Source organism: Mobula birostris, chromosome 10 (genome assembly GCF_030028105.1).
Source record: "Mobula birostris isolate sMobBir1 chromosome 10, sMobBir1.hap1, whole genome shotgun sequence".
Classification (NCBI taxonomy): Eukaryota; Metazoa; Chordata; class Chondrichthyes; order Myliobatiformes; family Myliobatidae; genus Mobula; species Mobula birostris.
In genome coordinates, this window is record NC_092379.1 from 14,579,340 (window position 1) to 14,640,287 (window position 60,948).

The 60,948-nt window shown below is 47.5% G+C and overlaps 1 long non-coding RNA gene across 1 annotated transcript; it reads left to right on the plus strand.

The window, feature by feature from the left end:
- Nucleotides 1-48,542: 48,542 nt before the first annotated feature.
- LOC140204443 (uncharacterized) lies at nt 48,543-53,686 on the plus strand. The gene is made up of 3 exons (XR_011887614.1): nt 48,543-48,577; nt 48,703-48,952; nt 53,329-53,686. It is a non-coding gene; the product is annotated as an uncharacterized lncRNA (long non-coding RNA).
- Nucleotides 53,687-60,948: the final 7,262 nt, after the last annotated feature.

The window sequence follows — 60,948 nt, forward strand, 5'->3', positions numbered from 1 at the left end:
CCCTAAACAACTGGATGTCAGATTATTGGAGCTTTACTAACCACCTACATCAACCCTAGGAAAAACCTTATGCCCTGCGACGGAGAGGCTGGATGAAGAGCCTGGCACGTGAGTAATATTCAAACAGCTGAGGTCCATGCTATGTGACATTCAGCAGAAGAGGAGATCTTATTGAGCTATGTTCTAAGGAGGCTGAGGGATGTCTCTTCTTGTGGGGGAAATCTAGAATTGGATAGGGGGAGGGAACATTCATGGCTTCAAAATAAGGAGTCCCCCCCCCACCCACTTTAGATGAAAATGAAGGGGAATCAACAGTGTGTGTAACGAGAAAGCTATAAATGACGGTGAACCCAAATTCAGAGTACTCTGCGAAATCTAGAATTAACTTAGACTCAGAGTCAAAATAGACAAGGTGGAGCAAACAAAATCCAAAGGCAAAATCACAAACAGTAGTACGAGAGATAGAACTCCTATGGTTGAGCACCGAGTGCTCGGCACAAGGCTTTTTAGTGCAGACTTGCCATGTAGGAATGTGGCAGGCAATAACTGGCAGTCTGAGCCTCAAAGGGACAGCGGCAGCTAACCACACTCCGGGGAACTGGAGCACTGAAACTTGGATGCCTGCCGTTGTTCAACTGGCTTGTCGGAATGGGAAAGCAAAGTGGAACGGCAATGGGTGGCAACCGGGAGATCCCGCTTTGCGGCGGATGGAGCGAAAGTGCTCGGCGAAGCGGTCCCCCAGTCTACGCCGGGTCTCACTGCTAATCAGGAGGCCACACCAGGAGCACCAGATACAGTAGATATCAGAAATAGCGCAAACGTTTTTTTTTCCACTCTGGAGAATCAGCTTCAGTAAATTAAACACCAAACCATGACTGACAAAGAGCAAAAAGCAAATGGTGGAAGAACTCAGAAAACAAACTACAATCTGATGGTGTGAACAATCAATTCTTACTTTTGAGTAACCTGCTCCCCACCCTCTCTCCTTCTAAGCAGAACAAGTGCTACACATGCCCTTACACTTCCTCCCTTACCACCATTTAGGGCCCCAGACAGTCCTTCCAGGTGAGGCAACACTTCACCTGTGAGTCGGCTGGGGTGATATACTGCGTCCGGTGCTCCCGATGTGGCCTTCTATACATTGGCGAGACCCGACACAGACCGGGAGACCGCTTTGCTGAACATCTACGCTCTGTCCGCCAGAGAAAGCAGGATCTCCCAGTGGCCACACATTTTAATTCCACATCCCATTCCCATTCTGACATGTCTATCCATGGCCTCCTTTACTGTAAAGATGAAGCCACACTCAGTTTGGAGGAACAACACCTTATATTCTGTCTGGGTAGCCTCCAACCTGACGGCATGAACATTGACTTCTCTAACTTCTGCTAGTGCCCCACTTCCCCCTCGTAACCCCATCCGTTATTTATTTATATACACACATTCTTTTTCTCTCTCTCCTTTTCTCCCTCTATCCCTCTGACTATACCCCTTGCCCACCCTCTGGATTTCCCCCCCCCCCTTTTCCTTCTCCCTGGGCCTCCTGTCCCATGATCCTCTCATATCCCCTTTGCCAATCACCTGTCCAGCTCTTGGCTCCATCCCTCCCCCTCCTGTCTTCTCCTATCATTTCGGATCTCCCCCTCTCCCTCCCACTTTCAAATCTCTTTCTATCTCTTCTTTCGGTTAGTCCTGACGAAGGGTCTCGGCCTGAAATGTCGACTGTACCTCTTCCTAGAGATGCTGCCTGGCCTGCTGCGTTCACCAGCAACTTTGATGTGCGTTGCTCCTTTTGACCTACTCAGTCCCTCCTCCTCCCAGCCCACACCCCTTCACCCTGTTTTGTAAACTTCCTCTGTCCCTCTCCACTGCCTTCTCTCTCTCACACACACACACCTCTCAATGTGTCCCCTCCCCCCACCTCATTCCCATCTTCCCTCCCCACCTCCTTTATTTGGTTCCTTGTTCCCACCTCCCTCTCTGATCATATCCCACCATTTGTAGTCTGTTGTTGTCTCTGCCTACCACCTCCCAGCCTCTATCACTGTCCCCACTCTCCCCTCCTCCATCCGCCTACCGCCCCTCCTCGCCTGAATCCACCCATCGCCTGCCAGCCTGTCTTGCACCTCCACCCCTCACCTCTTAGTCCTGCCGACCTCCCCTCATGCCGTCAGTAGCAAGCTGGAACGCTGCCCGTCTACTTTTCCACGCTGGGTTCCCCTAGCAAATCGCATGTTGTGCCAGGGTCCAGCGTCCGCAGTGTCTTGTTTCTCTGCGGTGGAACTCGACAGGTCAAGCAGCATCTTGGGAAGGGGAGGGAATCGTTGACACTTTGACCCAGACTTCGACAACTCCTTTCCTCCGACAGATGTTGCTTGACCTGCTGAGTTCCTCCAGCACATTTTCGGTTGCTCCAGACTGCAGCATCTGCCATCTTGTGTATCTTACGTCCAATAAGGATTGTTTGAACCTCCTGCGAATACGTGACATGGGCTCCCCAGGGCTAGACACTAAATTAATCACTCCCCCCCCTTCACCTTCAACCCCTCCCACTGCCATCCTCTCCATATCTCTCCTTCCACAAGGCAGTGATCTCAGCCTTGGCAGAGACGAGAACTCGCTCCAGAACCTACCCATGTTTGCTCATAATGAGAAGCATCTGTGGCCTGCATCGCTGCCCAGTTCTCTCCCCACCGCCTGCCCCTCACCTGTCAGAATAAATGCCTTAAAACCGTCTGCGTAAGGAGCATGGTTTGGTGGGGTTAGGGGGGGCTGGAAATGAAACAAGATAGCGGAGAGGATGAGGGCAGGCAGGGGCAGTGTGCTTGTGAGACAGACGTCATACTCTGCTAGGTGTTGCAAAATGAAAGAGACAGCTCGAAGCCGAAGCAGATGTTGAAGCTTCTCCAGATGTCAGAGGGACAGGTTGCGGTGAAGGAGTGAGGAACAGTCCGGGCATGGTAAGGGGCCGATCTGCGGCACGGTCCCACACACTGGTGCTTGATTGGATTGGGATCTCGTTATCAGAACCAGAATGGGGTTTAATATCACCAGCATATGTCATGAACTTTGCCACACTTTACAGCAGCAGTACAATGCAATACATGATAAATACAGAAAAAGCTGAATTACAGTATTGGCGCGTGGGAGGATACAGGAACACCTGGGGGAAATCTATGCCATTACAGGGAGAACACGCAAACCCCTTACAGGCAGCGATGCTTTTGTTAGTCCACAGATCAAACAGGTCATCAACGGCAGGCAATTTGAAGAACTTCTAGTGGGATGGAAGAAAATCGCTCAGAAGGCACTTAAGCATGTTGTTGAAAATTTTCTTGGCAACTACGGGGCACCAAACCACGTGCAGCTGGTTGACAACATACCTCAAGCATGCAAAACCATGAGGTGCAAAATGTCACTAAAGATTCATGTTCTGCATTCCCATCTAGACTTCTTCCCCGCAAATCTTGGCGCTGTCAGTGACGAGCATGGTGAAAGGTTTCACCAGGAGAATCTGTATCAGGGCAACTAGAATCCATCAGCGCTGGCTGATTATTGTTGGACACTTAAGGCTGACTTATACTTGTGCGTCAGCTCGACGCCATAACCTACGCAAGTGGCCTACGTGCGTTGTGAGCATTTATACTTGTGCGTTGGTGTGTCTGCGTCGCTCTGTAATTCGGGCATGTCGCACGTGCGCACACACCTGCCCGCGCAAGGCTTCATGGTCATGGTAGTCTTTCTCGGTGTAAACAAGGTTAAAGCGAGCGTCTTTTTTCGTAAAAGCGAAATGTGTCCTCCATAATTTCGGAGGTCTGTAAAGCTTTATGGAAAGCATTGCAGCCAGAGTTCCTTCCCTGCCCTTCAGTCACCCAATGGGAAGCTATTGCAGCGTAGGAGGGAATGCAATGCTACCAAGTGGACCAATCACAGTTGTTGCGGTCTGCATTGCTGCGACGTGTAGTTACATTTTGGGAGAGGTGCGCGTCAGGCTACGGCGTAGGGATCCACGTAAGCTCTGCGTAGGGTTCGCTGTGATGCTGTACCTACAGCATCGAGTTGACGCAGAAGTATAAATCAGCCTTTAAGCAAGAAGCCTCAGACTCATTAGCAGGGCAGCAGCATGGTCGCATTGTTTATTCCAGGGAGCAGCTGATTGAGCTTATGCCGGCCGGTTTAGCGAAGAGAGCAGCGGACACCCCTGCTGAAATCTGGAGGAAAACACACAGAGGATGCAGAGGGGGATCACAAAGTCGAGGAAAGATGATCGGGTCGAGACAACAGAGACTTATGGAGAAGAGGAGTTCGGTGGGTAATAAAATGGTTGAGTTCACGACGCTAGCTAGGCGTCAGAGAACATTTCGGGAGTGCAGTGTTATGTGTTTCACTGGAACGGGGCTGCACGAGGACATACCCGATCAAAACTTCTCCATGGACGGCTTCCAGACCATTCGGGCTGACTGGAAGTGCACTGAGATCGGTAAGCGTAAAAGAGTTGGGGGCTTGCTGTTCTGGTTAACAACGGATGGTGCAATCCGGTTCATATTACGATCGAGGAACGTGTTTGTAGACCGGATATTGAACTTTTTGCTGTTAGACTCCGGCCATATTCCACCGAGATACAACACTGGGCGTCACGGGAGGTTGTTCCTGCCTGTGGCCATCGAACTTTGCAGCTCCTCTCGTGCAGGGTCAGACACCCTGAGCCAATAGGCTGGTCCTGGACTTATTTCCATCTGGCATAGTTTGCATTTCGTTGTTTGATTGTTTGTGGTTTTTGTATTGCTATATTTATGCTCTATTCTTGGTTGGTGCGGCTGTAACGAAACTCAATTTCCCTCGGGATCAATAAAGTATATCTATCTATCTATCGATCTATCTAAATGAAAATCATCAACAAAAAGATTTTTGACTTAGTGGAATTATTGCTGTTAAACACATTACATTCAATAAGAGTTTATTTCTTGTTTCTCCAAATTCCTACGTGATACAAGTAGTCTGAAATTATATTTGTGTTCAGCTTCAAAAGCAGTCTATCATAAACAGAAAAAAATTCTGAGGAAGCAACACTTTCGAAAAAATTTGTTGGCCAGTGTAATTTATGTTTGGTGTATGTTTTTCTTGTGAATGTTGTGTATCCGATGCTGCAAGTTTTTCAGTGTGCCTGTCCACGCATGTACATACGCCAATGAAATAAGCTTGACTTTGACTTTGGCTTTGGCTAGAGCAGCTGACTACCTGATTCCTTCTTCTCCAACCTTGGTGGTTCCCACCCACCTGGCTTCACCCAACAGCTTCCAGCTAGCCTCCTTCCCCTCTGCCTCATCTTTTTATTCTGGCTCCTTTCCCTCCCCCCCCCCCCGCCCCCACCAGTCCTGAAGAAGGATCTCGGCCCGAAATGTCGGCTATCTCTTCCCCCACCCTCCACCCGCAATAGATGCTGCCTGACCTGCTGAGTTCCTCCAGCATTTGGAGTGCGTTCCTCCGGATTGCCAGCGCCTGCAGACTTTCTCGTGTTCACGATTCACTACACGAGCCGGTGGCCATCTTGTCACTTGAAGACCCTCCCACATCTCCGACCATTCATGCTCATCGGCCCCCGTCTCCCTGCCCCAGTAGCCAAAGACTGTGGCCTAGAGATAAAAATACACAGAATGCCAAACAGCATCCATGGAGAGAGGATCAGTCACCAGAACTTAGAACTGAAACAAGGCTGAAACAAATTGTAGACAAATATTGACACAGGTGTATAGTACTGAGCAAGAGTCTTAGGGACATACACTGTGTACAGCTAGGGTACCTAAGACTTTTGCACGGTACGCTATTGGTTAATGTGGAGTGGAGGGCAAGTTTGTTAATCTGGCGGGAGCAAAGGATGTTGGGAAAGGTGAGGGTGGAGCACCACGGAAGGGGTGTGGGACAGGTATCAGAGCAGGAGCACCAGGAGTGGCAGGGGGAGGCACAGGTGCAGACACTCCCAGCCCTGAGACATTAGCCAAGGTCATTCGATTCCAAACAATTGGTTATTGATCATCACAGACCACACCTGGAGTATTGTGTGCAGTTTTGGTCCCCTAATCTGAGGAAAGACATCCTTGCCATAGAGGGAGTACAAAGAAGGTTCACCAGATTGATTCCTGGGATGGCAGGACTTTCATATGATGAAAGATTGGATGAACTAGGCTTATACTCGTTGGAATTTAGAAGATTGAGGGGGGATCTGATTGAAACGTATAAAATCCTAAAGGGATTGGACAGGCTAGATGCAGGAAGATTGTTCCCGATGTTGGGGAAGTCCAGAACGAGGGGTCACAGTTTGAGGATGAAGGGGAAGCCTTTTAGGACCGAGCTTAGGAAAAACTTCTTCACACAGAGAGTGGTGAATCTGTGGAATTCTCTGTCACAGGAAACAGTTGAGGCCAATTCATTGGCTATATTTAAGAGGGAGTTAGATATGGCCCTTGTGGCTAAAGGGATAAGGGGGTATGGAGGGAAGGCTGGTACAGGGTTCTGAGTTGGATGATCAGCCATAATCATTCTGAATGGCGGTGCAGGCTCGAAGGGCCGAATGGCCTACTCCTGCACCTATTTTCTATGTTTCTATGTTTCTATGTTTCTCCGGTGCTTTCTACTCCCTCCCCTCTCCCTTCCCCTTTCCCCAACCACGATTCCCCTCTCCCTGCCCCCTTCCCACTCCCCATCCACGATAGAGACCCATATCAGAATCAGGTTTATCATCACTCATGAAATTTGTTCTTTTTTGTGGTAGAAGTACAGTGCAATACATAAAATTACTAGAGTACCGTGCAAAAGTGTCAGGCACCATACATATATGTGCCTAAGACCTTTGCACAGTTCTGTACAGACACACATACAAATGTATTTGCATGTGTACATATATGCAAACACATGCACACGCATGTAAGTGTGCAAATACAGTACACAGCTACAGACACGCACATAGAGACTCTCACACGGGAAGCGACACAGATGTGCAAACAGACGACCAAAATAGTTTTTGTTGTGCCCTAGTTCGGTCACTCTCTGGGTCGTATAGCTTACAACAACATCCCTCAGGAAAGAAGCCAGTTGCAGGACTTGGCCCAGCTCCCGTCAGCTTGCCCTGATAAATGGAATCCGAGCCAGTCTCTCCTCACACGGCCGTGACAGCCCCCTCGGCCACTGGGGTCACCACCCACCCCAAACAACTCTCCTTCACTCTCACCAGCTTTGGGGAAAAAAAAAAGGTTTTCATCTTCCTCTTTGGCCGAGACTTTGCTTATTTGTACGAATGTCACTTCTGGCAGGAACATCTGTCGATGTCATACTCAGTTAATTGTTTGCCGAACGAGGACGTGATGGCAGGCAGCTCTGGACCTGGCGAGAGGCCTCCACTGTTTCAACTGGAGGTCGAACCTGGGCCAGATTGCAGGGTGAACAGTGTAGTGTGTGATTGCTGTCAGAGTGCGAGTGAGTGTGTGTATGAGTACATTCTGTGAGTGTGTGTGTGTGCGTAAGTATAAGACAGAACATGTGAGGTGAGTGTTGATGCAGAAATGTGCGGTTTGTGCTAGTTTCAATTTCTGCGAAAGAGCGAAAAATTCTACAGATGCACCATGGAGAGCATTATAACTGGCTACATCACTGTCTGGTATGTGGGGGTGGGGGGTGAGGCAGTGGGCCACTGCACAGCATCAAAGTAAGCTGCAGAAAGCTGTAAACTTAGCTCCACCATGAGCACTGGCTTCCACAGTATTCAGCACATCTTCAAGGAGCAAAGCCGCAAAGAGGCGCCATCCATCATTAAGGTCACCCATCACCCAGGACATGCCCTCTTATTGCTACCACCAGGAGGGAGGTTGTTGTTGTTGTGGCTATCCCTCGAGGTCGAGGATGACGGTCTTCATTCTGAAGAAGTGGCCCACAGAGTGAAGACGCCTGTGCGTGTATTTGTTTGACGTGTACTTGATGTTGCACTCCAAGAGGCACACGATACTTCACAAATCAACCAACTGATTCCAATGGCATGGAAACCGCGACGATGGATTTATTGCAGCCTTCATCTGCCTTCACAGCCGTTGAGCTCGAATTACCTCCATCCGGCTGTTCCACCGTTGAGGTCTTGAGGAAGGAAGGACAGAACCCTGAAGACATACACTCAATGATTCAGGACCAGCTTTTTCCTCTCTGCCATCCGATTTCTGAATGGACATTGAACCCATGAGCACTACCTCACTACTTCTTTATATTTCTGTTTTTGCACTACATATTTAAATCACAGTTTTTTTAATCTATTACTATGTATTGCACTGTACGGCTGCTGCCAAGTTAACAAATTTCATGATATTGATATTATGATATGAATATATCATATTGTGATATTGAACCAGATTCTGATTCTGACGTCTGATATGAATGAGTGTGAATGAGTGTGTGCATGTTAGTAAGTGTGTTTGTGTGTGTGAGAGTAAATAATGAATGCATATCATAGATTCATAGAGAAGTACAGCATAGAAACAGGCCATTCAGCCCATCTAGTCCATGCCAAAACTATTTAAACTGCCTACTCCCATCGACCAGCACTGGGACCATAGCCCTCCATACCCCTACTGTCCATGTACCTATCCAACCTTCTCTTAAACGTTGAAATCGAGCTTGCAGGCACCACATGCTGGAAGTTTGTTCCACACTCTCACCACCCTCTGAGTGAAGATGCTTCCCCTCATTATTCCCTTAAACTCATCACCTTTCACCCTTAACACCAATACGGAGGCTGTGTACAAGAAGAGCCAGAATCGCCTCTACTTCCTGAGGAGACTGAGGTCCTTTGGAGTATGCAGGCCTCTCCTTCACATATTCTACCCGCGTTGATGACATTACACTGTTCTCTGCGGAGGTGTGCTGGAGCAATGGCATCAACACGGGTGATGCCAACAGGCTCAATAAATTGATTAGAAAGGCTGGCTCTGTTACAGGAGTCAAACTGTACACACTGGAGGTTGTGGGAGAACAAAGGACCCTACAGAAAATCCTGGCCATTCTGGACAATGTTTCTCACTCTCTGCATGCACCTTGGCTGAACAGAGGAGCACTTTTAGTAATTGACTAAGGCAACGGCACTGGTCCAAAGAGCACTATATGAGTTCATTCTTACCCTCGGCCATCAGGCTCCATAATGAGTTAACTTCAGAGGAGAAGTGATGACCCCCTTCCTGTTAGACTGTTTGTGTTAGAATTAGTTATTATTCTTTCTACTTCTCTTCCAATATTTATATCTGTCCACTTGTAATGCCATTGTGACACTGTAAATTCCTTTGGGATCAATAAAGTATCCATCTATCTTTACCCATGAACTCTAGTTGTCGTCCCACCCAACCTCAGTGGAAAAAGCCTGCTTGCATTTACTCTATCTATACGTCTCATAATTTTGTATACACTATCAAATCTCATCTCAATCTTCTACATCCTAAGGAATAAAATCCTAACACATTCAATCTTTCCTTACGACTTGGGTCCTCCAGATCCGGCAACATCCTTGTAAATGTTCTCTGTACCCTTCCAATTTTATTTACATCTTTCCTGTAGGTAGGTGACCAAAAAAGGCGCACAATGTTCCAAATTAGGGCCCACCAACGTCTCATACAACTTCAACGTAACTTCTCCAGTCCCGTACTCAATACTTTGATTAATGAAGGCCGATGTGTTTGAGAGTTTATGGGCATGAATGTGTATGTTTGTATCAACATATCAGTGAGAATGAAAATGTAACACTGCGTGTATAAGTTTATGTTTGCAAATGTGAATGAATGTATGTGTTATGGTGGTGAATATGTACATATATACAAGAGCTCCATCATAGGCTCTAGCCTCCGCAGTATCCAGGACATCTTCGAGGAGGGGTGCCTTAGGAAGGCAGCATCCATTATTCAAAACTCCCACCACCCAAGACATGCTCTCTTCTCATTGCTACCATCAGGAAGGAGATACAGAAGCCTGAAGGCTCACACTCAACGATTCAGGAACAACTTCTTCCCCTCTGCTATCCGATTTCTGAATGGACATTGAACCCATGAACACTACCTCACTACTATTTTTATTTCTGTTTTTACAGTACTTATTTTAACTTAACTTTTTAATACACATAGGTACTTATTGTAATTCAGTTTTTTTTCTATATTTATCATGTATTGCATTGTACTGCTGCTGCTAAGTTAGCAAATTTCACGACGTGGACAGCGATCTTAAACCTGATTCTGATTCCGAATAAATTTTAAATCAGGTTTGGGAGCCAGTATGTGGGGGGGGATGAATGTATCCGCATGTGCACCTAAACGTGTGTGTCTGTGTGTGTGAGTGTGTAAGTGTGTGTGAGCCCATGTGTTCTTGCACAAGCACCACGGGATGTCGGGAGTGCGCCTGTGTTCTTTAATTACCTTTGAAAGGAAATTAACTTTGATGAGGAACATGATTTACGTCAGTGGGGCCTGGGCTTCAAAGCCGTGGGTATCAGAGAGCACGGACCGGGCTCTGAAAAGAAACCGCTGTTCAAAACAGACTTCTCAATGCGGACGGCTTTTATCACGTCCCCGTCCTGAGGATTATTTTCAGTCTGCTCTCCAAGCGAGAGGGAAATGATGACAAGGCCAATAATTTTTCCACGGGGATCCCAGCACTTTGTTTCAGAATTCTGGAGGGCAGCGGGTTGAACTTTTATTGTGTAATATTCCGGGAATGCGGAGAATGGAACATGAGCCCATAAAGCATAACACAAACCACCTGGGTGTATTGCGGCCCGGGGTGGAGTTTGGCATTAACCCCTCCGCTGCTGACGGCAGCCGCTCGGACTGTGAGGTGAGAAGTGGCCAGTCAAAGCCCTTGTCCTTGGCAGAGGCTGCCCAGATATTTGTCCTCAGTCCTGCGTGGGATGCCCAGTCCTGTCAGAGGTTCCGAGGTGTTTGAAGCTCAAGTTCAAGGTGCACTCATTATTGAAGTATGTACACCACAGACAACCTTAGGATTCATCTTCTTGCAGGCAGCCACAAAACAAAGAAACACAATAGAACTCGCAAAAAAACCCGGCATCACTAACATCCAAAGTCAAAGTATATTTATTATCAAAGTATCTAGAGGGAGTATAACTCTGAGATTCTTCCTCCTGCGGGGCGGTCACGAAACGAAGGAACACCATGGAACCCGTTCGACAAAGTGAGAGCACGGGACTAATGTACAAAATTAAGAACAAATTGTACAAACAATAACAACGTAAACAAATAGTACACCGCACGTGAACCGCGCGAAAGTGCGCCCACTTTCAAATCTCTTCCTAGCTCTTCTTTCAGTTAGTCCTGACGAAGGGTCTCGGCCCGACGACTGCACCTCTTCCTAGAGATGCTGCCTGGCCTGCTGCGTTCACCAGCAACTTTGAAGTGTGTTGCCTCAGTCATGAAGCCAGTTGAGTGCGGCAGCGAGTGCAGCTGAGTGGAGTTAGTCCCGTACTGAGACAAGCAAACCCTCGCAGAGCTGAACACCGGCTTTCGTTCTCTACCTCTGCCCCTCGGTGCCCTGATCTTTTTAATCGGGCTCAGCGCTTAAATCGGCTGATCATCGGTTCGTTTCTTTGCTCCCGGGCCTGGGACCCGCCGCTCCATTCCGGCCCAAAGTTTCAAACCTGCCCCAAACCCACTCCAGCAATGGCCGCCGCGGCCGTACCTGCATGCTTGAGAATCCAGCTCGCAGGATGCCGCTTAAAAAAAAATGCCAGGTTGTCCAGTCGGTTCAAAAGCACCGCTCCCAAAGGGAAATTATAGGCCTCAGGTTGAAGTTCATCTGCAGTCTTCCAGCAGTTCTGCTAGTTGGCTCCCAGATGTTCAACAGAGGTCCTGCCAGATGTTGCCCAGATGTTTGACAACAGCCCTGCGCGGGGTTTCCAAAGTCGTACGGGCTAGTAGGTTCATTTGGCACATGTGCGATTGAGTAACATGGGATTGTTCATCTGAAAGTCCCGTCACTCTGCTGTATCTCTAAGTAAATAAATATTCCTCCACAGATCTGCCAGAGATTCCCAGTCGTTCATCAGAGGTCCTGCAAGTTGTTCCCCAGATGTTCGTCAGTGGTCGTGCCAGAGACTGGCCAGATGTTCGTCCGCAGTCCTGTGTGGGGTGCCCAGGTATCCACCCGCTCTCCTCCCAGACGTCCCCAGATGTTCACCTGGGGTCCTGGCAAAGTCTACCCGAATGTTCAAACTGTCAGACACCAGGATCCACTTTCTGAGTTACGGTAGGAGTGGCAGCAAATCCCGGGTTCTGCAGTCTGTCCCAGTTGTGGCGAAGCTCAGTTTCTCGTCCCACAGCCGTGGCCCACCCTGCCGAGCGCTTCATTGTGCCCCAGTCTCCGCTGGGGGAAGCAACACCTGCACTGAGCCATTTTCCGACTAACCAGATGATGTCCCTGGTACGTGGTTCTGGCCCAGTGCAGTACTGGCTCTGTGAGTGTTTAAGGCAGAAGTTCATTCAGCCACCGCAACAGAAATTAGAGAAATCAACATTCATGCCATCAGGACTGGAAGCCACCCGGACAGAATATGAAGAGTTGCTCCTCCAACATGTGTCTGCCATGCCTGGGATCCTGTCAGAGTCTTCTGTTGTACCTGGTGCTCCTGGCGTGGCCTCCTCTACATCAGTGAGACCCGACGCAGATTGGAGGACTGCTTTGTGAGCAGCTTCACTCTATCTTGAAAAAGGCAGGATCTCATATCAGCCATCTCCATCATCATGTTCCGTGTCGTATGACGTGGGCGATCATGGTCTATTGAGAATGACTGTTCTTGGCAAATTTTTCCACAGACACTTCCTCTAGGCAATGTCTTTACAAGACAGGTCACATCCCCCACCCCCCGAACAATAATCAATACCCTTTGGAGATTGTCTGCCTGGTGTCTGTGGTCGCATAACCTGGACTTGCATTACCAGTTGCTCATACAACCATCTACCGCCTGCTCCCATGGCTTCACATAACCCTGATCCTGGTTGGGGGGGGGGGTGAAGCAGGTGCTACACCTGGCCCAAGGGTGACCTGCAGGCTAGTGGAGGGAAGGAGCACCTTGCACTTCCTTTGGTAGAGACCTATCTCCACCCCGCCACCCATTTCAATTGAACTTCCCATTCCCATACCAACATGACTGTCCACCTTTCTTTCTCCCCTCCTCATTTTCTTCTTTTCCCATTCCATTTTCTGGTTATATTTTCACTCCTTCTCTTCTAGGTTCTGCCCTCGTGACATGCCCCTCTCCTCCTTCTGGTTATGTTCCTCCCTCCCTTTATTCTACGGACTATTGCCTTGCCTATTAGACACTTTCTCCATCATCCCTTTACTTCGTCCACCTATCACCTCCCAGCTTACCCCGTTGAATCCTTTCCCAGTCTTCTATATTATCCACAACACCACAAATGTTTACATTATCTGCAAGCTTACTAACCCACCCATCGACGTTTTCATCCAGCTCATTTATATACACCTGTTTACCCATTTGTTAGATTAGATTAGGTTTATGAGGACACGCAGTCCTCTTTTATTGTCATTTAATAATGCATGCATTAAAAAATGATACAATATTCCTCCGGTGTGATATCACAGAAACACAGGACAGACCAAGACTGAAAAACTAACAAACCCACATAATTATAACATATAGTTACAACAGTGCAACAATACCATAACTTGATGAAGAACAGTCCATGGCACAGTAAAAAAGTTCAAAGTTTCTCGAAAGTCCCACAAATATCCAATTATCCAATCAGGCAGCAGCAACTCAATCCATAAAACCATGCCAACGAAGATAGGATCGCGCTTGTGCTCCTGACGCGCTGCCCCAGGGAGAGAAGAACGTGACCTTCTGGCATTAGGAGTTGGTGCGAAGAAGGGCAGAGATATACACTCATTGTTAGATACACCTGTACACCTACTCGCTAATTGGACTATCTAATCAGCCAATCATGTGGCAGCAACTAAATGCATAAAAGCATGCAGACATGGTCAAGAGGTTCAGTTGTTTGTCAGGGGTTATCATAGAACATAGAATTCTACAGCACGTTACAGGCCCTTTGGCCCACAATGTGCCGAGCATGTAACCTACTCTAGAAACTGCCTAGAATTACCTTACCGCATAGGCCTCTATTTTTCTGAGCTCCATGTACCTATCTAAGAGTCTCTTAAAAGACCCTATTGTATCCATCTCTACCACTGCTGCCGGCAGTACATTCCACACACCCACCACTCTCGGAGTGAAAAACTTAACTCTGACATCCCACTTGTACCTTCTTCCAAGTACCTTAAAGCTATACCCCACTCATGTTGGCCATTTCAGCCCTGGGGAAAAAAAAGACATATAATCAATGCCTCTCGTCATCTTGTACACCTCTATCAGGTCATCTCTCATCCTCCGTTGCTCCAAGGAGGAAAAGCCAAGTTCACTCAACCTATACTCAAAAGGCACGCTCTCCAATTCAGGCAGCATCCTTGTAAATCTCTTCTGCACTCTCTCTATAGTATCCACATCCTTCCTGTAGTGAGGTGACCAGAACAGTACTCCAACTGGGGTTCAACTGATATATAGCTTTAACTTTACCTCACGGCTTTTGAACTCAGTCCCACAGTTGATGAAGGTCATTCACCATTCGCCTTCTTTACAACACTAGTTGCAGGGGCAGCATTTTTCGAAGGGCCAGCGGAGCCTCCTCTGCCCTATATTAGATTAGATTAGATTAGATTATGAGGACACTCAGTCCTTGTTTATTGTCATTTAGAAATGCATGCATGCATTAAGAAATGATACAATGTTCCTCCAGAGTGATATCACAAAAAAACAGGACAAACCAAAGATTAATACTGACAAGACCACATAATTATAACATACAGTTACAACAGTGCAAAGCAATACCATAATTTGATAAAGAGCAGACCATGGGCACGATAAAAAAAAGTCTCAAAGATCCGATCGACTCCCGATAGTCCCAAAAGCAGGTGGCAAAAGGGAGAAACTCCCTGCCATAAAACTCCAGGCGCCGACAACTGCCGATGCATTGGAAGCACCCGACCACAACCGACTCTGAATCCGTCCGAAAACTTCGAGCCTCCGACCAGCCCCTCCGATACAGCCTCCTGAGCACCATCCTCTGCCAGGCGCTTTGACCCCACCCCGGCCGCCAAGCAACAAGCAAAGCCGAGGACTCGGGGCCTACCCCTCCGGAGATTCTGGATCACACAGTAGCAGCGGCAGCGAAGCAGGCATTTCAGAAGTTTCTCCAGATGTTCCTCTGCGCTCTCATGTCCGTCTCCATCAAATCAGGATTGTGCACGGCACCCTACTTGACAGATGATAGATATCATTCACCGGAGTGGCCGCTGCGCGCTGCGTCGTGCCGCCATGTTCTCCTCCTCCCCGGTATATATTGGTAAATAAACAAGTAAAATATATCCCAATCCTTTTATGGACCTGCACATTCTCCCTCACAGGTCCACAAATTCCTTTTTGATGCTTTGTGCTCCTTACCAGCACTCAGGGTCACTTGTACAGACAGTCACCATCCAATGTCGTTCGGGACATGGGAGGAAAGTGAGGTGGCTGGGGAAAACACCATCACTGGGAGGTGCCGCAGGTCAGAATCGAACCAGGGTCACTGGAGGTGTGAGGCAGCAGTGTCTACTGCTATGCCATCATGAACCCCAAAATTTCCAAAAGTCCCCCCCACCAGCCTCCGTCAGGGTGAAAGAGTTAAACTAACCAGGTGGGAAATATTTCAGTTCTGGTCACCTCACTACAGGAAGGATGTGGATACTATAGAGAGAGCGCAGAGGAGATTTACAAGGACGTTGCCTGGATTGGAGAGCATGCTGTATGAGAATAGGTTGAGTAAACTTGGCCTTTTCTCCTTGGAGCGACGGAGGATTAGCGGTGACCTGATAGAGGAGTATAAGATGATGAGAGGCATTGATTGTGTGAATAGTCAGAGGCTTTTTTCCCAGGGCTGAACTCATTAACACGAGGGGGCATAATTTTAAGGTGCTTGGGAGTAGGTACAGAGGGGATGTCAAGGGCAGGTTTTTCACACAGAGAGTGGTGGGTGCGTGGAATACACTGCTAGTGATGGTGGTGGAGGCGGATACAATAGGGTCTTTTAAGAGACTCTTAGTTAAGTACATGGAGCTTAGTAAGATAGAGGGCTATGTGGTAGGGAAATTCTAGGCAGTTTCTAGAGTAGGCTACATGGTCAGCACAGCATTGTGGGCCGAAGGTCCTGTAATGTGCTGTAGATGTTGATGTTCTATTTCTGATAATTCGCTGGCTCCTTTCATTGTCCTCTCGTGCCATTGTTGTCCCTCGGGTGAAATTGCTGCTAGGGAGGGAATTGTGTGACCGTATATGTCAGAATGGTGTGCGACACGGAGGGAAACAGCAGGCAGTGGTGCTGCCCTGTGTCTCCTTCCTTGCCCCAGGTGGAGGTCGAGTTTATCGTTACATGCACAGGTGTATGTAAGCACAGGTGCAAAGAAAAACTTACTTGCAGCACATCGCAGGCAGACAGCAGCAGATATCAGAATCAGGTAGTTATTATCACTGGCACGTGACGTGAAATTTGTTAACTTAGCAGCAGCAGTTCAATGCAATACATAATCTAGCAGGGAGAGAAAAAAATAATAATAAATAAAATAAAACATAATAAATAAACAAGTAAATCAATTACGTATATTGAATAGATTATTAAAAAATGTGCAAAAACAGAAATACTGTATATTAAAAAAAGTGAAGTAGTGTCCAAAGCTTCAACGTCCATTTAGGAATCGGATGGCAGAGGGGATTAGATTATGAAGACACGTAGTCCTCTTTTATTGTCATTTAGTAATGCATGCATTAAGAAATGATACATTATTTCCTCCGGTGTGATATCACAAAACACAGGACAGACCAAGACTGAAAAAACTGACAAAACCACATAATTATAACATATAGTTACAACAGTGCAACAATACCATAGCTTGATGAAGAACAGTCCGTGAACACAGTAAAGTTCAAAGTTTCTCAAATGTCCCACATCTCACGCAGACGGGAGAAGGAAGAAAAACTCTCCCTGCCATGCCAACCACAATCCGACTCTGAGTCATCTGAAAACTTCAAGCTCTGATCAGCTCTCCGACACCGAGTACTGAGCGCCATCTCTGTCCGAACGATTCGACCTCCTTCTCAGTCGCCAAAAGCAGGCAAGGCCGGGGATCTTGAGGCCTACCCTCCGAAAGATTCTCGGCTACACAGTAACGACAGCAACTAACGAGCGTTTCAGAAATTTCTCCAGATGTTCCTCTGTGCTTCCACGTCCATTCTCCATCAAATCAGAATTTTCCACAACCCCTATTTAACAGATATGATATCATTTTTCGCTGGAGGGCTGGGCTCCCGCAGGCGCGTCGCTATCTTCTCCTCCCGCCAGAAAGAAGCTGTTCCTGAATAATAATATAATATAAGCTAATTCCATTAATTACATACGCTTCTTTATAAGAAAGAATACAACTAGAACAAAAAAAAGTCAATTTTAGTGCAATGTGGCCAAAGTGGTCATAGCTTTCCGAAGCCGTAGTGACTAGAGTCGTGCTGGTTGCTTCAAGAACAGAATGGTTGAAAGGAAGCCTTTTTGTTTTTGAGTTGATGTGGGAATTCAAGTTTCTCTATCTCCTGCCTGACGGTATTTGCGAGAGGATGGCACGGCCCGGAGGGTGGGGACTTTTGATGATGGACGTTGCCTTCTCGAGGCAGCACCTCTTGTAGATACTACCGATGGTGGAATGGACAATGGGTGATATGTATATTTCTCTGAATGTATATTTAAGGTAGATGGTCTTAGATCCTTAATTAATCAGGGCATGAATGGGTACAGGGATAAGGCAGGAAATTGGGGCTGGGAGAAAAATTGGATCAGCCATGATGAAATGGCGGAGCGGACTCAATGAGCCAAATGGCCTAATTCTGTTCTTGTGTCTCATGGTCCTATGATGGGGTAGATCACAGGATTTTGGAGCTACTGTTGAAATAACTTTGGGAAATAACTTCATAATTCCTGGACTGGAATGAGAATCTGGGTGTAGAGATGAAGGTTCAGGATGCGTGTGCATTCCATTTCAACCTACGGCAAATGGCCAGCCACGAAGAAGTGCACGTGTAATCAAGGTCAACGTGGATAAAGGTTGCGGCAGAGAGGACAAAGTGAGACAGAGCAGGATGGAGTGGGATAAGTGAGATGGTGTAGGATGGGACAGGACAGTGTGGGATAGGGTGGGATGGAGTGAGATGGAGTGAAGTGGTGCGGGATGAAATGAGACAGGTTAGAACAGGGTGGGTTGAAGTGGGACAGAGTGGGATAGAGAGGGACAGAGTGGGTTGAAGTGGGACAGAGTGGGATGGAATGGGACTGAGTAGCTGGGAGGACCTCTGGGAATGTGTCTATGGATATGAGGAGGGGTAGAGATAATGAAGGTCAGAGAGGTTGTTGGCACCACCTGAACTGCTGGCTGATTCCAGTGACTTTTGATCTTCTCACGTTTCCAGTTGCTGCAGGGTTTTATTTTGCTCCGATCCCTGCGACCTCTCATTCAACCACAGCACTGTCAGGGAAGTGTCTGTTTGCTGGGTGCGGACACCAATTACCCAGAGGGCGGATCACATCTAACTGGGTCCGACAACCGAACTCGGGCAGGATGAGGCCAAAATCGGTGAACTCCTGCCAACCCCTGACCTGGGAGGACTCTGACCTCCGGCTTTGGCCTTTTGGAGTGACAACAACACAACTCACTGCAGCCGGAACCCCAGGATGGTTTGCTGTCGGAGCAATTAGCCGTTTCATGGAGAATTTACAGAGTCATAGAAAAATACAGCGCACAAACAGGCCCTCCAGCATATCTTGTCCATCTGAACTATTTAAACTGCTTACTTCCAATGACTTGCACCATAACTCTCCATATGCCTGCCATCCATGCACTTATTCAAACTTCACATCAATGTCAAAATCGAGCTAGATGCATTAATTTCACTGGCAGCGTCTCAAAACCGTTTGAGCAAAGAAGTTTCCTCTCATGTTCCCCTTAAACTTTTTACCTTTCACTCTTAACCCATGACCTCGAGTTGTAGTCCCATCCAACCTCTGTGGAAAACGCCCACTTGCATTTATCCTATCTATACCCCTCATAATTTTATATATCTCTATCAACTCTACTCTCAGTCTCCCACATTCCAAGGAATGAAGTCCTAATTTCTTCAGCTCAGGTCCTCCAGTCCCAGCAACAGCAATAAATTTTCTCTGTACTCTTTCAATCTTATTTACATCTTTCCTGTAGGGAGATGACCAAAACTGCATACAATACTCCAAATTAGGCCTCACTAATGTCTTATACAAGCCGGCTGGTGGCGTAGTGGCATCAGTGCCGGACTTCGGAGCGAAGGCTCCCGAGTTCGAATCCAGCCGGCCCCCTTGCACGCTTTCCATCTGCACTGGGTTGAGCGTCGAGCTGGCAACTCGGCCTCGTAAAAATAAAAAAGCCTGCTAAAAAAAAACGCCGTCATGACGGCGTCCCAATGACTCCACTCGATGTTAAGGGCTTTCTTCTTCAATGTCTTATACAACATCAATGTAACATCCCATCTCCTGTACTCAGTACTTTGATTTATGAAGGCCAATGTGCCAAAAGCTTTCTTTACAACCCCCTCTACGCATGATGCCACTTTCAACAAATTATGGACCTGTATTCCCAGATCGCTTTGTTCTACCACACTCCTCAGTGCCCTACCGTTTACTGCATAAGATCTACCCTGGTCCCCTCTACCAAAGTGCAATACTTTGCACTGGTAACCCACCAGAAAGTGGGAAATGCTTCCAGTTCAGGACAATTTGTTGCAGTGAGTTCCAATTTCTTTGTATTCACAGAGTCACAGCGCCATGGAAACGGGGGAACCAAAGGAATCTCAGGTGCTGGAATCTGGAGTAACAATCTACTGGGTGAACCTAATGGATCCACCAGCATCTGTGGGGAATGAGAGAGGAATTGTTGATACTTCAATGTTCAAAGTACATGTATTATCAAAATGCATATTTTTCATGGCTTGGCTTTGCGAACGAAGACTTAAGAAGGGGCTGCCCACGTCTCTGCAGGCTCGCTTGTGGCTGACGAGGCCAATACGGGACAGGCAGGTCCGGCCACAGCGACTGCAAGGGAAATTCTGTTCTGGGTTAGGTGCTGCTGTGTGACGATTCTTCCTCCTTCTCCTTTTGTCCTCAATGCCAGCCCTGCGCACATTCTCGAAGGAGGAGACGGACTGGTGAATGGTGTGTCGCCAGGCCTCGCGATCGGAGGCTAGATTAGACCACTGGCGATGGTCAATGTGACAGGCACCAAGGGATTTCTTCAGAGAGTCCTTGTACCTCTTCTTTGGTGCCCCTCTGTCACGGTGGCCAGTGGAGAGTTCGCCATACAGCACAATCTTGGGCAGGCGAAGATCCTCCATCCTGGAGACGTGCCCTGCCCAGCGCGTATACGTTACCATGTACTCCCTTGAGATTCATTTTCGTGCAAACATTTATGGGAATAAAAAAGAAATACCAGAATTTTAAGAAAAACCTTACATGAACAGACAAAGACTGATTAAAAAAAAATCAGAATCAGGTTTCATATCATCAATACATCATGACATTCTGACATGTCTATCCACGGCCTCCTCTACTGTAAAGATGAAGCCACACTCAGGTTGGAGGAACAACACCTTATATTCCGTCTGGGTAGCCTCCAACCTGATGGCATGAACATCGACTTCTCTAACTTCCGCTAATGCCCCACCTCCCCCTCGTACCCCATCTGTTACTTATTTTTATACACACATTCTTTCTCTCACTCTCCTTTTTCTCCCTCTGTCCCTCTGAATATACCCCTTGCCCATCCTCTGGGTCCCTCCCCCTCCTTGTTTTTCTTCCCGGACCTCCTGTCCCATGATCCTCTCATATCCCTTTTGCCAATCACCTGTCCAGCTCTTGGCTCCATCCCTCCCCCTCCTGTCTTCTCCTATCAGTTTGGATCTCCCCCTCCCCCTCCAACTTTCAAATCCCTTACTCACCCTTCCTTCAGTTAGTCCTGACGAAGGGTCTCGGCCCGAAACGTCGACTGTACCTCTTCCTAGAGATGCTGCCTGGCCTGCTGCGTTCACCAGCAACTTTGATGTGTGTTACATCATGAAATTTGTTGACCTTGCAGCAGCAATACATTGCAATACATAATAATAGAAAAAAGATGTGAATTATAGTAAATATATTATATATTTGGAGCAATTCACAGTTTAATAGTTAATTTAAATAAGTAGTACAAAAGCAGAAATAAAAAAAGTAGTGAGATATTGTTCACAGGTTCAATCTCCATTCAGAAATCGGACAGCAGAGGGGAAGAAACTCTACTTGCATCAAAGTGCAAAAGAAGACAAAATGGACAAATAAAACTAATACTGAGAACATGAGTTGGAAAGGGTCCTTGAAAGTGAGTGTGCAGGACATAGAATTCAGTTTAAAGTAGTGATAAATCAAATTATCCACTCTGGTTCAGGAGCCTGATGGTTGTAGGGTAATAAGACCACAAGACCATAAGACAAAAGGGCAGAATTAGGCCATCTAGCCCATTAAGTCTGCTCCGCCATTCAATCATGGCTGATCCTTTTTTTAATCTCCTCCTCAACCCCATTTCCCGGCCTTCTCCCCGTAACATTTGATGCCATGTCCAATCAAGAACTTATCAATCTCTGCCTTAAATACACCCAATGACCTGGACTCCACAGCTGCCTGTGGCAACAAATTCCACAAATACACCACTCTTTGGCTAAAGAAATTTCTCCATATATCTGTTTCGAATAGACACCCCTCTATCCTAAGGCTGTGCCCTCTTGTCCTAGACTTTCCCACCATGGGAAACATCCTTTTCACTTCTACCCTGTCAAGGCCTTTCAATATTCGAAAGGTTTCAATGGGATCCCCCCTCATCCTCCTGAATTCCAGCAAGTACAGACCCAGAGCTATCAAACGTTCCTCATATGATAACCCTTTCATTCCAGGAATCATCCTTGTGAACCTCCTCTGGACCCTCTCCAATGCCAGCACATCTTTTCTAAGTTGACAGGCCCAAAACTGTTCACAATACTCAAGGTGAGGCCTCGCCAGTGCCTTATAAAGCCTCAGCATCACATCCCTGCTTGTAATAACTGTTCCTGAACCTGGTGGTCTGGGACCTAAGGCTTCTGCACCTCCTGTCTGATGGTGGCAATGAAAAGACGGCATGGCCTGGATGGTGGACCAAAACAATAAGGAAACAGGCCCTTTGGCCCACAGAGTCTACGCTAAGCATCAAGTTCCCATTTACACCAATCCCACACAACTCCCACTTCATTTTCCCCACTTTCTCATCAGCTCCAATATGTTCTACCATTACCTACACTGTAGGAGCAATGTACGGTGGCCAATTAACCTCCCAACTTGCCTGACTATGGGAGGAAAATGGTGTAGTGTAAGACCATAAGACCATGAGGTACAGGAGCAGAATTAGGCCATTTGACCCATCAAGTCTGCTCTGACATTTCATCATGGCTGATCCATTTTCCCTCTCAGACCCAATCTCCTGCCTTCTCCCAGTATCCCTTCATGCCCTGACTAATCAAGAAGGTATCAACCTCTGCTTAAATATGCCCAATGACTTGGCCTCCACAGCTGCCTGTGGCAATGAATTCCACAGTTACACCGCTCTCTGGTTAAATAAATTCCTCCCCATCTTTGTTCTGAAAGAACTCCCCTCTGTTCTGAGGCTGTGTCCTCTGGTCTTGGACTTCCCCCTGGGAAGCTTGGGAAATGTATGTGGTCACAGGAAGAATATGCGAACTCCACACAGAGTAACGTCCAAGATAAGGACCGAACCCAGGTGTCTGGAGGTGTGTGGCAGTGACTCCATTGGCTATGCCAACATATTGTCCTATGCAAGAGCTATGAAGAGGCAGAATGAGAGTGTTAGCTGGTTTCGTAAGTTTGTTTATTCTCTCTGGAGAAAGTATACTCTGGTTCTCCTAGGCCAATCCTATTGCCCAGTCCACCTTCTACACACGACGAGCCTCCCTACCTCTGAGGAAACCAGCCATGAAGGGAAAAGGATGGATAGTGTAAAAATGAAGACATAGAACAAGGACGTGAGAATGAGAACTTGGAGTAGGCCATTCGGCCCTTTGAGCTTGCCCCACCATTCAATAAGTTTGTTCAAACTCATTAATTACATGTATGTAGGAATTGTTCAATTTTACAGATACTTAGAATTAAACTTACTGCCCGTTACACCCTGGCGTTTAGGGCAGCAAAGAAGGTCCTCCATCTCTGTCTGTATAGAAGGATTCTTCATTGCTGTTTCCATAACAGGATTGTTAGCTCTGAGCTGAATCCCCAAACCTGGAGGACTAGTGGACCACTCTTGGTCTGACCTCTACCCTTTGACCTGTTTGGCATGGCTGACCCTGTCAAAAGCCAAAACGCAAGGCCCTGACTCCAGCCAACATAGCTCTCCAGATCATTGAGGCACACAAGCCTCCAAACTCTACAACAAGGCTGTGGTCCTCTTGGAGGTTTGCATTAAAGGGTCTGAAAAATCTATCCAATTTCCAAGCTCACGTTGATGGTTCTAACTTTCATGAATCATTCAGGTGACATCAATTGTTTAATCTCTTATTAGTTGTTCAAACTCAAATTGGATGCCCAACTCCATATCAATTTTCCAAGTAAATATCAATTGTCAAAATATATTTGAATAAGACAAGGTTAAATCAATTGTTCAAATAGACATCAACTGGACAAAGATGTGTCAATCCTCCAAACAAAAATCGATGCTCAACATGACTTGCTCAAACATAGAATCTGTATAAACACTCATTAATAGTCCAAACATCCTTCAACATCCCATCAATTGTCCAAAGCCACACAATTCTTGAAAGTCCAACAACATTTTCCTGCCCACGTCAATTGTTCAAACTCAGAAAAATCGTGCAAACACACGCCGAAGACTGAAATTCAGCTCAGCTGATAAACACACTCCAATTCCCCACACACATTCCCATGAGTCAATGACGTTTCAATTGTTCAATGCACATGTCCATCAGTTTTACAGTCCCAAGCTTCAATAGTTCAAACTCCAGTCAATTCTTTAATCTCTCATCAGTTCCTAAATCACAAATCACTTACCCATTGTCAGATCAATCCGTCACTCTCATGCTAATTGTTCAAACACACGCAACTGTTCAACGCAAATCAATTCTCCAATATCGCGTCAGTTTTCCAGAGGCACACCAGCAGGAGCCTGCTATAGGAATCCCAAGCCTCAGCAGGACATTGGGGGGAAGTGGTTGCAACCCCACTGGCCATCCAGGTCATGCTCTCTTCTCACTGCTACCATCAGGAAGGAGGTAGAGAAGCCTTAGGGCCCATAGCACTCTTTGAACCCGTGATTTCCAGCACCTCTTGTGGCTTGAGGTCCACCCCAGTGCTAGGCTCTGTCACGATACAGCAAGGCAAGGAGTGCAAATCTAAAATCAAAGTGAAACTGTGACGGTAGACCTTGACGGAGAAGGTAAGAACCCAAGTGCTAAAGTAACTGGGGCTGGAATCGAGGTATGATACTAGATTGAAATGAGAGCTGAGTATTTCAGAATCAGGTTTATTATCACCAGCATGTGACGTGAAATTTATCAACTTTGCAGCAGCAGTTCAATGCAATACATAATCTAGCAGAGAGAGAGAAAAAAATAATAATAAAATAAAAATAATAATAAAAATTCAATCAATTACAGAATACGTATATTGAATAGAATAAAAAATGCAATAAACAGAAATACTGTAAATTTTAATAAAGTGAGGTAGTTCAATGGGTTCAATGTCCATTAAGGAATTGAATGGCAGAGGGGAAGAAGCTGTTCCTGAATCGTTGAGTGTGTGCCTTCAGGCCTCTGTACCTCCTACCTGATGGTAACAGTGAGAAAAGGGCATGCCCTGGGTGCTGGAGGTCCTTAATAATAAACGCTGCCTTTCTGAGACACCGCTCCTTGAAGATGCCCTGGTTACATTGTATGCTAGAAACCAAGATGGAGCTGACTAGATTTACAACCCTCTGCAGATTCTTTCGGTCCTGTGCAGTAACCCCTCCCCCCCTCCATACCAGACAGTGACGCAGCCTGTCAGAATGCTCTCCACGGTACATCTATAGAAGTTTTTGAGTGTATTTGTTGACATACCAAATCTCTTCAAACTCCTAATGAATACAGTCGATGTCTTGCCTTCTTTATAACTACATCGACATGTTGAGCCCAGGTTAGAACCTCAGAGATCTTGACACCCAGGAACTTGAAACTGTTCACTCTCTCCACTTCTGATCCCTCTATGATGATTGGTATGTGCTCCTTCATCTTACCCTTCCTGAAGTCCACAATCAGCTCTTCCATCTCACTGATGTTGAGTGCCAGGTTGTTGCTGTGACACCACTTCACTAGTTGGCATATCTCACTCCTGTATGCCCTCTTGTCACCACCTGAGATTCTACCAACAGTGGTTGTATCGTCAGCAAATTTATAGATGGTATTTAAGCTATGCCTAGCCACACAGTCATGTGTATAGAGAGAGTAGAGCAGTGGGCTAAGCACACACCCCTGAGGTGCGCCAGTGTTGATCGTCAGTGAAGAGGATATGTTATCACCAATCCGCACAGACTGTGCTCTTCCAGTTAGGAAGTCGAGGATCCAATTGCAGAGGGAGGTACAGAGGCCCAGGTTCTGCAACTTCTCAATCTTACAAGATGCTATACGATAATGCGAGTAGTTTACGACTGAGCTCTGAGGCTCAGTTTGGGGGCTCTTTAAATGCTGAATTCTTAGCGCCAGAACATGATTGCCAATTGGCGGGAGCACCCTGAACCCTTAAAGGGGCTGCATCACCTATCCATATTCTGGAGAGTTAGAGCATCTGAAACCCTGGAAGCTGGTGTGATTCGGTGCGTTGCCTTAGAAACGCAGCATCCATCATCAAAGATCCTCACCACCCAAGCCGTGCTCTTTTATCGCTGCTGCTATCAGGTAGAAGGTACAGGAGCCTCAGGATTCGCACCACCAGGTTCAAGAACAGTTCCTACTCCTCAATCATCAGGCTCTTGAGCAAAAGAGGATAACTACACTCAATCTATTTCTGCTGTTCCCACAACCAATGGTCTCACCTTAAGGACTCTTTATCTTGTTATTTCATGCTCTTGTTATTTATTACTATTTATTTGCACAGCTTGTTGTTCATTGATCCTGTTTACAGTTACTCTTCTATAGATTTGCTAAGTAAGCCCGCAAGAAAAAGAATCTCAGGGCTGTATGTGGTGACATGTATGTACTCTAATAATAAATTTTACTTTGAACCTTGAACTTTGAAAGACCAGAGAGAGTCAATGCCAATGTACAATTGAGCTTCCAGCCAAAGTGTGATATATTCAGAGTGGAGAGGAAGGAAATAACTGGAAATTTCCATACAGGATTGAACCAATGAACAACTCTTTGAAGGAAGTGTTGGCAGTGCATGACAGAAGATGTGTGAATAGATAAAGAGCAGAGACAAATAGCTGCCATTCAGGTGAAGAGGCAGATAGTTAGTGTGGAGTCAAAAGCACGAAAGCACATAATACCCAACTCAGGGAAATCTCCTATCTTGCTGTTACACTGAACAACAAAAGTCTTGCTTCTTGTATACTTTCGGGTGCATCTTATGGACTTTGGGCCGCTGATCATGAAAATCACCATGGAATTTCACCATGACACACCATTTTTTAGAAATTGACTGTATTTTTTATTTCAATTCATAATTCAAGTCAGAATAACTGATACCAAGGTTAAGGAAGGCTTTTTTGTTGGTCCGCTAATCAAACAGGCGATCAGTGACAGGCAGTTTGAAGAACTTCTAGTGGGACCGGAGAAAATCGCAAGAATGCTGTTGGAAATTTCCTTGGCAACTGCAGAGCACCAAACTACGTGCAGCTAGTTGACAACATGCTTCAAGCACACAAAGCCGTGAAGTGTAACATGTCGCTAAGGATTCATTTACTGCGTTCCCATTTAGACTTCTTCCCTGCAAATCTTGACACTGGCAAATGGTGGCTGGTTATTGTTGGACACTTAAGTGAGAAGCCTCAGACACTGAGTACAAATGAAAATCATCAACAAAACATTTTTGGCTTAGTTAACTGTTGCAAAGCATCAGCACCATGATGCAATTAAACACACTATATTCAATAAAGGTTAATTTCTTGTTTCTCTAAATTCCTATGTGGTCTGAAATTATATTCGTGTTTAGCTTTAAGCAGTCTATCATAATCAAAAACAAACTCTGAGGAAGCAACACTTTTGAAAAATAAATCTGTTCAATGTTATCAGTCTCTTGAACAGACATTAAAGAGGTTGATAGATTCTTGAGTAGTCAGGACATGAAAGGATACGGGGTAAAGACAGGAGATTGGAGCTGAGAGAGAAAATGAATCAGCCATGGTGAAATGGCTCGATGAGCCAATTGGCCTAATTTTGCTCCTATATCTTATGGTCGTATGAACAGTCTACCTCATCGCGCCTCATCCATTTTATGTGTCTTCCTGCTCTACACTTCCTCTGCAACTGCAGCACTATGTTCATGTGTGTAAAATCACTTTCATTCTGAAAGCTATTTGCTTACTTTTGTCGAGGTTTCAGGCCGAGACCCTCCACCGGGATGAAGAGTCCCGGCCCGAAACGCCGACCGTTTTCCCCCTCTCTGGAGATGCTGCCTGGCCTGCCGGGACCCTCCAGGCCGTTGGGTGCCAGGTTGTCCCTGGCCCAGCAGTTCCTGTGCAGAAGGCCCGACCCGCTCCAGCAACCCACAGCTCCTCCTGTGCGGGCGGCTGTCTCCGGCAGATCGCAGGCGTCCCTGCGCGGTACCTTGGCCCCAACGCCCCTCATTCCGGTTCGGGTGCGAGCCAGCGGATGGGAGGCGGGCAGTTTCTGTGCACACCGTGGGGTCGTGGGGGTGCCTCACCGTCTTGCGGATGACATCACCCCATGGGCCTCTTCAAAGGAATGTTTTCCTGGTAGCTGAGCAGAAGAAACTGAAGCAGATCAACACCACCAAGCCCTGATTTCTTTCATCTTGACAGCTCCCTGTTTTTTACACTCAAGGCACTGAAGGAAGAGGTTTAAATGGCAGGCCAGTATATTTATATTACACTGTGGAGTTCTCTAATTAATGAATATGGGAGCACTGTGACCTAACATCCCACCACACACGACAAATAAATCTCCAAAGTCTGACAGCCCAGACATTCCTGAACCCCCTTTTTTTAATCGTACGCTGGCTAATTGCAATTCATCACAATAAACAATGTAATTTGTATTACCGGCACACAAAAAAAAATCTCCAAGCTGTACGTCCTCCCTCGACATAAAGAGTCATGAATCATTTCTGTGTGGAAAAACAGGGACCCTGCTTTCTTTTTCAGTTTTGGAGAGGACTTGACCGGTGCTCACGTCGGAGACTGAAAGCACTGATGGGGAGAGGTTCGATCCTGCAGGGAGTGATCTTAGCTCATGCAGCATTCCTGGTGAGGGTGGTGACAGGTTATAATGTCCTGGGGGGGCTGTGAACAGGGGAGGTAGCTGGCAATGAACTTGCTCCTGAAGGTCAAGCGTCACTCTGGACTTGAATAATAAACCTGACAGACGCTCCCTGCGCCATCACGGAGGGAGTGAGCCAACCTCCAGGGTGTCATATATCAGACCAGACGTTACAAGCACCTCAGGACTCACACCGCCAGGTTCAAGAAAACTTTACTACCCCACAACCACCAGGCTCTTGGGAAAAAAAAGGGGATAACTTCACCCAAAATGCTAGAAGAACTCAGCAGGCCAGGCAGCACCTATGGAAAAGAGTCAACAGTCAGCCTGAAACGTCAACTGCTTACTCTTTCTCCATAGACGCTGCCTGGCGAGTTCCTCCAGCACTTTGTGTATACTACTACGATTCCCAGCATCTGCAGATTTTGGCAACACACATCAAAGTTGCTGGTGAACGCAACAGGCCAGGCAGCATCTCTAGGAAGAGGTACAGTCGACGTGTCAGGCCGAGACCCTTCGAGTCCTGGCGAAGGGTCTCGGCCTGAAACGTCGATTGTACCTCTTCCTAGAGATGCTGCCTGGCCTGCTGCGTTCACCAGCAACTTTGATGTGTATTGCTTGAATTCCCAGTGTCTGCAGAATTCCTGTTATCTGCAGATTTTGTCTTGTTTGGGATAACTTCACTCACTTAACCTATCGTTGAAATGTTCACACAACCAGTGATCTCGCTTTAAGGACTCTTTATCCTGTTATTTCATGCTCTCATTATTTATTGCTATTTATTTATACTTGCATTTGCACAATTTGTTGTCTTCCGCACTCTGAGGAAGGTCTCGGTTCTATGATTCACTCAGAGGAAACCCATGTAGTCACAGGAAGAGCATTTGCATTCCTCACTGACAGTCCCAGTGTCAGTACCTCCAGTTGAACTCTGTCTTTCTGTGTGTTTCCCCCTAGCTGTCAGTCTGTGGTTTTGTATCGCCACGTGCTCCTGTCCCCACTCCTGCTCTACTCCGGCCCCTGTATTACTGAGTACTCCGTCTCTCGTCTGTTTCTCATTATTACCTGTATTGCTGCCACCTGTGTCTCATTGTGCTCCACCTATCATCTGCCTCTCTGTTTATTGCTCAGTGTATTTCAGTCCTGTGTTTTCACCTGTTTGTTGCCAGATTGTGCTAGTTAGTTTTCCCAATATTTGTATCGGTACTCTCTGTCTGTCTGAATATCAACTCTGCCTGTTTCCTGACTCTGGTTTTTGGATTTCTCTGGCTGTTTTGATCTCTGCCTGAACTTTGATGCTGACTTTGTTTGTACCTCGGGATTTGTTACCCAATTAGTATCACTGTGTGCACAGTACTGGGTCTGTGATTGGATTCCTGCTCCAGTGTCCTGGCACCCAAAGGTCCAAGACTGAACCCGGATCACTGAAGCTGTATCACAGCGACTCCATCAGCTGCATCGATGCTCTCTTCTGGCTGCTGCCATCAGGTAGAAGGTACGAGAGCCTCAGGACTCGCACCACCGGGTTCAAGAACAATTACCACCCTTCAACCATCAGGCTCTTGAACAAAAGTGAATAACTGCACTCACTTGCCCATCCACTGAAATGCTCCCACAACCAATAACCTCCCTTTAAGGACTCTATCTTGTTATTTCATGTTCTTGTTATTTATTGCTATTTATTTATATTTGCATTTGCACAGTTTGTTGACTTCTGCACTCTGGTTGATCTTTCAATGATCCTGTTACAGTTACTATTCTATAGATTTGCTGAGTATGCCCACAGGGGAATGAATCTCAGGGATGTATATGCTAATGTATATGTACTCTGATAATAAAATTTACTTTGAACTTTGAAACTGGCTTACTGAGTGGGTGTAAAAGTTCTTATGATCAGACAAGTTCTCTGGAAAAGAGGCACTAGAGACAGCAGATAACTGGAATCTGAAACAAAACATCTGAATCTAAAAATTCAATTTTTGATTAAAATTTGCCCTTTGATTGCTTTCATCCAATATTTATTCCCAAGCATTGTCATTAAATCAAGTAATATGGTTGCAACACATTGTTGATTTTTTTGGGCGTTCTCTGGGTACAAGTCATGCTCCCTACTTCACAATAGTGACTCCAAGAAGTGCCCCACTGACTATAAAACAGTTTGGAACTTCTTCCGATACCTCCTTGGTTTTCCTCTTCCTCGTCAATAGAACTTCCTCAGATACTTAACCCTCAAGTCTCTGGCATTTTTTTTTGGCGGTGTGAACTGAAGGCTCGAAGGTGCTGGATGGTTGTGGCGTGGTGAGTACTGGCTGAATTGAGGAGGTGGGGCCTAGGCCCGAGAGCGGGGAATGAGCCATTGCTGGAGCAGGCTTGGAGCCGATTTGAAGTGGCAGAGACGAGACAGAGTCAAAGTGGCGGGCCTGGCCCTGAGAGCAAGGTACGACCAACTGTTCGGCCGATTTTAATTGCCGGGCCGGATCGGAAAGGCTGGGTACAGGCTGAATCGAAGCAGCGGGGCCTAGACCCGAGAATGTACCGAGGCAGCAGGGCCCGAGTTCGAGAACGAGGGACAATCTGCTATTTGGCCAATTTAAGTGCCGGGCCGGAGGTGAGGGAGAGGCCAGTGTTCAGGCCACTGCTCCGCAAGATTTACTCATCTCTGCGCCGAACTAAAGTTGTGGCCTGCAACTAACAGGCTCCTGGACTGGCTGCAGTAGTGACTGGTTTCGGGGCTGTGGACTCACTTTCAGGTAGTTCAATTCTGAATGCTACTTGCTATTAGTCACGTGACACCATGGATTTGTGCCTTGGAAGGTTTCCAGGGCGCAGGCCTGGGCAACGTTGTATGGAAGACCGGCAGTTGCCCATGCTGCAAGTCTCCCCTTTCCACGCCACTGATGTTGTCCAAGGGAAGGGCACTAGGACCCATACAGCTTGGCACCAGTGTCGTCGCGGAGCAATGTGTGGTTAAGTGCCTTGCTCAAGGACGCAACACGCTGCTTCATCCAAGGCTCGAACTAGTGAACTTCAGATCACTAGACAAACGCCTTAACCACTTGGCCACGTGCCAACACATAAAGTATATAATCTTTAATAATAAATGTACTTTTGAGATTCTGCAGTACAACTCTTTCCATTTCCACAGCCGTGTACTCAACTGCAGGACCTAAAGACCTGGAATTCAGTCCCGGAATTACTCAGCTAGTTGCACAGCTTTCTGACAGAGCCAGGAGTCCAAGGTTCAATTATGACCTCTAGTTCTGTCAGTGTGGGGTTTGCATGTTCTCACTGTCACCGCGCTGATTTCTCCAGTTCCCCCCCACCCACGTCCCTAAAGTGTGCAGATTGGCGGGTTAACTGTACACTGTCAATTGCCCCCAGAGGGACAGAACCTGATTAGATTAGATTAGATTCAATTTTATTGTCGTTGTGCTGAGTACAGATACAAAGCCAATGAAATGCATTTAGCACCTGACCAGAAATGCAAAGAATAGTGTTATTTACAAAATAATTGCGATTAAAACGTGCGTGCTACAGCACACAAATATAAAAGTACTGAGACAGTACAATATGGGTGCAATACTGCTTAGCGCTGTGATGAGAGGTTCAGCAGGGTCACAGCCTCAGGGAAGAAGCTCTTCCTGTGCCTGCTGGTGCGGGAGCGGAGGCTCCTGTAACGCCTACCGGATGGGAGGAGAGTAAAAAGTCCGTGGTTAGGGTGAGATGCATCCCTGATAATGCTTTTCGCCCTGCCCAGGCAGCATTTATGGTAGATGTTCTCAATGTGGGCAATTGGGTGCCGATAATCCGCTGGGCAGTCTTCACCACATGCTGGAGTGCTTTGTGGTCCGATACAGGACAATTGCCATACCGCACTGAGATGCAGCTGGTGAGTATGCTCTCAATGGTACAGCGGTAAAAGTCCATCAGTATCCTGGGACAGTGGTGAGCTTTCTTGATGCTCTGCAGGAAATAAAGGTGCTGTTGCGCCTTTTTGACCAGGTGAGATCCTCGGAAATGTGGACGCCAAGGAATTTGAAGTTTGATACGCGCTCCACTACAGCTCTGTTGATGTAGATGGGGAGTGAGTGTGGCTCCTAGCATGCCTGAAGTCCACAATGATCTCCTTGGTCTTCTGGGTGTTAAGGGCCAGGTTGTTGTCGGCACACCACGCAGCCAGGTGCTGGACCTCGTCCCTGTAGGCCATCTCGTCATCCCCTCTGATCAGACCAACCACCGTGGTGTCGTCTGCGAACTTGATTCTGGAGTTTGAAGTTAATAACTCATCACGGGTTATTGATAAGTTCATGGCCTACAGTAGAAGGAGATGAGTTATTAGCTTTAAACTTTCGGCATAATCACTCAAAGAGTTGACCTGCATGTGAATGTAACGAGAGCTGTATAATTGATCTCCTTCTCCTTTAGGCCACAAACTTATCAATCACCCCTGCTGTGGACACTTTCTGGAGGCCCAAGATCCGTATGCTCCACGACTGCTGGACTAAGTGTGTAAATGCAGGAGGGGACTATGTTGAAAAATAAATGTGCTAAGTTTTCTAAAATTGACTCCTTCTGCCTTAAGCCACGAACTTATCAATCACCTCTCGTATATTAATCCTTCATTTAATACGGACACTATACTCTACGCACTGTTCCAGACTTTGGTCTCATCAAAGCACTTTGCACTTACAAAATCAGAATCAGATTCAGGTTTAATATCACCGGCACATGTCTGTTGTATTGCGGCAGCAGTACATTGCAATACATAATAATAAAGACTGTAAATTATAGTTTTTTTTAGATTATGAGAACACTCAGTCCTCTTTTATTGTCATTTAGAAATGCATACATGCATTAAGAAATGATACAATGTTTCTCCGGAGTGATATCATAGCAAGCAGGACAAACCAAAGACTAACACTAACAGAACCACATAATTATAACATATAGTTACAGCAGTGCAAAGCAATACCATAGTTTGATGAGGAACAGACCATGGGCACGGTAAAAAAAAAGTCTCAAAATCCCCGAGTCGATCGACTCCCGAGTCCCTGATAGCAGGCGGCAAAAGGGAGAAACTCCCTGCCATAAACCTCCAGGCACTGACAACTTGCCGACGCCTTGGAAGCAGCCGACCACAGCCGACACTGAGTTTTATATATATAAAATTTAAATTAGTGTTCATGGGTTCAATGTCCATTCAGAAATCGGATGGCAGAGGGGAAGAAACTGTTCCTGAATCACTGAGTGTGTGTCTTCAGGCTTCTGTACCTCCTACCTGGTGGTAACAATGAGAACAAGGCATGTCCTGGGTGGCGAGGGTCGTTAATGATGGACGTCGCCTTTCTGAGGATTTGCTCCTTCATGATGTCCTGGATACTGTAGAAGCTTCTGCCCATGATGGAGCTGAGCGAGTTTACAACTTTCTGCAACTTATCTCAATGCTATGCCCACCCCAATACCAGACAGTAACGCAGCCAGTAAGAGTGCTCTCTACATCAATAATACGGTATATCCTTTGAAGCTAATACTTGAGTTCACTTCTACCCATTTCTCATTTGGCATTATGCTGCCGCACCTTGGCACCCAATGGGTTAATGAGTATGGCGACAGGAGCTTTTAAACTGCCTTCTCATCACAATGAATTCCTCCAATGCAATTGGATGTACTAGTGATAAATGGATAATCATTTCTGTCAGTCTGTATCACTCCATCGTGTTCGAACAGTCACAGTGTGAATGGCGCACTCCTTGATGAAGTGAAAATTTACTGGAACTTGAGTACCTGAGTACCCATCATCAAGGACCACCCCCGCCTCACCACCCACGACATGTTCTCTTCTCGCTGCTGCCATCAGAAAGAAGGTACAGGAGCCTCAGGATTCACACTACCAGGTTCAGGAACAGTTACTATCGCTCAACCATCAGGGTCTTGAACCAGGGGGGATAACTTCACTCAACTTCACTTGTCCCATCACTGAACTGTTTCCATAGCCTATGGACTCACTTTCAAGGACTATTCATCTCATGTTCTCAGTATTTATTGATTATTTATTTATTATTATTATTTCTTTTCTTTTTTTTGTATTTGCACAGTTTGATGTCTTTTGCACATTGGTAGTTTGGCCATCCTATTGGATGCGGTCTTTCACTGATTTTATCACTTTTCTTGTATTTACTGTGAATGCCTGCTAGAAAATGAATTTCAGGGCTGAATGCTGTACCAGAGCTGTGTTCTGCCCACACCCCTGTACGGGTCAGAAAGCTGGAGCATGACAGAGTACAACCTTTCCAAGCTGTCGTCATTCCAGACCATGAGCTCCCAGAAGATTCTCTGTATTTTCTGGCCAAGGAAGGTCTCCAACCATGCCCTGCTCCTTCGGTGTCACCGAGAGGACATGGCCTCAGTCGTCATGACGAGACACTGGAGGTGGATTGGGCACAGAGACAGGAGGGAGAGCAACACTCCCAACACGCTGGAGGAACTCAGCAGGTCGGGCAGCATCCGTGGAAACGATCGGTCAATATTTCGGGCTGGAACCCTTCGTCAGGACTGAAGAGGGAGGGGGGGAGGCCCTGTACAGAAGGTGGGGGGGAGGGTGGGAAGGAGAAGGCTGGGAGGTTCCGGGTGAAAAACCAGTAAGGGGAAAGATAAAGGGGTGAGGGAGGGGAGGCAGGGAGGGGATAGGCAGGAAAGGTGAAGAAGGAATAGGGGAAAACACAATGGGTAGTAGAAGGAGGTGGAACCATGAGGGAGGTGGTAGGCAGCTGGGGGAGGAGGAAGAGTGAAACTGGGATGGGAGAAGGGAGGGGGAGGGAATTACTGGAAGTTGGAGAATTCTATGTTCCTACCAAGGGGTTGGAAACTACCTAGACGGTATTTGGGATGTTGCTCCTCCAACCTGAGTTTAGCCTCATCATGGCAGTAGAGGAGGCCATGTATGGACATATCTGAATGGGAGTGGGAAGCAGAGTTGAAGTGGGTGGCTACTGGGAGATCCTGTCTGTTGCGGCAGACGGAGCGGAGGTGCTCGACGAAGCGGTCCCCCAATCTGCGTCGGGTTTCACCGATGTAGAGGAGGCCGCACCGGGAGCACCGGATGCAATAGATGACCCCAACAGACTCACAAGTGAATTGTTGCCTCACCTGGAAGGAGTGTTTGGGGCCCTGAATGGTGGCAAGAGAGGAGGTGTAGGGACAGGTGTAGCACGTACGCTTACAGGGATAAGTGCCGGGAGGGAGATACGTGGGGAGGGATCAATTTCTGCGGAAAGCGGAGAGGCGTGGAGAGGGAAAGATGTGCTTAGTGGTGGGGTCCTGTTGAAGGTGGCAGAAGTTGCGGAGGATAATGTGCTGGATCCGGAGGCTGGTGGGGTGGTAGGTGAGGACAAGGGGAACTCTGTCCCTGTTGTGGTGGTGGGCAGATGGGGTGAGGGCCGAAGTGCGGGAAATGGAGGAGATGCGGGTGAGGGCATCATTGACGACGGCAGAAGGGAAACCACGATCCTTAAAGAAAGAGGACATTTGAGATGTCCTGGGATGGTAAGCCTCATCCTGGGAGCAAATGCAGCGGAGACGGAGGAACTGGGAATAGGGAATGGCATTTTTGCATGTGGCAGGGTGGGAAGAGGTATGGGAAGGAGAGGTCAACTCCATCATCAGGACAGCACATTATTCGATCCCTGAAGGGTGGAAGAAGCACAGGAGACCAAAGACAACTTGACGCCATACTGTAGAGGCAGCAATGAGGCCCCTGAACCACACCTGAGGCACAGTAGAGAAGATGGCCAACGACAGACGGAGATGGAGGGCCTTTGTTGATGCCCTAAACGCCAGCAACATAACAGACAGTTGCATATATGCACTTTGCCAATAAATAAAGTTACTTCGAACCTCGGACTTTGAGTTATAGGGAAAGATTGAATAGATTAGGATTTTATTCCCTGGAGCGTTGCAGAATGAGGGAGGATCCTTCAGATCAGGGGTTCCCAACCTGCCCATGGACCTTTTGGTTAATGGCAGGCGTCCATTGCATTAAAAAGACTGGGAACCCCGATTTAGAAGTATTGAAAATTATGCAGGGTATAGATAGGATAAATGCCAGTAATCTTTATCCTCTCAGGTTGATTGACACTAGAACTGAGGGTTATAGGTTTAGAGCGAAAGGTAAGATATTTAAGGGGAGCTGCTACATTCGGAGTATGGAGTGAGTGTGGAATGAGCTGCCAGCAGTACTGGTAGACGCAGGTTCAGCTGCAGCTTTTAAGAGAAATTTGGATAGATACATGGACGAGAGTGGTGCAGAGGGATATAGTCCGGGCAGATGGAACTCGGCAGAAAACAGGTCAGCATGGAGTGGATCGGCTGAAGGGCCTGATTCTGTGCTGCATAACCGTGACGTGAAGTGCATAAGAGAGTTCAAGGCAGAAAGAGTGACCCTAGAACCAGGGTATTAGCAGAGGTAACCTGTCGAGAGAGAGAGAGGGGGAACAGGGATTGAAGTGGAGAGGAATTGTGTTCAACATTTCAGCACAGGAGCTGCCAGATCAAAGTTCCTGTGTGTGCCCTTGATGGAGAGATAGATTGAGAGAATGAAGAAAGCAAACGGAGATATATATATAAGACACTTATGCCAGAATCCTGTACATTGATTTCAGTTCAGCGTTCAATACCATCATCCCGCAGAAACTAGTGGAGAAACTGTCGCTGCTTGGCCTTAGCACTGCCATGTGTCGCTGGATTCTGGATTTCTTGACAGAGAGACCACAGTCAGTCCATGTTGGCAGGAACATCTCTGACTCCATCACACTGAGCACTGGATCCCCACAAGGCTGTGTGCTTAACCCATTGCTGTTTACACTGCTAACACATGACTGTGCAGCCAGATTCAAGGAGAACCTGATCATTAAGTTTGCAGATGATACCATAGTGGTGGGGCTCATCAGCAAAAATGATGAAACAATGTACAGGGAGGAGGTCAAACACCTAGAGAGCCTGTGCAGTGAAAACAACTTGATGCTTAATGTCACCAAAACCAAGGAGGTGATCGTTGATTTCAGACGGTCTCAGCCTGAGCACACACCCCTCAGCATCAGCGGCTCCACAGTGGAGAGAGTGGAAAACATCAAGTTCCTTGGGGTGCAGATCTCGGACAATCTCACCTGGTCCAGGAACACCACCGGGATTGTGAAACGGGCCCAGCAGAGATTGCACTTTCTGAGGAAGCTTAAACAAGCATCGGTCCCCACTAACATCTTAACTACATTCTACAGAGGCGTGGTTGGGAGTGTGCTGACCTTTTGCATCACAACCTGGTACTCCAGCTGCAGTGCTGTCAACAAAAAAGCCTTGCAGAGGGTGGTTAGGGGAGCAGAGAAGGTTATTGGGGTCTCCCTACCTTCTGTCCAAGACCTCTTTCAGAGTCGATGCCTCCAGAAGACACGGTACATCATTAAAGACCCCTCACACCCTCTCCATGAACTGTTTGTCCTTCTGCCATCAGGCAAACGTTACAGGAACATCAAAACTAAAACCACAAGGCTACTAAACAGCTTCCTCCCACAGACTGCTAAATAGCTGCTCTATCCGACTCTGCTTTGGACACTTTTAACTTGCACTGGACACGAATAACTGATTTTAACTGACATGTGGCTGTTGTGTTTTACTATTTATTGTTATGTTTATTATTTAGTTTTGTGTTTGTTATGTTATCATTGCACTGCCCCACGCTGTCTCATTCTGCCCTGCAGAGCTGATGTATGGTTAGAATGACAATAAAGTTTTTTGAATCTTGAATCTTTGAATCTTGAATGAATATATATATACAGAGAGAGAGAGAGAGAGAGAGAGAGAGAGAGAGAGCGAGAGAGAGAGAGAGAGCGCGCACATACGGGGGGGGATGAAAAGGGGGGAGGAAGAAGGAGAGATGGGGAAGAAGAGGGAGAGATGGGGAGAGTGAGAAGGGGCAGAGGGAAAGAGGGAGGAATTCAGAAAGAGATAAAGAACAGGATACAGCACAAGAGGGAGGCGGGAGAGTTGAAGGAAGGGGGAGAGAAAGAGGAAGAGACAGGAGAGTGAGAAAGAGGCAGAGGGAGGAAGGCAGGAAGAGAGATGAAGGATGAGACACAGCACAGGAGAGGGGGGTAGAGAAAGAGACAGGAGAAGAGGAAAGAAAGAGGGGGAGACGAGGGAGAGTGAGAAAGAGATAGAAGGACAGAGAGAAAGCGTGGAGATGGGAAGGCAGAGAGAAAGAGTGAGTGAGAGAGAGGAAGAGGGGGAGAAGGCAGCAAGAAACAGGCAGCTGGAGAGAGACAAGAGAAAGGAGAGAAAAGCTATCCCTGTCCCCGGGACCTGCCCCACACCAGCTGCGATGTGCGTGCCCTCTCGTTCTGGTGTGAGGAAGGCAACATTAAGTCCAAAAGGAAGCCGAGAAACGGAATTGTTTGTGAAAGCTGGAGAGGGGAATGCTTGGCCCCAAGTCGGCTGCAAGGTGCTGAGGTGATTACTGGCTGCGACCGAGGCCAGATGAACTGCTGACTTTATTGAGCATTTGTCGACTGTCTCTGTGTTTTGGCGCCACTCAGGCCCGCTATTTAAGCTGCCTCCGTGACAACCGAAGTCTTTAAAGACGATTCTCTGTTGCCTGAAGCACACACACGAGCACAGAGGGTGGAGTGCGGATCATCAGTCTTTCCCCCTCTCCCTTCCTCCTGCCCTCTGTCACTCGGCAGCATTCCACGCTGATTGATGCCGGAGAAGGCTGTAGGTCAAAGTTGATCCTCGGGTTGGTCGGAAAGCATGCGAGCCCCAGTCTGGTGGAGATGACCCCGCAAGATAGCCCAGGACCAGCCTCCGCTAGTCAGGAGCACGATTAATGTCCCTGAGCAGAGGACAAGAATTTGTTGTGTGGAAACATCCACTCTCGTTTAAAACTGACTGCTGAGCCAACAAAATGGGTGTTTTCAGTGAGGAACATTTGCAATTACTCTAAACCCTGCCCTCCCAGAATCTATACTGCCCATAACGCCGCTGGGATTTGGGGCAGCAATGAAGGCCCTCCATCTCTGGCAGTGTTCAGGGCTTCTTTCATCTTGTCAATAGCTTCCTCTCAGTTTTCAATACTGTCAGTCATGCCAGTCCCAGGTGGAGACTCAGGAATACCGTCGCACTCGGATGTAGAAGGATTCTTCATTGCTGTTTCCGTAGCAATTTTGCTTTTGACCAGTCAGGGTCATTAGCCCTGCGTTGAACCCCCAAACCTGGAGGACCGGTGGGCCACTCTCAGTCTGACCTCTACCCTTTGACCTGTTTCGCCTGGGCCAAAGCCTAAAGCCCTGACTCCAGCCAAAGCAGGTCGTTGAGGCACATAAGCCTCCAAACCACAACAAAGTCATGGTCCGGTTGGAGAGGTCTCTCAGAATGGTTAGATAACTATATTACCATATAACAATTACAGCACGGAAACAGGCCATCTCGGCCCTTCTAATCCATGCTGAACACTTACTCTCACCTAGTCCCACCGACCCGCACTCAGCCCATAACTCTCCATTCCTTTCCTGTCCATATATCTGTCCAATTTAACTTTAAATGACAACATCGAACCTGCCTCAACCACTTCTGCTGGAAGCTCGTTCCACACAGCTACCACTCTCTGAGTAAAGAAGTTCCCCCTCATGTTACCCCTAAACTTTTGCCCTTTAACTCTCAACTCATGATCTAAAGACTCTGCCATTGTAAACTATGTTGTTAAAATTATGGAGTCAGAGTCATACAGCACAGAGAAAGGCCCTTCAGCCCAACCAATTCATGTTGACCACTTAAGCTAGTCCCTGTGTTTGGCCCACAGCCCTCCCAGGGGTTCCCAACGGTTAATGGTAAGGCTCCATAGCATAAAGAAGGTAGAGTCTAAAACATTCCTTTTCATGTACCTGTCCAAATGTCTTTTTTTTTAAATGTTATTACCACATCTGCCTCAACTGCTTCCTCTGTTAGATCGTAGGACAGCGCAGTATAGGCGCATCAGCTCACAACTTTTTTCACCTACTCTAAGACCAATCTAACCCTCCACTCCTCCATAACCCTCCACTTTTCTATCATCCATGTGTCTGTCTAAGAGTTTCGTAGATTAGATTATGAGGACACGCAGTCCTCTTTTATTGTCATTTAGTAATGCATGCATTAAGAAATGATACAATATTCCTCCAGAATGATATCACCGAAACACAGGACAGACCAAGACTGAAAAACTAACAAAAACCACATAATTATAACATATAGTTACGACAGTGCAACAATACCATAACTTGATGAAGAACAGGCCGTGGGTACAGTAAAAAAGTTCAAAGTCTCTCAAATGTCCCACATCTCACGCAGATGGGAGAAGGAAGAAAACTCTCCCTGCCATGCCCGACCACAGTCCGACTCTGAGTCGTCCGAAAACTTCGAGCCTCCGATCAGCCCTCCGACACCGAGTACCGAGCACCATCTCTGTCCGAACGATTCGACCTCAGCCTCGGTTGCCAGCAGCACGCAAAGCTGGGGATTTTGGGGCCTTCCCTCCGGAAGACTCTCGATCACCCAGTAACAGCGGCAGCGAACTGGCATTTCAGATATGTCTCCAGATGTTCCTCTGTGCTTTCACGTCTGTCTCCATCAAATCAGAATTGTCCACGGCCCCTATTTAACAGAAACGATATCGTTTCACCGGAGAGCTGCACGCGCGCATCACGCTGCCATCTTCTCCTCCCGCATTGCCCCTAAGATATCTACCTCTACCTTGGCAGGTCGTTCCACGCACCCACATTTCTCCGTGTAAAGAACTTATCTCTGACATTCCCCGGCACGGTACCGTCGTGGTGAGAACAACACTTTACAGTTCCAGCGACCCGGGTTCAATTCCTGCCACTGTCTGTAAGGAGTTTTCTACGTTGTTCCCTTGATCGCGTGGGTTTCCTGCGAGTACTCCGGTTTCCTCCACAGTCCAAAGACGTACCGGTTGATAGGCTAATTGGTCATTGTAAATTGTCCCATGTTTAGATTCGGTTTAAGTCAGGACATTGCTGGGTGGTGTCGAACATTGAAGTGGATGAGCTGTAGCAGCAGAAGGCCACGAACATGCACGAGGTCCCAACTAAGGTGGCCACTGAGTGCCTGTCGGTGATACCAAAACTGATCCTGATATCACATCAAGCTGGATTAGAGAAGTACCGCACAGGGACAGGCCCTTCAGCCTATCTAGTCCATGCTGAAACTATTTAACTAGCCCACTCCCAACGACCTGCACCAGGACCATAGCCCTCCATATCCCTACCATCTATATCCCTACCATCCATGTACCTACCCAAACTTCAATTAAACATTAAAATCGAGCTGGCATGCACCACTTGGGCTGGCAGCTCATTCCACACTCTCACCACCCTCTAAGTGAAGACGTTTCCCCTCATGTTCCCCTTAACCTTTTCACCTTTCACCCTTAACCAATGACCTCTGGTTGTAGTCCCACCCAACATCAGTGGAAAAAGCCTACTTGCATTTACCCTATCGATATCCCTCCTAATTTTGTATACCTCTATCAAATCTCATCTTAATCTGACAATGTTTAATTACCAGAGCCGGTAGTGTATACAGCTTTCTATGTTTTTTTCCTCTCGGATGATACCCACTGCTAACAATTAGAAAGGAAAGTTGCCACTAATTCCTGAGACAGCCAGGCCAGCGATCCTTTGGGCTTTTGTGTCAGTGTGTAAAAGGAGGAAATCACTTGTCGTTCACCAACAATTTCTAAAAAAAAACATTCTTACCGGTGTTAAATTGTCTGAGGAGACTCAAGATTTAATATTTGACAAAAGTGATCCCGTGATATGATCAGGCTTTTTAAACCCTTCAATAGCGTAATGCACATTCAGACCAGAAGGTGTCGAAAGCAAAGAGCCGGTCTGCGCCATACTAACGAAGATAGATAAGCGATCACACCTTCACTGGACTCTTACCAATTCTTGGCCTACAGCATTTTATAATGTGGCGGCTGGGATCAGCTGAGTCGCGTGGAGACCAAAGAGAGTGGTGTGGAATTTGCACGTTCTCCTTGTAACCACACGGGTTTCCTCTGGGGGCAGAACAAGATAAAGCACTAACAATACAGAATAAAGTGTAACAGCTACAGGGAGAGTGCAGTGCAGGTAAACAATAAGGTGCAAGATCATCACGAGGTAGATTGTGAAGTTAGGAGTCCCAGGTCCCGCACGTAAATGCAATTGCGAAGAAAACATGACAGAGCCTCTACTTCCTTAAGGGTTTGTACTGATTCGGAATTACATCTAAAACTTTGACAAACTTCAAACAATGTGTAGTGGAGTGATATTGACTGGTTGCATCACAGCCTGGTATGGAAACACTAATATCCTTGAATGGAAAATCCTGCAAAGATTAGTGGATTCAGCCCAGAGCATCACAGGTAAAGCCCTCCCAACCATTGAGCACATCTACATGAAGTGCTGTCGTAGGAGAGCTTTGTCCACCATAAGAGATCCCCACCACCCACGTCATGCTCTCTTCTCACTGCTGCCATCAGGTAATAAGTACAACAGCCCCAGGATATACACCACCAAGTTCAAGAACAGTTACTACCCCTCAACCATTCAGGCTCTTGAACCAGAGGGGATAAATTCACTCAACTTCACTTGCCCCATCATTGAAAGTTCCCACAACCTATGGACTCACTTTCAAGGACTCTTCAACTCATGTTCTCATTATTTATTTCTATTTATTTATAATTGCATGTGCACAGTTTGTTAACTTCAGCACTCTGGTTGACTACCCCAGTTGGGCAGTCTTTCATTGATTTTGTTATGGTTATGATTCTATAGATTTGTTGAGTATGCGCACAAGAAATTGAATCGCAGGGTGACATATATGTCGATTGATAATAAAATTTACTTCGAACTGGTAGGGAACAGGTTGAGTCGGTTGTGAAGAAGGTGAATGCAATGTTGGCATTCATTTCTAGAGGTGTTGAATACAAGAGCAGGGATGTGATGTTGAGGCTCTATAAGGCACTCGTGAGACCACACTTGGAGTATTGTGTGCAGTTTTGGGATCCTTATTTTAGAAAGGATATACTGACATTGGAGAGGGTTCAGAGAAGATTCACAAGAATGATTCCAGGAATGAAAGGGTTACCGTATGAGGACCGTCTGACAGCTCTTGGGCTGTATTCCCTGGAGTTCGGGAGAATGAGGGGGGATCTCATAGAAACATTCTGAACGTTAAAAGGCCTGAACAGATTAGATATGGCAAAGTTATTTCCCATGGTAGGGGATTCTAGGACAAGAGGGCATGACTTCAGGATTGAAGGGCGTCCTTTTAGAACTGAGATGCGGAGAAATTACTTTAGTCAGAGGGTGGTAAATCTGTGGAATTTGTTGCCACGAGCGGCTGTGGAGGCCAAGTCATTGGGTGTATTTAAGACAGAGATAGATAGGTTCTTGATCAGCCAGGGCATCAAAGGGTATGGGGTGAAAGCAGGGGAGTGGGGATGACTGGAAGAATTGGATCAGCCCATGATTGAGTGGCGGAGCAGACTCGATGGGCTGAATGGCCTACTTCTGCTCCCATATCTTATGGTCTTATGGAACCACTTAATAGTCTTATAACAGAGGGGTAGGAGCTACCCTTGAGCCTGCTGTTACGTGCTTTCAGGCTTCTGAGAGATGGGAGAGGAGAGAAGAGAGAATGTCCAAGGTGGAGGGGGTCTTTGATTATGCTGGCCGCCTTACCAAGGCAGTGAGGAGTATAGGAAGAAATAGTAGATTAGTTAGCCACGATAAATTACCCATTGCTTATGTGGGTGGCAGGGAAATGGAGGGGAGGGGAGGGGGGTCAACGGTCATATGAGAGGGAGTAGGTTTCCGGTCATTCGGTGTGGGAATGGACTGTTGGGAATGATCTGAGATCTGGCATAGATTCAGTAGGCTGAATGGCTTCCTACTATTTCACAAGAACATACGAGAAACTGGAAACAACAAATTTCTTCGATAACTTCATCACAGTAATGAAAACATCAGGGCAGAACAAGTCTGAAGAAACGTACCACTAGGATTTGGGCACCATGGTGGCATAGTGCTTAGTGCAATGTTATTACGGTTCCAGCGACAGTGATGGAGACGGATACAATAGGGTCTTTTAAGCGACTCTTAGATAGGGACATGGAGCTTAGCAAAATAGAGGGCTGTGCAGTAGGGAAATTCTAGGCAGTTTCTAGAGTAGGTTACATGGTCAGCACAACATTTCTATGTTCTATGTATCTCAATGAATAAATAAATATACTGGAGTCTGGTATCCTTCATCACCACCTTAGCTACCGATGCTGTCACCTTCAGGAAACTTTGGACTTGGATGCCAAGTTTCCTCAGATCCTCAGCATTCCCTAGGGCCCTATTATTCATTGTCAATGCCCTGTCTTCAGTCACCCTTCCGGAGTTCACCAACTCATACTTATCAGGATGAAATTATACGTCCCATTGCTCTGGCTACCTTTCTAGCTGATCAATAACAGCCTGCAACTGAAGGCAGTTAAGTCACTATCGACACCACCAATTGTGTCAGCTGTAAACGTATCACTCTTCCTACGGTAACTTCTAAGCCTTTAATGTATGTAAGAAGTCTCAGAACCAATCCCTGTGGTACAGGGTTCCAATTACAACAATGACTGCACCATCACCCTCCCATTACCAGCCCAACTCTGGATCCAATTCCCCTGCAAAGCTCATGAACTTTATGCTTCAGTACTGGTGTGGTAAACTATATTTATATGTTGTATCTGGGATACCTGTCTGGACACGCCCCACTGCTGACTGCCCCTGTGGCTCCTCCCACAGACCCCTGAATAAAGGCGATTATGCCATTGCTCCTCCCCTCAGTCCAGGGGCAGATACTCAGCATGGTGGAGGTCACATTTTGCTGCTAATAAAAGCCTTTCAATATTTACTCTACTTCCAGTCTTTTGGAGTTATTGATGGTGCATCAACTGGTCTTTTACTTGTAGGAATACGGACAATACTTACTGCGGTTCAGAAAGCAAGAAATGGGAAATTGTGATAAACGATCACCACAAACAACGAAGAGGTGAATGAACGTGAGGCTGACACGAGCTCGAGGCGAGTCAGTGCGACGCCAAGCCGGAGCGTGGTCGAGGCATTTGCAAGGAGAAATGGTCGGAGTGAGGTCGAGATGGAGTCAGGGTGTGCGAAGCAGAGAAAAGCCAGACCGGAGGCCCCAAACAGAGGGAGGAGCTAAGCGATGGGCCAGTTTGGAAAGGTCGGGCATGGGCCGGGACGCGGCGGAGGGATGCAGGCCCAGAGCGTATCCCTGTGACAGCGTCTGGGGTTTTACAGTGAGGGACGACCCAGTGTTTGGTTGATTCAAACGCTGGACAGGATGCATTGAAACAGTGGGGTGTCAGGACGGGACTGGAGGCGAGATTTGTGCCAGTTCTGCTCGCGGCTCTGCGACATTTGCTCCACTCTTCGGCTGTGGGCCTGCTCCAGGCTTTGTGCTTGTGAGCATCACGACGTCTTGCCGCGCTGTGTGACGAACTGAAGCTGAGGCTCTGGGCCTTCTCCAGCTGCTCTGGGCTCCCTGTCAATGAGCTCACTTTAGTTCTGAATCTGTTACTTGCTTTTAATGTTTGTATGATTAGTTTTTTTCTCTCTCTCTGCCAATTGGGTGTTTGTTGGTCTTTTTTCAACGGGTTCCTCTGGGTTTTTGTTTTGGGGCTGCCTGCAAGGAGATGAATCTTGCAGGAGACAAAGGTTGTATAAATTATCCACCTTTGGTCCCCACCTGGCACTCAGCTCTCACCTGTGGCTCCCCGTAGCTGTTTGCATGCGACAGCGGCCACACCCCAGGCAACGGCTTCGACGAGCCGGCTAAACCAGGTGAGGGCAGCCGACGGGTCTCAAACCCTCGGTGAGATAGGGACTTGTCTATCCCAGCACGTGAAGACAGACTCTGGCGGATTGAGCAGACGAGACCAATGGAAGGTCCAACGGTCAAGAAGGCGGTCTCTGCAAGCGTCGTGGAACGTGTAGAGCAGGACAAGACACAGAAGATGTCCTGGTCATCCACTGCGCCTAGTCCCATCTCCAGTCGTCTCGATTCTTGTCTTGCCGCTGGATCCAGATGGGAATTGGGAAGAGAAAGTGAGGCTGACGCTGCGCAACTCTCCCTCACTTAAATCCAAATCACGCGCTAGTCTCGGCACCATCATTATCATAATGGTGTCGAGGTCTTCATCGACAACGACGATGGACGTACAATAATTTATACATACTTTGATAATAGAACAGAAAACATAGAAAACTACAGCACATTACAGGCCCTTCGGCCCACAATGCTGTGCCGACCACATAACCTACTCTAGAAGCTGCCTAGAATTTCCCTACTGCACAGCCCTCTATTTTTCGAAGCTCTATGTACCTATCTAAGAGTCTCTTAAAAGATACTATTTTATCCGTCTCCACCACTGTCACTGGCAGTGCATTCCACGCACTCACCGCTCTCTGTGTGAAAAACCTATCCCCTGACATCTTCTCAGTACTTACTTCCAAGCACCTTAAAACTATGCCCCCTTGTGTTACCCATTTCAACCCAGGGAAAAAAGCCTCTGACTATCCACAGGATAAATGCCTCTCATCATCTTACACACTTCTATCAGGTCACCTCTCATCCTCCGTCGCTCCAAGGAGAAAAGGCCAAGTTCACCCAACCTATTCTCATAAGGCATGCTCCCCAATCCAGGCAACATCCTTGTAAATCTCCTCAGCTCTCTCTCTATAGTATCCTAAAATATACTTTAGTATCGTGAATAAACTTTAAACTTTCGCTTTGAATTCACGTGTGAAATCTTGTCAAACACCTCACAGAAATACATGAAGACCTCAGGTAATCAGACAAGACCGAAAACGACCTGCTTTTTTCTCTAGGAATGGGGGTTTGAGGAGACTGATGAGATGAGGCTGCAGGTGCTTTGCAAGGTGGACAGGGAGGCTGGTGAACATCTGGAGTGAACTGGCAGAGAAGGTGGTGGAGGCCAATATTATTACAACATTGAAAAGGCATTTGGACAGTTACTTAGATAGGGGAAGAAGCACAGAGATAATGGGCCGAATGTAGGCAAATGAGATTATTATGGAGAGGCATCACAGCATGAACAAGATGGGCCAAAGGGCCCATTTATTTGCTGTGGATTTCCGTGTTTCTATGATAGTTGTTGAAGTGGTGCAGTCCAACACCAGGTTTCTGAGAGAATTTTGTCCATGGACTCACAACCCAGGGGTCTCAGAACTCAGCCACGACGTTGTATTCCCTTCAGGAAATATTAGCACACCCTTCAACTCTTTTTTCTCTGTCTCTTCACATCTCAATGCATCGAACTCAATAGAAGCTTGCAAGTAGCGGAATCTGAAACGAAAATTCTGGAAGCGCACAGCCAAAGAGCTCCGAAAGAGGGGAACGGGTTAATGTTAGCAACAGAGAAGGAGGGGAGAAAAAAAAGGGAATATCAGTTATTGGGTGAAAGTCATTGTGTTGCAAGTGTGAAGTCAAGGCAAGAGTGAATGATCTGGTTAACTGGAATCAGTAAAAACAGGTCAGAATATTCAAATACAATGAACAGGAAATGGGAACAGAATGTGCAATTGGCCAGCACTGGACGAACAGAAAGACAGAGCAGACTATCGGAAGCTGAGGGATTCAGTATTGAGTCATGATGTTTCTAGAATGATGAAAGGCATTGGGAAGACAGCCAAAATCTATTCCAAAGGTAAATTCCCAAGGAGGAGGACGAGGAGCTTAGGAGAATGATGGCATCTAACGGTGATGACTTTGCTTGCATCTTCAGAAACAGTTCTATTTTTATCTTTAATATCTCTATTTTTCCCTTTCAGGGTTCTTTTGAAGACCCTGACCTGGAGTTACACGCTGTCTTTGGTTCTTTGCAGGAATGGGACCTGCTCTCAGGGTCTCATGACCGGCCGCTGTCCGATATGCCAAGGACACAGCCCAGAAGACTAACGCACCTTTAGTGTTCCGGGATTTTGTGACTTTGGAGCCAGGCGGACTCACGGTGCCACCGTCTGGTGTGTCGTGGGATTACATGGAAGATCGAAGGCGGCAAGCTGGCTGCTGGCTGTGTGCCCAGACACCCGGGCACAGAGCTCGGAAAAAGCGACGCAACGGACTTTTAACATGGTAAATCAGTGAGATGTTTGTTATGTCTCCCCTCTCGCTGTGAAACGAGAACACCTCTTTTTCCCTTAGGGAGAGAGAGAGAGGGGGAGAGTGAGAGTCTGTGGTATGTCGAATTACCGGGTAGTCTGTGGGGTATTGCAAGTCTGTGTCTTTATTGACGCCTTGCTGCACGTTTGAGTGCTCGGTGGAGCGGGCTTTTATGCTGGTGGGGAGATGGGGGGGTGGGGGGGGTTGTTGCTCTGCTGCTGCTTATGTGTGGGAGGGGGGAGCTAGTGAGGGGCTTTGGGGCTCTAGCATTTAACTGTCATTCATTCTTTGGAGAACTCCTGTTTCTGTGGATATTTGCAAAGAAAAAGAATTTCAGGATGTATATTGTATACATTTCCCTGACATTAAATGTACCTTTGAACCTTTGAATACATCAAACACAAGAGGACATGCTTTTAAGGTTGGGGGAGGGCAGTTTAAAGCCAATATTCAAAATAAATTTTATTTTCTGAGTACATATATGTCACCATATACAACTCTGAGATTTTTTCATTTTCCTGCGGGCCTACTCAGTAAATAAATAGATAGATAGATACATAGATAGATATACTTTATTAATCCCAAGGGAAATTTTGTTTCGTTACAGCCACACCAACCAAGAATAGAGCGTAAATATAGCAATACAAAAACCACAAACAATCAAACAACAAAATGCAAACTATGCCAGATGGAAAATAAGTCCAGGACCAGTCTATTGGCTCAGGGTGTCTGACCCTCCACGGGAGGAGCTGCAAAGTTCGATGGCCACAGGCAGCAACAACCTCCTGTGCCGCCAAGTGTTGTATCACGGTGGAATGTGGCCGAAGTCCAACAGTAAAAATTTCAATATCCAGTCTACAAACACGTTCCTCGATCGTAATATGTCCCGGATTGCACCATCTGTTGTTAACCAGAACAGTAAGCACCCAACTCCTTTATGCTTACCGCTCTCAATGCACTTCCGGTCAGCTGGAACGGTATTACCCACCGAACTGCTCTTCTCCATAAGTCTCTGTTGTCTCGACCCGGTCCTCTTTCCTCGATTTTGTGATCCCCCTCTGCATCCTCTGTGTGTTTTCCTCCAGATTTCAGCAGGAGTGTCTGCCGCTCTGCTCGCTAAACCAGCAGGCATTAGCTAGTCCCTGGAATACACAATGCGACCTTGCTTCTGTCCCGCGTGTCGGGATGTAACCATTTCCAGTGCTAAAGAAAAACCCAAATAAAACTCTCTACCAGCATGTTAGAGAGGGTGCAGCTTCGACGTGTTACCGTGAGAAAAAAAAACAAAAAAAAAACCCAAAAAAATAACGTAATTTAAAAAGTAGGAAGAAGAAAGTAAGAATAGATCGGAACGGCTGTACCAGGCTGCGTGCACGACCGGCACATGCGGAATTATAAACCTATAAAATAGTAACTATAACAGGGTCAAAGAAAGATCAACCAGAGTGCAGAAGACAACAAACCGTGCAAATACAAATATAAATTAATAGCAATAAATAATGAGAACATGAAATAACAAGATAGAGACCTTAAATTGAGATCATTGGTTGTGGGAACATCGCGATGGATGGGCAAGTGAGTGGAGTTATCCCCTTTTGTTCACAAGCCTGCTAGTTGAGGGGTAGTAACTGTTCCTGAACTTGGTGGTGCGAGTCCTGAGGCTCTTGTACCTTCTACCTGATGGCAGCAGCGAGAAGAGAGCATGGCCTGTGGTTTGGGGGGAGAGCGGGTGCGTGTGATTTTTTTACCGAGAGTGCATGTTAGGTGCCTGGACTTGGTCACCAAGGGTAGTAGAGGAAGCGAGCAGTTTTGTGGAGCTTAAGAGGCTCAAGATAGACTCATGAATATAAAGGAAATGGAGGGATGTGGATGGTTTACAAGAGGAGGACACAATATACGGTAAATTGGCATCAAATCAGCACAACTTCATGGGCCGAATGGCCAGTGCAGCGCTTTTTTTTGTGTTCTGGGCCTCTATTTGAGGAAATAATATTTTTTTTTTGAGATACAGCACAGAATAGGCCCTTCTGGCACTTCAAACCATTCCACCCATCACCCCTCCCAATGCAACCCTAGCCTAATCACAAGACAATTTACAATGACCAATTAACCCATCAACCGGCCCGCCTTTGGACTGTGGGAGGAAGCTGGAGCACCCAGAGGAAACCCACGCGATCACGAGGAGAACGTACAAACTCCTTACAGGCAGCGGCGGGAATTGAACCTGGGTCGCTGGTCCTGTAAAATGTTGCGCTAGCCACAACTCTACCATGCTGCCCCAACAATGTCGGGATCAGGCTTCAAGTGAATACCCTGAGGTGTTGGAAGCCACCTGCAGTGAAAAACACATGCCTTTCACCCCTTCTCTGACCCTTACTTTAAACAACACGTCATCCCCTCCTGGGTGCCCATCTCAAACCAGCCGACTGGGTCTCTTTCGGTTATTGTATCTCTCCCTTCCTCCCGACCTTCAGCCTCTTCTCTAGCCAGCCCTCAGTCCTCCCAAAACCGTTCGTTCTTTGTCTCCATCTAAATTCCAAAAAATCGCTCTCCCCTCACCTCCAACTGAAGTCAGGTCCACTCTCTTCCAACTCTGAATCTAAATCATGGAAGGACCTCAGACCTTCCAGATGTGGGAAGGAGGTCAGTGGATTCCAGGTCCAGTAAAGTGGCAGTATCATTTTACTCTGGCACAGTTGTGCCCTCTGTTTCAACCATTGCTCTCCTCTAACTTCTCTGCCACTTGTTTTCCCTCCTTCCCTGTTCTGATGAAGGGCTTTTCAAACTGAAACATTGAAACAAAGAAACATAGAAAATAGGTGCAGGAGTAGGCCATTCGGCCCTTCGAGCCTGCACCGCCATTCAGTATGATCATGGCTGATCATCCAACTCAGAACCCTGTACCTGCCTTCTCTCCATATCCCCTGATCCCTTTAGCCACAAGGGCCGTATCTAACTCCCTCTTAAATATAGCCAATGAACTGGCCTCAACTGTTTCCTGTGGCAGAGAATTCCACAGATTCACCACTCTCTGTGTGAAGAAGTTTTTCCTCATCTCGGGCCTAAAAGGCTTCCCCTTTATCCTCAAACTGTGACCTCTCGTTCTGGACTTCCCCAACATCGGGAACAATCTTCCTACATCTAGCCTGTCCAATTCCTTTAGGATTTTATACGTTTCAATAAGATCCCCCCTTCAATCTTCTAAATTCCAACGAGTATAATCCTAGCCGATCCAATCTTTCATCATATGAAAGTCCTGCCATCCCAGGAATCAATCTGGTGAACCTCCTTTGTACTCCCTCTATGGCAAGAATGTCTTTCCTCAGATTAGGGGACCAATTGGACCAATCAGATTGGGTTTTAGGTCTGTGGATGCTGATTGACTAGCTGAATATGTCCATTTGCTTCAGTAATCAGAGCACGCACGAAGCCAATCGGGTGTCGGGGGGCTTCTGTGTGGGGATGTTGCCTGGCAGAGGACACCAGTGCAGGTTCACTTGTTCATCCATTGGGTGTGGAGAACTTGTAGGGACACTCTGTGTGGATCCCAATGCTTTGAGGTACCAGTCCATGTTGAAGGCAAGAAGGAGGGTTGGGACAATGTAACCAATTAAAACATACAGTAAGGTTTTGGATCAGGTCTGAGGTTTTGACCTTCAAACACCCTTTTCTTCTGATGGCCAAAGGTTGAGCTGATGCATTAAAGGCATCGGTGAATTTCATCACTGATGCCTTCCATCGTGGATAGGCACACCCCAGGACCTGGGCAGTGGCTTGCATTCCCCAGAGCCTTGTCGGGGACCTTTATTGTCATTGGGTGGAGTTGCAAAGGAGTGACAGGTTAGCAGAGGAACTTTGTCTTGTGGACGTTGAGTGTAAGACACAGGGTCTCCAACGCTTCTGTGAATGAGCTGACCGTGGCTTGCAGCTTGGTCACCAAACAAGTGAATGCAAGGGAGTAATCTCCACACTGGTCCTGGAATGGCATTAATTCTACTCCGGGGGACCGTTGTTGGAGCGTGGGACAGTAGTGTGGTGATTCGTACAGCGCCAGCAGTAAGATTAGGGTTCGATCCCCACCTCTGTCTGAAAGGAGTTTGTACATTCTCCCTGTGACCCTGTGGGTTTCCTCCAGGTGCTCCGGTTTCCTCCCACAGTCCAAAAATTGCAGCTGTGTGCGTGTTACGTTGACGCTGGGGGGGCAGGAGTTTGTTGCCAATTCTTGAGTTGAAGAACTCGGGGGAAAAAGTGACACAGTAGACTTTATCATTGCAAGTCAGCGGGTTGTTTTGTTATGTCACTCCTCTCGCCATGAAAGGGTGACACTTCTCTGTCCCTTTTATCTGCAGCTTAATGTGAAGAGGACTAAGGAGTTGGTGGTGGACCTGAGGAAGAGCTAAGGTACCGACGACCCCTGTTTCCACCTAGGGGGTCAGTGTGGACATGGTGGAGGATTACAAATACCTGGGGATACGAATTGACAATAAACTGGACTGGTCAAAGAGCACTGAGGCTGTCTACAAGAAGGATCAGAGCCGTCTCTATTTCCTGAGGAGGCTGAGATCCTTTAACATCTGCCGGACGATGCTGAGGATGTTCTACGAGTCTGTGGTGGCCAGTGCTATCATGTTTGCTGTTGTGTGCTGGGGCAGCAGGCTGAGGGTAGCAGACACCAACAGAATCAACAAACTCATTCATAAGGCCAGTGATGTTGTGGGGATGGAACTGGACTCTCTGACGGTGGTGTCTGAAAAGAGGATGCTGTCTAAGTTGCATGCCATCTTGGACAATGTCTCCCATCCACTACATAATGTACTGAGTGGGCACAGGAGTACATTCAGCCAGAGACTCATTCCACCGAGATGCAACAGAGAGCGTCATAGGAAGTCATTCCTGCCTGTGGCCATCAAACTTTACAACTCCTCCCTTGGAGGGTCAGACACCCTGAGCCAATAGGCTGGTCCTGGAATTATTTCATAATTTACTGGCATAATTTACATATTACTATTTAACTATTTATGGTTCTATTACTATTTATTATTTATGGTGCAACTGTAACGAAAACCAATTTCCCCCGGGATCAATAAAGTATGACTATGACTATTGGTGAGAGACAGGAAGAGCCTGTGGCATGTCAAATTAGGGACGTGGGGAGGAGAAGATGGCAGCACAATGCAGCACGTGTGGCTGCTCTGAAATGATACCGGTATTTGTTAAGTCGGTACCGTGCACAATCCTGATTTGATGGAGACAGATGTGAGAAGCACGGAGGAACATCTGGAGAAACTTCTGAAATGCCCGCTTCGCTGCCGCTGCTACTGTGCGATCTAGAATCTCCGGAGGGGAAGGCCCCGAATCCTCGGCTTTGCCTATCGCCTGTTGCCGGGGCCGGGGTCGAAGCGCTCGGCAGAGATGGCGCTCGGTGCTCGGTGTCAGAGAGCTGGTCGGAGGCTCGAAGTTTTCGGAGGGACTCAAGAGTCAGCTGTGGTCGGGTGTTCCCAGAGTGCTGCATCGGCAAGTTTGCAGCGCTGGAGGTTCATGGCAGGAAGAGAGTTTCTCTTCCTTCTACCATCTGCGTGAGATGATGGGACTTTCGAGAGACTTTGAGACTTTTTTTTACCATGCCCATGGTCTGTTCTTTATCAAATTACAGTATTGCTTTGCACTGTTGTAACTATAGTTATAATTATGTGGTTTTTGTCAGTTTCTTTAGTCTTGGTTTGTCTTATGTTTCTGTGATATTATTCTGGAGGAACATTATATCATTTCTTCATGCATGCATTGCTAAATGACAATAAAAGAGGACTGCATGTACTCATAATCTAAAAAAAAATTAATTGTCGGATGAACGATTTGTTTTTGTTGGACTGCAGATCATGGTCTTTCTTGGGGACTTTGCTATTGCTTGCTTGGTGGGTGAAGGGTGCTGATGCTTTTTGCTGAAGTAAGTGGGCAAGGGAGAGGGTTGATGCTTTGCTGTTGCTTATGTGAGGGAGGGAGGAGTGGGGGGGGGCTTTGGGGTTCTAACATTTTTACTGTCCCTCATTCTTTGGGGCATTCTTCAGTTTTCATGGATATCTGCGAAGAACAAGAATTTCAGGTCCTCGCTGATTGGAGTCAGCACTGGATCCCCGAACAACCAACGTATTTTAAAACTGAGTTAAAAGGGTCAGCCTGCTTCGATTAAACCCAGTTGTATTATTCCTGTTCCTGGTAACTTTCATATCTAACAGGTGTGAAGGCGAGGTAATAGTTACTAAATAATAATGACATGCTTCAACCGACAACAATCCCCTCTCTTTATCTGTTATCTGGAAACCTGAGCTGTGTCCCAGGATTCCCAAGAAGAGTTGGTCTGATCATGACATTGTACACAGCGAGTGTGTTTGGGTCCAAAGATCTTGCTTGTATCATCCTCTGAGCAGAGTTTGTGCTCCTCACCCCCTGCTAGGTTTTTTTTTCATTAATTTTACTTCCGAGGAAAGGACGTAACTAAGTAGACCCCATCCCTCCCTCCGTTTCCTAGCATGCAGATCAATCTTGAAGCACCTGGGCAACACTGTGGTCATCCAACACTCTTGTCTCTTGGGGAACATTGGCAGTTGGTCATCAGGAGATGAGGAACGAGGGGAGTGAAGTCCTGCAGACGCTGTCAAAACCGGAGGAGAAGTTTCAACCACCGAGCTCCACAGCTATCCGAGTTCCGGAAGCGGGGAGGGGGCCGAGGAACTGCTGTGGCTTCTCCCCCCTCTACGTCGCCACGAAACTGCATCTCAAATCCTACCAGCTCCAGAGCAGTGAGATGATTCTTGTAGCCTGACAATCCCAAGTGAAAGTCCCGGTCTAAAACCTGGGAACATCAATCCATGGCCACTGTCATGATGAGGCCCCACTTAGGCTGGAGGAGCATCACCTTACATTCCATCCGGGTAGCCCACAACCTGATAGCATGAAGATCAATTTCTCGAGTTTCCGGTAATGGCACCCCCCCCCCCCCCGCCACCTTACACCATTCCCCATCCCCCTTTTCCCTCTCTCACCTTATGTCTTGGCCTGTCCATCGACTCCATCTGGTGCTCCTTCCCCTTTTTTTCTCACGTCCTTCTGTCCTCTCTTGTCAGGTTTCCCCTTCCCTCACCAATCAATGTCCCAGCTCTTGACCTCATCTCTCCCCCTCCCAGTTTCACCTATCACCTTGTGTTTCTCCCTCCCCTCCCCGCCACCTTTTCAATCTACTCCTCAGCTTTTTCTCACCAGCCCTGACGACAGGCTTCCGCCCAAAACGTCAGCTATACTTCGTTCCGTGGGCGCTGCCTGGCCTGTTGAGTTCCTCCAGCATTTTGCGTGTATTGCTCAGATTTCCAGCGTCGGCAGATTTTCTCTTGTTTTTAACATTTGGGTCATGTTTTGTAACTCCAGGAACTAATCGAGAGAAACACACAGGAGCCCAGATGGTGGTCTGCTTAGTTTTTCTTTAACGAAGCACTCGATATGACGTGGTGGTGTAATGACGTAGAGGCAGCGATGTTGGCCACCCGCTGCATTTCCCTTTGAAGTCTGAAATAGTGTGCAGACCTTGCTATTTGCTGCGTGTGTCCTTGGCGTAGAGTTGTGCCTGGATTTTGTCCCTGTATTGATGCTTTGCTGTCTTGACGGTTCTTTGTAAATCGTCGTGATATTTCTTGAGCTCCTGTCGGTTTCTGGAGGTGAAGGCTTTATCTCGTGCGGTGAATGCGGCACGCGCGAAACTATCAATCCAAGGCTTCCAGTTTGGGCTAGGCCCAGACCGATTTTTTTGGGGGACAACATCTTCAGTGCACTTCCGGATGAAGCCTGTGGCCAATTCCATGTACTCAGAAAGGACCTCGAGCCGGAATGCATCCCAGCTGACATCATCGAAACAGTCCTGTAACATGGAGTCTGATTGGACGGACCGGCAGTGGATGGTTTTCACTGTGGCCGCTGCCTGTACACAGGTAGGAACAAGATGGAGGAGTGATCAGGCTTCCCAAATGGCGGACGGAGGCGCACTTTGTGGGCGTTGTGGAAGGGAGAGTAGCGGTGGTCAAATATACTTCCTCCCCATGTATTCACTTGGATGTGGTGCCAGAACTTCATCGAACATAGAACATCGACATCTGCAGGACATTACAGGCCCTTCGGCCCACAATGTTGTGCTGACCATGTAACCTACCGTAGAAACTGCCTAGAATTTCCCTACCGCATAGCCCTCTATTTTTCTAAGCTCCGTGTACCTATCTAAGAGTCTCGTAAAAGTCCCTGTTGTATCCAAAGATATTAACTTCGGATAAGCTTTAGTCAGTGACGCTTGATTAAAGTCTCCTTCGGCTGTTCCTTGATTTCGATGTTGACTGAGGCCTGGGCAAGGTTGTATGGAAGACCGGCAGTTGCCCATGCTGCAAGTCTCCCCTCTCCCCTCTCCACGCCACCGATGTTGTCCAAGGGAAAGGCATTAGGACCCATACAGCTTGGCACCGGTGTCGTCACAGAGCAATGTGTGGTTAAGTGCCTTGCTCAAGGACACAACACGCTGCCTCAGCCAAGGCTCGAACTAGCGACCTTCAGATCACTAGACTGACGCCTTAACCACTTGGCCACACGTCACACACACACAAGTCTCCAATGACAATGAAATCGGGCTCCGGGTGCGCGGTCTCCTGGATGCTGATGGTCTCGTATATTTCTTTGAGAGCCAGGTCAGTATTGGCCTGTGGCGGAATGCACACAGCTATGATAATAACAGCTCTGAATTCTCTAGGCAGCCCGAATGGCCAACCTGGCAGGATAAGATACTCCAGATCCGGGGAGAAAAGGGATATGAGTGTGCACGTTACGTGGGTCGCGCCAAGCATTGTTGACCCCTCCCCTTTACTTTTTGCAGATAAGTCTCCGCTCAGAACACAGGGAGCCGGTGAGTTCGATGGCTTGGTCCGGTATCTCCTCTGACAGCCAGGTCTCGGTGAAGCACAAGACATTGCAGTCCTTTGTTTCCCACTGGCAGGTGATTCTGGCTCTTCAACTCCACAGCTTGTTATCCAGGGACTGGACGTTAGCCAGGAGTATGCTAGGGAGCGGCGGCCGATTAGAGCTCCCTCTCAACCTAACCAGGACGCCGGCTCTTCTTCACCGCCTCCAGCGCCGCTTCTGCGGTAGCGTCGGCGTGGTGAATGAACCTCCCGCGGTTCGTGCGGGTCAGGGGGTTCCCAGTGGAAGAAAGGTGGCTCGTTGTCAATGAATGCTATCTTTCCGATGTTCGGGAGAGTCAGTCGATTGTACCTGATATGACTTTCAGCTTCTTGTACGAGAACTGCGGGAAAGAGCAGAGAAACGAGCAGAAAACCGCAATGCCGATTCGAAGCGCGCAACACGGCTGCCGTACTCGGCGCCATCTTCATCGGTCTGCACACCACTTTGGACTTCTAAGTACAGACAACATCGCTGCCTCTCTCCCTGGCAAGCAAGAGCATCTCTCCCACTCCATGCAAACTCTGCTCTCAAACGCATCTCCCCCATTTCACACACATCTGCTCTCACTCCATCCTCCCGCCACCCCACTAGGATAAGGTTCCCCTTGTCCTCACCTACCACCCCACAAGCCTCCGGGTCCAACATATAATTCTCCGTAACTTCCGCCACCTTCAACGGGATTCCACCACTAAGCACATTTTTCCCTCCCCCCCCTTCTGCTTTCCGCAGGGATTGCTCCCTACGCGACTCCCTTGTCCATTCATACCCCCCCCATCCCTTCCCACCGATCTCCCTCCCAGCACTTATCCTTGTAAGCGGAACAAGTGCTACACCTGCCCTTACACTTCCTCCCTCACCACCATTCGGGGCCTTAGACAGTCCTTCCAGGTGAGGCAACACTTCACCTGTGAATCGGCTGGGGTGATATACTGCGTCCGGTGCTCCCGATGCAGCCTTCTATATATTGGCGGGACCCGACGCAGGCTGGGAGATCGTTTCGCTGAACACTTATGTTCCATCCGCCAGAGAAAGCAGGATCTCCCAGAGGCCACACATTTTAATTCCATATCCCATTCCCATTCTGACATGTCTATCCACGGCCTCCTCTACTGTCAAAATGAAGCCACACTCAGGTTGGAGGAACAACACTTTATATTCCGTCTGGGTAGCCTCCAACCTGATGGCATGAACATTGACTTCTCTAACTTCCGTTAATGCCCCTCCTCCCCTTCGTATCCCATCTGTTATTTATTTGTTTGTTTGTTTGTTTATTTATTTATTTACTTATTTATTTTCCCTCTCTCTTTTCTCCCTCTGTCCCTCTCACTAGAACTCCTTGCCCATCCCCTGGGCTCCCCTCCCCTTTCTTTCTCCCTAGGCCTCCCGTCCCATGATCCTCTCCCTTCTCCAGCCTCATGTCCCTTTTGCCAATCACCTGTCCAGCTCTTGGCTGCACCCCTCCCCCTCCTGTCTTCTCCTATCATTTTGGATCTCCCCCTCCCCCTCCCACTTTCAAATCTCTTTCTATCTCTTCTTTCAGTTAGTCCTGATGAAGAGTCTCGGCCCAAAACTTCGACTGTACCTCTTCCTAGAGATGCTGCCTGGCCTGCTGTGCTCACCAGCATTTTTATGTATATTGCAAGAGCTTTTTAACTTTTGTTTTGAAGTCATTAACAGTGAACCCCTGAGGAGAGCTGCTGATGCGACCTGCAGCTTGGCCATCTCCGAGGCTGAGGTGTGTACGTCATTCCAACACATCAGCAGCCGCAAGGCAGCGGGTCCAGACGGCATCCCAGGGCGAGTATTCAAAGTGTGCGCAGCAGGCCTGACTGGTGTGTTCACAGACATTTTTAATCTCCCCCTCTCCCAGTGCCCTCCTGCTTCAAAACATCCACCATTGTCCCTGTACCAAAGGAAACCAAGGTCTGAACAACCGGCGTCCTGTTGCGCTCACCCCAATAATAAGCAAAAGCTTTGAGGGGCTGGTCAAGGACCACACCTGCAGCATGCTACCACCCACACTGGACCCCCTACAATTTGCCTACCGGCACAGCCAATCGACAGACAGTGCCATAGCCACAGCGCTACACACTATCCTCACTCACCTGGAGAAGAGGGATGCTTATGTGAGAAGGCTGTTCTTGGACTGCAGTTCAGCATTCAACACCATAATTCCCTCCAGGCTCGACAAGAAGCTCAAAGACCTCGGCCTTCACCCTGCCTTGTGCAGCTGGATCCTGGACTTCCTGTCAGATCGCCAGCAGGTGGTAAGAGTGGGCTCCCTCACCTCTGCCCCTCTGACTCTCAACACAGGAGCCCCCCCAGGACTGTGTCCTGAGCCCCTTCGTCTATTCACTATATACTCACGACTGTGTTGTCATGCACAACTCTGTTGTGCAGATCTGAATGTATGTTCGTCCATCGTCAATGTTGATGAGGACCTCGACACCATTATGATGGTCTCGAGACTAGCGCGTGATTTGGATTTAAGTGAGGGAGAGTTGTGCAGCATCAGCCTCACTCTCTCTTCCCAATTCCCATCTGGATCCAGTGGCAAGACAGAGTCGAGACGGCTGGAGATGGTACTAGCTGCAGTGGATTACCAGGACGTTGTCTGTGTCTTGTCCTGCTCTACACGTTCCACCACGCTTGCAGAGACTGCCTTCTTGACTGTTGGACCTTCCATTGGTCTTGTCCGCTCAATCCGCCGGAGTCTGTCTTCACATGCTGGGATAGACAACTCCCTATCTCACCGAGGGTTTGAGACCCGTCGGCTACCCTCACCTGGTTTAGCCGGCTCGTCGAAGCCGTTGCCCAGGGTGTGGCCGCTGTCACACGCAAACAGCTACGGGGAGCCACAGGTGAGAGCTGAGTGCCAGGTGGGGACCAAAGGTGGGCTAACCACCTTGAAAAGGACGCGACATGTTCCCCCACCAGAGGCGCTACCCCTCCCTGGCGCCCCATACACCCCGATAACACAA